Source organism: Sycon ciliatum, chromosome 10 (assembly GCF_964019385.1).
Source record: "Sycon ciliatum chromosome 10, ocSycCili1.1, whole genome shotgun sequence".
NCBI lineage: Eukaryota > Metazoa > Porifera > Calcarea > Leucosolenida > Sycettidae > Sycon > Sycon ciliatum.
This window is the reverse complement of record NC_088652.1, coordinates 23,386,663-23,449,430: the sequence shown is the minus strand read 5'-3', so window position 1 is coordinate 23,449,430 and position 62,768 is coordinate 23,386,663. Positions and strand designations below refer to the sequence as shown.

General features: G+C 46.4%; 2 protein-coding genes across 6 annotated transcripts; both read left to right on the top strand.

The window, feature by feature from the left end:
- Positions 1-17,740: 17,740 nt before the first annotated feature.
- On the top strand, positions 17,741-18,646 carry LOC135826858 (integumentary mucin C.1-like; the record flags this gene model as incomplete). Its single annotated transcript, XM_065339465.1, has 1 exon — positions 17,741-18,646. A coding segment is annotated over one exon (906 nt), but the record flags the coding sequence as incomplete, so codon positions are not given.
- A 7,151-nt stretch (positions 18,647-25,797) lies between these two features.
- LOC135825549 (uncharacterized) lies at positions 25,798-49,120 on the top strand. Of its 5 annotated transcripts, XM_065338163.1 has the most exons (7): positions 25,798-25,901; positions 29,530-29,625; positions 42,746-43,003; positions 44,395-44,696; positions 45,225-45,915; positions 47,182-47,307; positions 48,324-49,108. In XM_065338163.1, the coding sequence occupies exons 2-7, from the start codon at positions 29,544-29,546 to the stop codon at positions 48,638-48,640; spliced, it is 1,776 nt and encodes a 591-aa protein (XP_065194235.1). In that variant the 5' UTR covers positions 25,798-25,901; positions 29,530-29,543; the 3' UTR covers positions 48,641-49,108. The 5 variants fall into 5 exon arrangements, with proteins under 5 accessions (XP_065194235.1, XP_065194232.1, XP_065194231.1 ...); XM_065338160.1 differs by lacking the exons at positions 25,798-25,901; positions 29,530-29,625 and adding an exon at positions 37,344-37,974 and having other exon boundaries at positions 45,228-45,915; positions 48,324-49,120; XM_065338159.1 differs by lacking the exons at positions 25,798-25,901; positions 29,530-29,625 and adding an exon at positions 37,349-37,974 and having other exon boundaries at positions 48,324-49,112.
- Positions 49,121-62,768: the final 13,648 nt, after the last annotated feature.

Sequence of the window (62,768 nt, the reverse complement as noted above, 5' to 3'; positions counted from 1 at the left end):
TTGGAAGCGGTGGCCTTATTAAAAAAAGAAAAAAGGAAAAGCTGCTTGTGACCTCAGGAGAGTAGTCCGCTTAAAACGTTCGAAGATCGGATACACATAATGCTGCAGAGAGCATCTCCACCACGGCTGGTCAACTCATTTAAGAAAGTAGCCGCTAGAATTTTAAATCGCTTCCTGACCCGACTTCGCTGACGTAGCCTTTGAATACGAAAAAGCCAGTGTTGTTGCATATCCAAAACCACAGATGTAGCGACCCTCGAACCTAAATCTTCCAGAGTGTCGACGCATGTATAATCGATGTCCCACCTTCCACGCGTGCATATGGTATGGCTTTCTTCTCTCAACTCCTGCTCCCAATATCGCCAGAGTCGTTCTGCACTCGTTGCGTCCAGTGGATACGCTTTGAAGGGGTAGCGATCAGTGCCGTCAGCAGATGGCGGATGCGCAAGTAGAAAAAGGACCACTTTTAGTTCAAGATGGTGACGACACTTCACATTCCGATTCCGTGAAATAGCGCAACCAGCTCCATTTGTGCAGTAGAGATGGGACACTTCAACGAGCACAGCGAAATGAGACGTTCTGCGTGATAGCTTACACGCTCACGACAAGTTGCGAAGGTAAAATATGGTTGCCCGTAATAGGGCCCCCTATTCCTGTCCAAATTCCACGCAAACATCCCCACAGCAGTGCAGTTAAATTTCAAAAGCGTTGGGCTGTCCGCCCAGACTGATTTGCAGGCATGTATTTCTGACAGTATAGATTCTATTGTAAGGAAGAAAATGCTCTGCCGGATATCTTTCCAGTTGCAGATCTTTCTCATCGTACCCGCTTGCAGATTATTCCGTATCGCCCAGCACACCGATCCGTCCCACTCAACAGCAGGCATAACTCCAGAATCAGCAGTCTCGACATTCACACTAAGCATCGCCAACATCAGCGGTAGCATGATGGTGACAACTGGTGGAGGAACAAAGTTCGACTCAATTCGCTTCGACCTATTCTTTTTCTGTTTTTTTTGGAATTCGTTAGGACAGCATGTTTCTTTCCTCTCTTCGTAGAAAACAGAAAACAAAGTTGAATGCATTCTTAATGGGAGCGGAAAGGAATAATCCTCCCCTCAGAGGATGGATGATCGTCCTTTATACCAATATATTTTGCTCAGTTGACTCAGCCTATGAGAAACGGTCGATGGTCCTATGTTTGGGCCAATACGTCTTCCACGTTCGCTAAGCGTGGTGTAGGTGCACTCTGTGCAGCTATGCGTTACCATCTTATCTCGTAGATGATCACGTTTGCGGTGCGTATTGTCTATATATTTGTTGAGTTCGAAACAGGACGACTGACAACGGGAACAAGTTAGTGGGAACGACATTTATTATAGACGACGAGACAAGAGACCAAGACGAACGAAACGACAACATGGTGATTATTGACGAGTGAGAAAAGAGAGAGAGAGATCAAGTCTGAACGGCAAGATAAAGGGCCTGGGTAGCTATGGCAAATATGGGCGCGCAAGTAGCTACCCAGGCCAACGGAACAAAAGGAGACAAAAGGTGAGTACGTAAGTGCATGCAGGCCAGCTAGAAAAGGTAAGGGAGGAGGTACCTAACATACCACCCCTCCATGAAAAAAAATCCCGCGTCCTCGCGGAGAGAAAAAAAAAGAGAGGAAAGGATTTTAAAAAAATGAACTGGAGGAGAAAACACACACACACACACACATACTGCACGCGCGCATGGATCTCACGAAAGTGTGTACTAAAAATGCACTCGTACACATCATTCCTGTACTACTTGTGTGTAATAACTATTGGAGTTTGACGAGGAACGTGAATTACTAGTATTTTGCACGGCTAATACAGCCTAGTTACACTTTTGCTAAACATCCAAAAATTAGAGCGTGGCTCACCATGATCAGACCCCTAACTTGGTTATGTTTTACGAACACACGCGCGCGCACACACTACAAAAAAATTCACGAAAATAAATTTGACGAAGAAGCATACAAAAAAAAAGAAAGAGAGAAAGGTAGCTGACCTGCATGGCTTGAACGAGAATAGACGAGGTAAGGTTGGCGTAGGAGAGACGAGGTTGATAGAGACGAGACGAGGTTGGCGTAAGAGAGACGAGACTGACATGGACGAGACGAGGTTGACATAGACGAGACGAATGGTGGTTGAGGACGGCTGGGCATGGGATAATCTCAGGGTCGTGGGTCGATCAATAATCGGGCGCCAATGTTGAGTTCGAAACAGGACGACTGACAACGGGAACAAGTTAGTGGGAAAGACATTTATTATAGACGACGAGACAAGAGACCCAGACGAACGAAACGACTACATGGTGATTATTGACGAGTGAGAAAAGAGAGAGAGAGATCAAGTCTGAACGGCAAGATAAAGGGCCTGGGTAGCTATGGCAAATATGGGCGCGCAAGTAGCTACCCAGGCCAACGGAACAAAAGGAGACAAAAGGTGAGTACGTAAGTGCATGCAGGCCAGCTAGAAAAGGTAAGGGAGGAGGTACCTAACATATTGTCCATGACTGTGCCAGTCAGCATCAGCGTAGCTGTGAAATCAGCATACTGATACACTTCAACGCAGAAATACCTTTATTGTTATAATAATAAGCAACGAACTCATTAGTATATACCGGTAGTCAGTGCAACTGGGGTTGAGAGAGAGCACATGGAAACAAAACAGACAGTGAAACGTCCGCTAACATCAGTTGAATCATTTCAGTAAGCGCCAGTAACTTGAACAAGTATAAAACGGTATACAATCATCTAGATGTAGGTGGTCAGTACCAGAACATCCCTGCACTACTCTCTATACATTTCGCTCTTGTCTCGGTCTTATGTCAGTTCCGTTGTCTTTCCCCCTGGCTAGTTGAGAGTGCTGTTCATAATTATAATTATTTTAAAAGAACACGTTCCAGTTCAATACAGCTCGTGGTCCTAGGCATGGCATGTTTTCATGCGTTGAACAGTTTAATAGTCGTCAGAAAAAAAGCGAAATGAGTACAATCTAGAAACCTGAGGACTTTGAATTTTTATTCATAAGTATGAGGGACTTGAATACAGGGAAAGTCTGAAGTGAAAATTGATTGTGACAGGCAATTTTCTCTTCAGATCTTACTGGGGTGACATTGTCATCAACTCCATGTCCAGTCATATAACTGGGGACTATCCCTCATTTGGTGCTTCTGATTATGAACATTTCGATCAATTCTAGACTTTCTTATAGTCGATGCATCGTTCGCGTAAAGAAAATCCGTTCTCAATTCAAATTCCGTCAATTCTGATGAGGGTGGAATTGATAATTCCATGAATTGACGCTCTCGACGTAAATGCCACGCTACGTCCACGTGCCCAGCGATGGTTCACAGGATCCCACGGGATACCCTTATATGAATTTTACACGTATTCTTTCGTTTACATGACCTTATTCCTTTCATTATCATCATTCGGGAATTATACAACCTAGGCCCAAATGTGTAATCGGAAGCGCCCATTCTCAGCGATGCCCTATCGTGAAATCATGTAGACAGCTCGGCGGGTAGAGTGCGAAACAAGAAAATATTTATTTTGCATTCGAAACCAAAGCGAATTGTCAGCAAAGTGTAAACTTCATTTCTAGCATGTAGCTGATTAGCTACAAATCAAATTAGAATGACTACATTGTGCCAATTCAATCCAGTGCACCCGCTTCTTGGGATAGGAAAACTAGCACGTCTGGCAGGAAGGAGGTTGTGTGCATGCTCACTTGTCAGTTAGCCATCCAAGCGCAGACATGTGGTCACTATAGCGGAACAGTGCGACGCCTGTTGATGCACTGTCGTACGCATACAAACTTCTACTCAGCAGGTCAACTAAATTTGCAGCGCATGTGAGCGACGTTATTTTTGCATTTCGTTTCTGCGAATAGGTATTCCAGATAGAAGTTTTACCAACTCCTGATTCAGAACAAAACGAATGACAGCCATTCGTGTCGCGGGGGCGTAGTGAACAATTGCGCTTCAGTTTTAGCAACTAGTTCACACCTAGTAAACGAAAGAATTAAATGCACGTCAATAGTGTCCATAGTTCATGTTTGCTAGCACTTTCCTAAAGGCAACAAAAGTAAGAACATTTCCTCTTTACCCTTGAGCTAGTCCCCGTATGCAATAAGATGGACATGAGCCTAGGACATACTCCAACAAAAGATGACCACAGAAGTACTTTGGACTTCATTCCTCTTCTCAAATCAAACCCTTTTTGAATAAATCTAGACAACTTTCGTCAAATAAAGCGATTTGAAATCAAAAGATAGGATGGGTATGCCCACATCCAATCAACTGCTCCTGACTCGTTCAGAGTGAGCTGCTATCGCGGCTCAATTTCCGGCAGAGGAGCCCGCCGCGTACTCGTTTACGGGGTGCTAAAACTCTGTAGTAATTTTGCTGAGTATCGCATTTACGCTTCTGTTCTTTGGTAGCGTACACAGGTCGGTCCCTAAAGCGTTTGCGATGTGGCGTCATAGGTGGATGTGCGTGCTTGAGCGTTCTTGGACAAGAGTCTGTATTCAACATTAAATTTTTAACTAGTTCCAAGTCTACATGACCCTATTTTAATCTACTTTAGAACGTGATCTGCAGTTGGTGTATGTATATTATTTCACTCTGGGTTTCCGGAACATGTTCAAACAGCTAAACACAGACAAACATGCACGGCAACGTAAGACGCAGCAATTCAACAAATTAACAAATAAGTCGCCTAGTATAAATTAAAAGACAGCTGTTCATAGTGAGGCCCTCATTTTAATCACGTCCGAAAATTATCAATCCTAATTTCCATTGCAAGTGATCAAGTTGAGATACGTGCAATATCGAAATGACAAACATGCACGGCAACGTAAGACGCAGCAAATCAACAAATTAACAAATAAGTCGCCTAGTATAAATTAAAAGACAGCTGTTCATAGTGAGGCCCTCATTTTAATCACGTCCGAAAATTATCAATCCTAATTTCCATTGCTAGCGATCAAGTTGAGATACGTGCAATATCGAAATGAATTGCGACAGTTACGTGCTTAAGTTGAATCAAGTCTTGTAGTAGTTCGTGTATGCCAACATGGTCCAACGATTTGGAATTTCAGAGGCCTGTCTTCTAGCGAGCTTAGCCAATTTGCTCCGATGAGTGGAAGCGAATATGCAGCCACTGAGTTCCAGATATATAGTCCGAGCGCTGTGCTTATGAAGTCAGTTCGACACCATCAACGAATTGTCGTCTTTCACAATGGGCAAGACATTGATTATGCTGGGCACTGTTTATTCTTTACTGCTCGTATCGAGTATAGCTGGACGTGTATGGTCCGGTAGCGTAAGCAGCAGTGGAACCATAATAGATTACCCAGCACTTCAACAATCGAATGAGTGGATCAAGCGCCTGTGTAGCGTTCCCAAGAGATCCCCGGCCTGCGCTCTGCCAAACAAACCTTGCTCGTTCAAGGACGTAGGAGAAGACATTCTAATTCTCCTGGTCATAGTAATGCGCAGGGAGCTGGCCGACTGTCCGAAAATATATGATCCGAGGAGGACCTGGAAGGAGAATCTCTGGTGTGCTATCCTTGTTATGAGCATCTTCCAATTTAAAAATTTGGAACATAAATACCTAAGCCAAGCTTCGCGCGACAACGTTCATCGTCTGGTGAAATCAAGTCAAAGTCTAAATGCCACCGTTCACCGTTCGCGCAACATTATTGAAAAGTGTAACCTGAAAGAAGTGTCCTCTAATCTTTACTGCGGAAACTCCAGTGGCCCATCAGACTGCAAGTTATTTTTTATGTGTAAAATGCTCTTGTTCTTCCTCACCCATCCGCCGACCCAAAGTCAAACATCTATTCAAGTTAGTCATACTAGCTTGGGATGCTGGGAACCAGAGCTGGAAGGAGCACGTCAACTCCTAGCAAAGCCGGGTAAATGGAATATGGACGACAAGTGCGTTGATACGCTGAAGGACATCGCGTTAAAGCTGTTTACAGTAATCAGTCGACAAATTATCAAAGAGACAAGCAGGTTCATGTTCGGCAGCGTGAGTAGAGTCATCGTGTCACATGGTAATTTAATTTCCTTTCTACAGTCAAAGATCGCGTCCCTGATGTCCCAGCCAGTTGTTCTTCAATGTTACGTCTACTCAACGTTTGAAGTCTTCAAGGCATTCGTTCGTCATAGAAACCAGCTGACGATTTCAAACAAAGTTTTAGTTTCTTGCCGTGGGTTTCATGGAGCGAAGTCGATGATACGCGAGACAGTTCTGAGACTGCTGGTATTGCCCTTAATGTTGCATATCACCACACGCAACGCCACCTTTCCCCGTTTTCCCTTCGCCTTTTTGTCCCTAGTTACCTCACTATCACCCTCTATCATCGAGCGGCTGCTTTGAGACTTGACAACCAGTCATTAGCCCGTTTCATGACACTATCAGAGCTCATTGCCCTATTTCTAGTCTAATATGCAACTAAACCTCCGTATTTTACGTTCAGAAAATGGAATCACTGCTCAAGTTTGGCGCGCATGAGCAGTGCTGAGGCCGAGACCCCTGGTCGGTTTAGTTGCTCTTGCCCCGCCTCCACTGCTTCGGTTGCCATCGCTATTTGCATCTCTGTGCGTTTTGCCCGCGTTTGCACCATGATGGTTTGTGGTTATCTTGTAAAAAAAAGTCGTTGTATATCACCAGGCGCGACACGACCTTTCCTCGTTTCCCGTCTCCCTTTTGACCACATCAATATTACCCTATATGATCTAGCAGGTAGTGTAAAACGTGTCAATTTGTCTTTATTGCCTTTCATCAGCTAAACTATAGCCACTTTATTCATTCGCATCGTAATAACATATGCGCCGAGACATCCCCTCCCCCCCCCGTCCATGTAAGTGTACTTCAAGTTCATGGGATCACAGCCTATGTTGTTGTATATCACCACACGCAACGCGATCTCGCCTCGTTTTTCCATCCCAATGTTGTCCTTAATCATCTCACCATTTCCCTCTTTGGTTCGAGCGGGTTTGGTGAGATTGGTCAATCTGTCTCTACGGCGTGTCATCACCGTGTAATTACTCATTCGTAGTGTAATGGCATATACCTTGAGATATTCATGTGCTTTCAATTCATATTATTATTCGAATTCGAGATTGAAAATCTCCATCTCTGTCTCTGTCTCTCTGTCGGTCTGTTTTTCAGCCTGTGGTTCTGACTGTTTCCCTACACGTCTATTTGTTTTTCTCTCTTTCTCGGAGTCCAAAGGTCCATGTCTCTCCGAGTAACTGTACCCCCTTTGCCAGGGAATTCTGCAGTACTTATTGTCGATTTATTGTCCATGACTGTGCCAGTCAGCATCGGCGAAGCTGTGAAATCAGCATACAGGTAAACTTCCACGCAGAAATACCTATATTATTATAATAAGCAGCGAACTGATTTGTATATTCCCGTCGTCAGTGCAAAATGGGTTGAGAGCACAATCATGGAAACATAAAAGACAGTGAAACACCTGGTAGCATCAGTTGTGTGAATCCGTTCAGTAGGCGCCAGTATTTACAGGTAACTTGAACAAGTACACAACGGTATACAATCATCCAGATGTAGGTGGTCAGCGCCAGAAAATTCCTGCACTACTCTCTATGCAATTCGGTCTTGTCTCGGTGTTATGTCAGTTCCGTTGTCTTTCCCCCTGGCTAGTTGGTAGTGCAGTTCATATAATTATATTAAAAGAAATACGTTCAGCATCAATACAGCTTGTGATCCTCATCAAGTCAGTTCGTCAAAATCAACAAAGAACCATTTGCATCTGCGATTGTCAGATGCACTGCAATACGTACTCTGGTGGACTTTGCGATGATGCCAGTTTCACATCACTTAACATAATGCCATATGTGATCGATTATGATATTTTCCGCTAGTCAGTAATCAATTCCCTACTTTTTGCATCATAATTGGATTCGTACACATGTACATGTATATGGAAGAAGGCATAACGTGTGCTGCATGTTTCCTAATGCAACTATAACCTAAAGTGCAATGCCCATGTAAAACCCTTTGCTGTAATGGTCTGTTGACTGACTCGCGTGGTTTTTATGTATCGCTCGTGCTTAATGGCTAAAATATGACGAAGCAATCCTTTTGAAAATAACGTTGAAATACAGATAGCATGTGATATGGGACTGGGACTATATCACGTATTCAAGATAGCCTATTTGCAAACTATAATAGCACAAAAAGAAAAACCGATGAAAATTGCAATTGCATTATTTAATTTTAAAGGATTTCCCAAAGGCATAGCCTATCGGGGGATCTCCTAAAAGTGAAAATGATCATTGATTTATATACTAGTGAAGCGACTTGCGCACGCAAATGTATACTGTTTATAAGGAGCGAACAGTAGCCAGGAAAAGAAACGGTACAAAACAGATACCCATACACGTAAATTAAACTGCACAAACTATCAAAAACAACACTAAACGTATTATAGTACGAACAAAAAAGCGTACAACATAACAACGACGTCCTAAAACAGTGTCAGTGGTTATTACAAATCCTTCTCTTTCAGATGCACGGTGTATAAAGAGGACAGCTTGACGCGCTGTTACACTAGGTCCCAAAATCCAATTCACAGCGATCATTTCCGTTCGCTAACATTGAGAACAGGAATCATCTTGATCCGGAGCTTCTCGCAACACAAACCGGCTCTTCCTCGCCTCCAGCTGTCTTTATAGTTCACAAGTATCTGGGGTCTGCTGACTGGTATTAGACCTATACACACCTGTAAAATCGCACAGCAGTACAGTTGATTTCACATGGCGACTTGCCCACCTTTGAAGTATCCTTTCAAAATTACAGCTGATTTCATATGGACGACTTTTCTGTCTTGCCTGGGTTACTTTTCAGAATGTAGGATACAGCTGAGTCTCCGCAGCATAGATTCTCTTACAGGTATTTATCGCGGATCTCCCGTTGTGTCGGAATAATTCCCAGACGTACGTCCGATACTGTACTTACAAAGGAAGAAGCGGAGATCACTAAAATCTAGTCAATACCTTTTTTCTGCTTTCAAATTTCCGAAAAAAGACTAGACACTGTACTGCCATTTAACAACAAAGCTAATCTGCATGTGTGTTCCGAATGTAGTCGAAAAACACTAACAGCAATCCACACATTCACACACAGGCATAGAACACGATAGCAACATGGACAACACACAAAACACACACTTTCACACACACAAACACACACACATACACAAACATACCGTACAAGTCGCAATTAACGATAGTGTGGTGCAATGCCGTCGTTGGCAGCTTCCGTGTGAAGGCGACGTGCTCTAAGTAATTAGTGAAACCTGCAGTCGTTGAAGAAACCGGAGTAACGTGCTCGATAGTTACAAAATACGGGTACAAAGAGAAAAGTGTTGCAAGCGAAGGCATCATGCTACTGTATCGCAGGAACATGGGCAAGGAACAAAAGCATTGGACTGTCGGATTCCGCACAGGTGGTTTTCAATCGTGTTACCTACAGCGATGAGTTTCAGTTATTGTACAGCCACTGTGTTCCAAGTGAAGCCAAATGCTTCGTTGTTTAAATCATTTCCGCAACCGAAACGAGATGTAATCATCTCCGCAAGTAACTGACGGGACAATGCTCAGACTGATCATCGTATTTGCGCTGGATGTGTCAAATATGTGTGGACCTGTGCAATCCAGCAACAACATTCAGTAAAATTGGCTAACTCACGGCAACAGCAGTCGGGTAATCTCGGATGTTGAGCCATAAATAAATGGAGAAAAGAATAGGACATATGGATACGAGTTAAGAGAAACTCCCCATCACTGTAACTGGATACTATACACAGTCAGAAAGTTGCCTTCCCCTCTTTGGTCTTTTCATAACCTTGAACCTACCAAGTTGGAAGGCTGTCGGTTAGCGCTACGGAGATGTGTGGAAGTTAGGTGCCAGGACGTCGAACGTCTCCGTGCCCTGTCAGTTTTGTGCCTAGTTGTTGCACTTTCTGACTGTATATATGTTGGACTCTGTAGAGCGTCCAGCCCCTATATGATGGTCAACCCCTATATAGAGTCCAAACTTGGAATCAACTGTGAGCTCAAAGTTTAGATGGACATCACTCCTTGTATAGAGTCCAGCCAATTGGCTTCACCCCTATATAGAGTCCATTGGTCCAAAATCAACTGTATGGAGTCCAACCTTTGAAATCAACTATAAAGAGTCTTTATGTGGACAACATTCATTGTATAAAGTCCAGCTGATTAGGCATCCCCTATCCAGGGTTCGAAATTAGACATAGGATCTGCTGTAAGCACTGAATATTGACCAGAAAACGGCCTCTCCCTTTAATCCTTTACATCGTTCACTCCTCAAGATAAAAAATAAGTATTGAGGCACCACTGCAGCCACTTCATAACATGAAAAACCCTACGAACACCATCCCCAAATCAAGTGGTCTCTTCGCAGACGCTGCAAATTACAATATCTCAATCATATAGTGTTGCCAAATTATTGTGCACGCACACAGACACATGCACACACCCACACAACGCCAAGAAAATACCTAGAAAAAACCAAGAATCAAAAGAGACTAATGGAGAGCCAAGGATCAATTATTTGTATTCAAATTATTGTGAGCGCGCTCACACACACACACACACACACACACACACACACACACATACACACACACACACACACACACACACACAAACTTATACAACGCCAAGAAAACACCAAGAAAAGCGTAGAGACACAATACACACGCAACTCCAACAGCCATGCAAACGTCCACCCATTTACACGTAAAGTCAAGAGGGATAACAAATAATTATACGAAACGAATGCATACTTGGGCGGATGCACGGACGTTTACATACTTGGTCCGGCTCATCGCAATTGTCGCTTATCCCCCAAGCACTTTTTGACAGGTAAAACCCATTCCAATCACGATATCTAACTTACTTTTGCGTGGGAGATCGTGATGGCAAGATTAAAGGAAGCACCAAAGAAAAAATGATCGAGACTAGCGCTTTGAATCGCGATGTAATCGACTTTTTTGGGAAGTGGGAATCTGGCCATTCACTGTCTGTGTTGCCAAAACTATACTTGCAAAAGCCAAGCGCAGCGACCCGAAGACCGGAACTGTAGCAGGGGCAACTGATATCCTGGCCTGGAGAGCGTGACAGGCACGCGTGCACGGAAGAGGAGTATGAGCGTCATGCTGAAAAAGAAAGGTGTTTTTGATGCGATGCGCCCGGCTGACGTGTTGGTTGTTCCTTCTCTTGGTGGACATAGCAGCCGCATTACAAGAGTCGTGGCCAGCGTATCCAAGCGGAGCGTATGACAGCTGTCTGGAGAGGCCTGCACGCCTCATTCGAAAGCTTTGTTGAAACACAATGTGGTGACACACAGGTCACACTGCCCACGGTTCCTTCAAGCACCGAAGTGACAGCCACAACTGTTTCTTTCCCATTGCTGCCATACGATAGGCTGAGAACGCAAGAGATACTCTACCAGTCTACGCCAGCTAGCAGCTAGACACCAGCAAATGCCAGCTCATGTAACGGCGCGGCCCGAGAGATGCAGAGTTGAGTGAACTCTGGACCTGTACTAGTGTGAGTGCAAGAAAGCGCTTATTCGCTGATTTATTTCGTGCATTTTGCTTAACTTGCTTCCTTTCTTCGACTCGCTTCACCTGATTCCATTGCTGAAAATTTTTTCTTGTGGCGGAGAGTATTCATGTATCATGCTTCCTCACTATGCCTGTTGGAAATTTCACAGAGCGGTAAAACAAACTCCTGTTCTTAGTGGCGATAGATAAGCGACAATTGCGATGAGCCGGACCAAGTACATGCACATGTAGTAGTGTAAGAGAGTAACATAGTGCAGTAGTCAGCATAATACTAGCACATGGTGAGAGTGCAATAGCAAGCTTCACCATTGCTCATGGCCATGCAAATGTTCAGCAGCACTCAGTTCCGCAAGCTTCTGAATATCAGCACACCTGCAACAAATAGATAGCACAAGTATACGCTTATTACCGTAATGATGCATGGGAGCACACAACTACCAAGTTCTCAAGAAATGTGATGCTCAATGAAAATCCATCCACACAAAGACCTGTGAACAGGTGACGGTGGGGACAATAATCCGTTAATAATACGAGGAATAAGATCGTTTGTGCACACTCAAGACGCACAGACACACCACCATACATGTAGTGTACACAGTGTTTCACTTCACTGCAACTAAATTGAAATGAGATGATTTATACAATCTGTACAGCGTTGCAGTCAGTCAGTCTTCCCCAAGATGGAAATGCAATGATTTGTTGTCACGAGGCAGTTTCACTGACACAATGTCATGTTTGTGGCATCAAAACGGTTACTTCATGGAATACGAGTGCATGTATTAGCTTGAGAAGCTTTTTCTTGTCGTCGGCATACAAGAAATCCTCCTCCTCCTCCTCCTCCTACTACTACTACTACTACTACTACTACTACTACTACTACTACTACTACTACTACTACTACTACTACTACTACTACTACTACTACTACTACTACTACTACTACTACTACTACTACTACTACTACTACTACTACTACTACTACTACTACTACTACTACTACTACTACTACTACTACTACTACTACTACTACTACTACTACTACTACTACTACTACTACTACTACTACTACTACTACTACTACTACTACTACTACTACTACTACTACTACTACTACTACTACTACTACTACTACTACTACTACTACTACTACTACTACTACTACTACTACTACTACTACTACTACTACTACTACTACTACTACTACTACTACTACTACTACTACTACTACTACTACTACTACTACTACTACTACTACTACTACTACTACTACTACTACTACTACTACTACTACTACTACTACTACTACTACTACTACTACTACTACTACTACTACTACTACTACTACTACTACTACTACTACTACTACTACTACTACTACTACTACTACTACTACTACTACTACTACTACTACTACTACTACTACTACTACTACTACTACTACTACTACTACTACTACTACTACTACTACTACTACTACTACTACTACTACTACTACTACTACTACTACTACTACTACTACTACTACTACTACTACTACTACTACTACTACTACTACTACTACTACTACTACTACTACTACTACTACTACTACTACTACTACTACTACTACTACTACTACTACTACTACTACTACTACTACTACTACTACTACTACTACTACTACTACTACTACTACTACTACTACTACTACTACTACTACTACTACTACTACTACTACTACTACTACTACTACTACTACTACTACTACTACTACTACTACTACTACTACTACTACTACTACTACTACTACTACTACTACTACTACTACTACTACTACTACTACTACTACTACTACTACTACTACTACTACTACTACTACTACTACTACTACTACTACTACTACTACTACTACTACTACTACTACTACTACTACTACTACTACTACTACTACTACTACTACTACTACTACTACTACTACTACTACTACTACTACTACTACTACTACTACTACTACTACTACTACTACTACTACTACTACTACTACTACTACTACTACTACTACTACTACTACTACTACTACTACTACTACTACTACTACTACTACTACTACTACTACTACTACTACTACTACTACTACTACTACTACTACTACTACTACTACTACTACTACTACTACTACTACTACTACTACTACTACTACTACTACTACTACTACTACTACTACTACTACTACTACTACTACTACTACTACTACTACTACTACTACTACTACTACTACTACTACTACTACTACTACTACTACTACTACTACTACTACTACTACTACTACTACTACTACTACTACTACTACTACTACTACTACTACTACTACTACTACTACTACTACTACTACTACTACTACTACTACTACTACTACTACTACTACTACTACTACTACTACTACTACTACTACTACTACTACTACTACTACTACTACTACTACTACTACTACTACTACTACTACTACTACTACTACTACTACTACTACTACTACTACTACTACTACTACTACTACTACTACTACTACTACTACTACTACTACTACTACTACTACTACTACTACTACTACTACTACTACTACTACTACTACTACTACTACTACTACTACTACTACTACTACTACTACTACTACTACTACTACTACTACTACTACTACTACTACTACTACTACTACTACTACTACTACTACTACTACTACTACTACTACTACTACTACTACTACTACTACTACTACTACTACTACTACTACTACTACTACTACTACTACTACTACTACTACTACTACTACTACTACTACTACTACTACTACTACTACTACTACTACTACTACTACTACTACTACTACTACTACTACTACTACTACTACTACTACTACTACTACTACTACTACTACTACTACTACTACTACTACTACTACTACTACTACTACTACTACTACTACTACTACTACTACTACTACTACTACTACTACTACTACTACTACTACTACTACTACTACTACTACTACTACTACTACTACTACTACTACTACTACTACTACTACTACTACTACTACTACTACTACTACTACTACTACTACTACTACTACTACTACTACTACTACTACTACTACTACTACTACTACTACTACTACTACTACTACTACTACTACTACTACTACTACTACTACTACTACTACTACTACTACTACTACTACTACTACTACTACTACTACTACTACTACTACTACTACTACTACTACTACTACTACTACTACTACTACTACTACTACTACTACTACTACTACTACTACTACTACTACTACTACTACTACTACTACTACTACTACTACTACTACTACTACTACTACTACTACTACTACTACTACTACTACTACTACTACTACTACTACTACTACTACTACTACTACTACTACTACTACTACTACTACTACTACTACTACTACTACTACTACTACTACTACTACTACTACACTACTACTACTACACTACTACTACTACTACTACTACTACTACTACTACTACTACTACTACTACTACTACTACTACTACTACTACTACTACTACTACTACTACTACTACTACTACTACTACTACTACTACTACTACTACTACTACTACTACTACTACTACTACTACTACTACTACTACTACTACTACTACTACTACTACTACTACTACTACTACTACTACTACTACTACTACTACTACTACTACTACTACTACTACTACTACTACTACTACTACTACTACTACTACTACTACTACTACTACTACTACTACTACTACTACTACTACTACTACTACTACTACTACTACTACTACTACTACTACTACTACTACTACTACTACTACTACTACTACTACTACTACTACTACTACTACTACTACTACTACTACTACTACTACTACTACTACTACTACTACTACTACTACTACTACTACTACTACTACTACTACTACTACTACTACTACTACTACTACTACTACTACTACTACTACTACTACTACTACTACTACTACTACTACTACTACTACTACTACTACTACTACTACTACTACTACTACTACTACTACTACTACTACTACTACTACTACTACTACTACTACTACTACTACTACTACTACTACTACTACTACTACTACTACTACTACTACTACTACTACTACTACTACTACTACTACTACTACTACTACTACTACTACTACTACTACTACTACTACTACTACTACTACTACTACTACTACTACTACTACTACTACTACTACTACTACTACTACTACTACTACTACTACTACTACTACTACTACTACTACTACTACTACTACTACTACTACTACTACTACTACTACTACTACTACTACTACTACTACTACTACTACTACTACTACTACTACTACTACTACTACTACTACTACTACTACTACTACTACTACTACTACTACTACTACTACTACTACTACTACTACTACTACTACTACTACTACTACTACTACTACTACTACTACTACTACTACTACTACTACTACTACTACTACTACTACTACTACTACTACTACTACTACTACTACTACTACTACTACTACTACTACTACTACTACTACTACTACTACTACTACTACTACTACTACTACTACTACTACTACTACTACTACTACTACTACTACTACTACTACTACTACTACTACTACTACTACTACTACTACTACTACTACTACTACTACTACTACTACTACTACTACTACTACTACTACTACTACTACTACTACTACTACTACTACTACTACTACTACTACTACTACTACTACTACTACTACTACTACTACTACTACTACTACTACTACTACTACTACTACTACTACTACTACTACTACTACTACTACTACTACTACTACTACTACTACTACTACTACTACTACTACTACTACTACTACTACTACTACTACTACTACTACTACTACTACTACTACTACTACTACTACTACTACTACTACTACTACTACTACTACTACTACTACTACTACTACTACTACTACTACTACTACTACTACTACTACTACTACTACTACTACTACTACTACTACTACTACTACTACTACTACTACTACTACTACTACTACTACTACTACTACTACTACTACTACTACTACTACTACTACTACTACTACTACTACTACTACTACTACTACTACTACTACTACTACTACTACTACTACTACTACTACTACTACTACTACTACTACTACTACTACTACTACTACTACTACTACTACTACTACTACTACTACTACTACTACTACTACTACTACTACTACTACTACTACTACTACTACTACTACTACTACTACTACTACTACTACTACTACTACTACTACTACTACTACTACTACTACTACTACTACTACTACTACTACTACTACTACTACTACTACTACTACTACTACTACTACTACTACTACTACTACTACTACTACTACTACTACTACTACTACTACTACTACTACTACTACTACTACTACTACTACTACTACTACTACTACTACTACTACTACTACTACTACTACTACTACTACTACTACTACTACTACTACTACTACTACTACTACTACTACTACTACTACTACTACTACTACTACTACTACTACTACTACTACTACTACTACTACTACTACTACTACTACTACTACTACTACTACTACTACTACTACTACTACTACTACTACTACTACTACTACTACTACTACTACTACTACTACTACTACTACTACTACTACTACTACTACTACTACTACTACTACTACTACTACTACTACTACTACTACTACTACTACTACTACTACTACTACTACTACTACTACTACTACTACTACTACTACTACTACTACTACTACTACTACTACTACTACTACTACTACTACTACTACTACTACTACTACTACTACTACTACTACTACTACTACTACTACTACTACTACTACTACTACTACTACTACTACTACTACTACTACTACTACTACTACTACTACTACTACTACTACTACTACTACTACTACTACTACTACTACTACTACTACTACTACTACTACTACTACTACTACTACTACTACTACTACTACTACTACTACTACTACTACTACTACTACTACTACTACTACTACTACTACTACTACTACTACTACTACTACTACTACTACTACTACTACTACTACTACTACTACTACTACTACTACTACTACTACTACTACTACTACTACTACTACTACTACTACTACTACTACTACTACTACTACTACTACTACTACTACTACTACTACTACTACTACTACTACTACTACTACTACTACTACTACTACTACTACTACTACTACTACTACTACTACTACTACTACTACTACTACTACTACTACTACTACTACTACTACTACTACTACTACTACTACTACTACTACTACTACTACTACTACTACTACTACTACTACTACTACTACTACTACTACTACTACTACTACTACTACTACTACTACTACTACTGCTACTGCTACTGCTACTGCTACTGCTACTGCTACTGCTACTGCTACTGCTACTGCTACTACTACTACTACTACTACTACTACTACTACTACTACTACTACTACTACTACTACTACTACTACTACTACTACTACTACTACTACTACTACTACTACTACTACTACTACTACTACTACTACTACTACTACTACTACTACTACTACTACTACTACTACTACTACTACTACTACTACTACTACTACTACTACTACTACTACTACTACTACTACTACTACTACTACTACTACTACTACTACTACTACTACTACTACTACTACTACTACTACTACTACTACTACTACTACTACTACTACTACTACTACTACTACTACTACTACTACTACTACTACTACTACTACTACTACTACTACTACTACTACTACTACTACTACTACTACTACTACTACTACTACTACTACTACTACTACTACTACTACTACTACTACTACTACTACTACTACTACTACTACTACTACTACTACTACTACTACTACTACTACTACTACTACTACTACTACTACTACTACTACTACTACTACTACTACTACTACTACTACTACTACTACTACTACTACTACTACTACTACTACTACTACTACTACTACTACTACTACTACTACTACTACTACTACTACTACTACTACTACTACTACTACTACTACTACTACTACTACTACTACTACTACTACTACTACTACTACTACTACTACTACTACTACTACTACTACTACTACTACTACTACTACTACTACTACTACTACTACTACTACTACTACTACTACTACTACTACTACTACTACTACTACTACTACTACTACTACTACTACTACTACTACTACTACTACTACTACTACTACTACTACTACTACTACTACTACTACTACTACTACTACTACTACTACTACTACTACTACTACTACTACTACTACTACTACTACTACTACTACTACTACTACTACTACTACTACTACTACTACTACTACTACTACTACTACTACTACTACTACTACTACTACTACTACTACTACTACTACTACTACTACTACTACTACTACTACTACTACTACTACTACTACTACTACTACTACTACTACTACTACTACTACTACTACTACTACTACTACTACTACTACTACTACTACTACTACTACTACTACTACTACTACTACTACTACTACTACTACTACTACTACTACTACTACTACTACTACTACTACTACTACTGTACATGTACATGTACATGGGAAAATACATGACATGTACAAGGACCCTCCCCGGGGTACCTCCATGCCGGTTGGCACTGACAGGCTCATACGCATAGTAAGGGCGCGTTCAGACTGGCGTGAATAGCCGCTGGAAAGCTGCAGCGTAAGGGATATGGAGGAGTTCACCAGCAGCAGTGAAGGAGATCACTGTGACCTTGAGGCTTGACACTCCAGATCACACCGACATCAGGCATGTTGTTCAACTAACTTGTTACTTGGCGGTCCCAAGAATTCTCGGAATTCTCTCGAATTGTGTATCTTGGTTAATAACCCTTTGGGGCCCACAATTATTTCAAGAAATACACTGCATACGCGAGCCCAGTTACTTATCTGGTCGTAACTTTGGTGTCCTTTGGCCGATTTTGGTGATCCGGGCTTTCTGGAAAGCTCTTGGCCAGAGGAACACAGCGATAGCCAGCAATCCATCACTCGATCCACAGAACCAGCGCCGCAGCGCGATACGGCGCTCCAAAGCCAGCATTGCGAGCACCCAACTCAAAATCACCTCCACAATACGACCACGAAAGGATGAGATGGTGGGGCGCTCTGGCGGTACTTTACGGTACATGTACAAGGACCCTCCCCGGGGTACGCCTCCATGCCGGTTGGCACTGATAGGCTCATACATGTACGCATACTCGCATAGTAACGGATATCAAGGAGTTCACCAGCAGCAGTGAAGGAGATCACTGTGACCTTGACACTCCAGATCACATCGCCATCGGGAATGTTGTTCAACTAACTTGTTACTTGGCGGTCCCAAGAATTCTCGGGTTCGGACGGGTACAGCACTGCACTGTCGTCCAGAAAATCAGCGGAAAATACTTCATTGCACAATTTACTTGGAGACAAGAATGTACATGTACATGTAATTACTGTATACATGTACCTGTACATGTACATGTACCTGGAAGTAGGACAAACTTCAGGTTTTTTAATGTATACATGTACAGTCTAGCTATGAATAGGATGAAGGCCGCAGACATCACGCAACTACGTTACTTGTTTGACATGTATTTACTGTGTATTTTATAACAAAAATATTATTGAAAACCCATAATCGATTTTCTTGTTCCTATCATCAGTGGGAAAAAATACGGAACTAAGGATACAACCAAAGAAACTGAAGTTTTTTTCCCACTGATGATAGGAACAAGAAAATCGATTATGGGTTTTCAATAATATTTTTTGTTATAAAATACACAGTAAATACTTGTCAAACAAGTAACGTAATTGCGTGATGTCTGCGGCCTTCATCCTATTCATAGCTATATTAAAATTATTACATGTATCTCCACGTAGATTATTTTTGTATATTTCAGGTTTTTTCTTTTTTCTCTCGTTTTTTTGCGCTTTTTTCACATATACAAATGTTTTCATTTTTTGGTGTTGTGTTCTAATCATTCGCCATGCCACTGTCAATTGTATTCTGTTTGCCCGTAAAAGAGGCCTTATGATTTAGCCACACAAACGTCAGGCTCAACGTTTTGAAAGTTTTCATTAGTAGACTTTCACACTTGCACCTTTTCCCCACGACTTTCTATGTGCATGGGTTACGCATTTGTAGGGACCGGCGGATTCTGCTCGAAAAGGTGGCAGATTCTGCTCGAAAAGCAGAAAAATTGGCAGAACCATACAAACCTTATGGCGGGAAATTCCTCGAATTCTGCTCCATTTCTTTATCCACAAACATGTACCTTTCCCAATTCACCCACAGAAATTCAGACGGTAAAGGAGCACAAACACCTAGGGGTAATGTTCGATTCATCCATGTCCTGGTCGGCTCATGTAGATTACATTTGTAATAAAGTCAGCCGTGCTCTTGGCTATATTAAAAGTCATTGTAAACATCTCTCTATTCCGTGCCGTTCCGCTATATATAAAATTTATCTCCTTCCATTGTTTGAATATGCTGCCACAGCCTGGTGTGGCCTAGCTAAGGTCTTATCCGATTCCATTGAAGTTCATCATAAGAAAGTTCTAAAAATTTTGTTCTCGAAGAAACCTTCCTTTCCCTCCAATGAGGTGTACTTATTAGCTCAGACTACTCCGTTAGAGCAACGCCGACTAACTTGCCTCTGTATATTGGTTCATCGAATGCTCTTGGGTTGTGTTCCTGAACATATAAAGCCTTATAACTGGTTTGTTTCGGGCCGCTCAACCAGAAACAAAGTTTCTCTTCCCAAGGCCAAGTCAACGCAATTCACAAGATCGCCATTCTTCCAGGGCTACTGTGCATGGCTACAACTTCCCGACTCAGTGAAGACTTCTGCATCATTGAAAGAATTTAAAGTGAATCTGAGGGCCTGCTGATGACTGAGTGCACCATAATAATAATACTTGCAAGTAAAAACTAATCAATATAGCTTTTCGGCTGTTTCCTTTTCATGTATATAATCTTCTCCTTCTTTTACCATGGTTGGCTATCACCCACATCTTCCCGTTTTGGCTGCCATCGGAAGCCATAAGATGTTGAATAAATAAATAAATAAATGTACCAAACATGCATGAAACTTACCAGAAAAAGAACCGAATTCTGCCAATTTTTCTGCCGGCAGAATCCGCTGGACCCTACGCATTTGACACTGTTGTTTTGGCTCTTCTTCCTTGCGCTGCTTCTGTCACCTCTCTGCAGTATTTAATCCATTGTCCATGTTCATTTTGATTTGCCTGCGATTTACCTGATGATAAGGCATGAATGAATGCTAGTGAAAACGTTCAAAATTTTGAGCCTGAAGTGTATCCTACTTCTAAAGTAAAATTATTTACTTTATTGCACATGTACATAATGGTACACATTATGTACATGTACATGTACGTGTACACAAAGGCAGAAGAGAACAGAGACAGCCGGCTGTCTCTGCTCTTTTCTGCTTTTGTGGTAAGGCCACCCTTTCTTTTTTCGTTGTTTAACGTCCGCGCCCGCGTACCTTTTTGCCTCCGACCGGAAAAAAAACAAGAAAGTAGTAGTACCAATAATATGCGATTTGAAACTCGGGTATTGAGCCAATAATAAATGTAGAAAGGTAAAGGACATATGGAAACGAGTTAAGAGTAACTCTCCACCACTGTAACTAGATACTGAGTAACTCTCCACCACTGTAACTAGATACTATACAGTCAGAAAGTGCAACAACTGGGCACAAAACTGACAGAGTACTGAGACATTCGACGTCCTGACACCTAGGTTCAACACATCTCCGTAGCGCTAACCGACAGCCTTCCAACTTGGAAGGTTCAAGGTTATGGAAAGACCAAAGAGGGGAAGGCAAGCGCAACGAAAACGAGCACAAGCTACAGTCCCAACGGAACAAAGAATGTCGATTGTCACTGGACGATGACGAGACCAGTAGGCGATTTTACAAAGCGGTCACTTTTTACGTGTTTGGCATGCACTGCATTTGACTGCGTGAATGCACAGGCGTTGCAAGTGGCTTGTACGGTCATGTAAACGCGAATTTTTGTATCGTGTGTGAATGCAGCCTTAACGATGAATTAAGGTGGCTCCTACCCCTCGCGTCTAATTTTGTTTTTGTTGGAAACGTGGCTACAAACGATTGTACTTTGTTTCGTTGGATATCTAGTGTACGGAGACAAATTTTTATCAAGTTCTACCGGCCGGTTTCACTCGGGGGAGGGGCCAAACATAGCATACTCACAATTGCCAATTTAGGCCAAAAAATACCGGAAAACCACTTTTTTGGCCGTAGCACTGGTAGTTACCCCCTTTCTCTTGATGTCCAACATCAGGACAGTAGTATACTTGCTAAATATCAGCATAAGCTGTAGATGTGGGTAGAAATCTGCTAGAAGGTGACCTTTTTTTTCTTTTCGGAATCATCCCATTTCAGCGCACACGTCCCACATATTAGCCCCGCCCACAAGTATTTGACACTGGACTTGCCCTGTATTCGATGGTTATGCTATCATAACCTAATAATGGTACTGTGTAGCAAGTTTGAGAAGGTTCTACCGAAGGTAACTCTTGACATAAAACTTTGAAGTTTCAAGTGATGCCATATTTCAAGAATCAGCACATTGCACTGGGACATAGTCCAACGCCTTATAACCCCTGACTCCACCATATGACAGATACGTGTCTTACAATAATTGATTGCAACATCTTCCGAACATAGTAGTGGGAGCGGTTTTTCCAGCCGTGCTGCTACCCACAGTCAACTGGGAACTTGTGGCCAGGCACAAGGGGTACATGGATGCAGCTAATGGGGTCGCTTTCCGCACTTGTGCCAGTGGTTGTGAGACTTACCCACTCACCCCCACCGTTAGGCGCTGCATCTGCCGCTAGGGTTTGTCGGGTGTTAGCGGCCGTCGTGAGTTCCCTTCGGGAACGGATACGATAATTTACTTTTTTTTTCTTTCTTTTTTTTAAGTAGAGCTTTGGATCAAGTTTTAGCAGTTTCCACTGAAGCTAACTACCAAAATAGAACTTTGAAGTCGCCCACATACTAAATGCCATAGCTGAGCATGTGCATTGAGTGTACGGTCTAAAGGTTTTCACAACTACATGTAGCTCCAATGCTGCGGGTACGTGTCTTACATTACTTGATTGCAACATCTTCAGAACATAGTAGTAGAGCTTTGGATCAAGTTTAGACAGTTTCTACCGAAGCTATCTACCAAAATAGAACTTTGAAGTCGCCCACATACTAAATGCCATAGCTGAGCATGTGCATTGAGTGTATGGTCTAAAGGTTTTCACAACTAGCTCCAATGCTGCGGGTACGTGTCTTACATTACTTGATTGCAACATCTTCAGAACATAGTACCGTACTGGCAATATATGTTGCCGCAGTGAGGCCATGAAGCGTTACATTGGCACATGTTTGCCGCACGCAGGGCGTTACATGCAAAGTCGCACAGGAGCCGTTACACAGGTTTCTATATTGCCGTAGTCCTTTTTTTTGCCACGCGGTACACGTGCTTTCACAGTTTTCAGCCTTTGCAGTGCAAACTGCAATGAAAAGATCGCCGCACCCCGCCTGACGCGCGTTACGAACGCAACGAAAATTTGTCGCACTAGCCTGGTCGCGCGTTACGCCGCACCCTCCTGCGTTACGCGTTACGCGGCAACATATATTGCCAGTACGGTAGTAGAGCTTTGGATCAGGTTTAGACAGTTTCTACCGAAGCTAACTACCAAAATAGAACTTTGAAGTCGCCCACATACCGGTACTAAATGCCACACATGTAGCTGAGCATGTGTATTGAGTGTACATGTATGCTCTAGTGTTTTTCACAACTTTCTCCAACATGAAGCCAATAGTGATGTGGAATTTGTTGACTGCTTTGTACAAAACATAGTGCTGAAGCAATGCACATTGGGCACTTTTTACTGGTAATGTAATTATTATTATGCAGTGTTTGCAGCCAACATAGCAAGCAATACTTCTATACTAAATGCGTATTCCACTGGGTATGGTCCAATGGCTTTTCACTTCACATCTAGCCACTGTTCTTCGTGCATTGCTTGAATGCTTAGTCTCCGTGGTAATGAAGCTAAGAGCCACACTGGAGAAGTTTCTACTGAAGCTAACTATCAAAAATATAAAATTTCCAAGATGCTCCTAGTAGTACTACACTGTATTACATCAAGTAGCTGTGTGCAATGCCACTCTGTTGAACACAGTAAGCAAAATCGAGTCACTAAAACCCTATTTGCCAGATATAAGCTGCTGAGACTGATAGCAGCTGTATGATCTGATATGGATGGCGGTTCCACACTGACCAGCACATGTACACGCGCACAGGCAGAAGAACACACAAGTAATACACCTAACGTTACTTCGAAGTACATCATGTAAATACAAGCGTATATACAAGCATCACTCCTGTTCTCCACAACTGGCAGTCCTGGGCCACTCAAGCTGGTCAGAGTGCAATAATTTCTGCAGCAGGCTTAAGGAGGCGAAATCGCCTGTTTGTGGTGCGACGTTAAATAAACTTCTACAACAACAACAACAGGCTTGACTTGGAAAGCTAATCACAACTGACATGGCTGCAACATGAGTGTTACCAGCGCTTTTACAGTGCTACTTGTATTATATTCTTGTCAATCCGGGCCATTGTGGTGCATTGCACTCGTTTTCAACAACCGAGTTTATGTCATTAGTTGCATATCCAACGCCAGCAGAAAAAGAGGGGGTGGAGGCAGATTCCTGCGCTGAACTTTTTTTGGCCGTGGACGCCGCACCCCGTCGGGATCTGCAATTATTATTTCGCATATCATAGTGCTATAGTAACCGTTGTGTTGGCTTCGTCCATTGCTGTTGCCGTCCTGGAACCTTGCCTAGCTGTCGTACTGTCCCTGGTCGCATTGGCTTCTGTTTGACGACGGTTGAACTTTGAATCGAGAGGCTATTCTCAAGGTAAGAATGCTACGTTTCCCGAAACTGAATTGCGCGTCGAGTCTCTGCTCTTTGCGACTGATGTCTTCTTGCGCTGTGAAATTTTGTCATCGCAATCATGTAGTACAAATCCTGTAGACCGCGTAAGTTAGTTAGTTAGTTCATGAGTTATGAGAGCAGTATGTTTCTGTGTACACTCGCATGGTCTGTCCAAAGCTCGTTGAATGAATGACCGAGGTCGGAGAGGCGGAGGAGCGCAGATTTTGATTTTTTCCACGGGGCCGGCCTGGGTGGATCGGCGGCTCTCGGCGCATTGTCTTTTTTGGACACGTGTACATTGAGACTGATGACGTCATCACTCCAGATGCTGTACATAATAATTATATACAGTAAGTTGCTTGTGGTCGCTCGACGTCATTAGAAGCGATTGTACCCTATTGTAGACGTGGCTAGAAGTTGTACAGAATTGTCTGGTCGGGCGAAACATGCAGCATTGGCGATATGCCACGATAACCGCCGAATCCGGGCCCCAGATACACTTAAAACTACATCGTCTTGAGTCGTTGAGAGTTGTATGTGCGCCATCTTGACGAACTCTCCACGATGGTCCAGGATTGAGCAGCTTGGAGAGGCTGTATTCACGCAGCATAGCACGTGTGCGGGCGATCTCTAGCGCTAGCGGAGGAACAGCAGCCGAACATGTCGGTTGCAAAATAATATCATACATACTGTGGAGATTGGATATAACGAATCAAATCGAGTTTAGCGACACAATTCTGTTGCCCAAGTCGTTTAGCAAGTCCTTTCTGTACATTATGGATCGGGTATAACGACCTCGAAAATAACGACAGATCGAATTTACTGAGACTTTTTTGGTGCCCGAAGACCTGAAAAACAGTGAATAGGTATGAGGTCGAGAGGCCAGGTTAGGTGAACAGAAAATTTAGGTACAAAGAAGCAGTGCCCTTTTGGATTATGTGTGTTAGTGTTTATTTGCATGGTTATTGACATTTTAGGTATGAAACAGATGAACTGAAAGTACCCGAAAATAAAAATAAATACACCGAAAATGTGTAAAACTACAGTACTTTTAAAAAGACTTTGTCGGGCACTACTCTGTTGTCCCGTGACACACTCGCGCATTAGTGGTAGATGCACGTCTGCTGGGACCTTCACTGGCGCTCGTTCTCGGATCCCAGAAATGGCAGTGGAGTTTTGTCACAGTGCCCTGATGCACTGGAGTGTCACTGAAGCTGAGACCTTAGGGGTCGTCGCAAAAGTTTTCTGTCGTCCCTGAAACGAACATCGTTCATTTCGTACTCGGACCCCCTCCCCTCCCTCTGAAACGAACACAGCTTGCTATGCTGGACGACGAAAATCGCATGCATGTACTTGTCATATGTACAGTGTCGGTCGACTTGCGATTTTGGCTCGCACCCCTCCCCCCCCCCCCCCCCCAAATGACTCATGTTCGTTTCAGGGACGACAAAAAAACTTTTGCGACGACCCCATAGGTCAGCTGAGATACTCCAGTTTCACCAGCACCGCTGCAGCCACCTCTTCTTTTCAGAAAGGGTATCAGGAGTTGCGCACTCTTTAGTAGGGGGGGGGGGGGGTTGGGTGTTATACTCTTGACATGTTACCGGTACAGTGTACAGTACTACACATTTTAGTCTGGGTTCAGGAAATGAGGAAATGAAAATGTACTCCACTTTTCGATGTGTACAGATCTACCCAGGTAGCCGGCATGGCATTACTGAAACATCTTGGTACAGGATATGTGTACATCTGGTACACACTCGCCGTTTAGATGTTTGTTGTATGATGTGTACACGGTACTACACTTTCAGGGCACGTACATTGGCACCACGCCGGTCGTTCCCTGGATTTCAATGGCCACGTGATAAGTTTAAACTCGGTCTAGTTGTATTTATTTTTATTTTGCCCAAACAAGTACGAGTGACTTTGGAGGAGGATGTCAAGAGTAAAACAATATAATTATAAAAAATTAGAAAGGAAAAGGACATATTGAAACGAGAACTAGATACTATATACAGTCAGAAAGTGCAACAACTTGTATTATTGGCCCAATACCCGAGTTTCAAAGTATTAAAAAATTGAAGAAAAAGCTGTACCCATGTACCCATGTTGTGTATAACAGTAGTAGTAGTACGCAATAGTAGACAGCCAGACACTGAATGGCCGAAGCGGACGTAAAAAATGTAAAAAAACACTTTAACATTGCCATATGCTGTGATCGTGCATTCATATATACACCCCGCAATGGATGTATTCGTGAAAAGCCTTGGCAACGTCGTTACATACACACATTGCCCGTAAAACTACTTATAAGGAAGACGCAACGAACTACTTTCGTTGTCACTTTAATTTCGTTAAATTTGTAAGGCTCCAGCCCTTTATGAAAATATGAACGTTGTTTCAAGCGTTGTGACATTTAAAGTACCGTGAGAGCGCTCCACTTTGATTTCACAGCCAGGGAAAGGAAAGTGGCATGGCAAAGTGCAACTAAGGTTGTACGATGTGAGAACCTTAATGTACGAAGGTCGCACTTACCGTGTTCGTGGGAGGAGCTCGCACCCACCTGGCACCTGGCGCCGGCCTGAAGGTAGACTGAGTACTGATTGACTGCCAAAGAGCAAAGTGTGTACAAAGTGTGTACAAAGTGTGTACAAAGTGTGTACAAAGTGTGTACAAAGTGTGTACAAAGTGAGTACAAAGTGTGTACAAAGTGTGTACAAAGTGTGTACAAAGTGTGTACAGACATGCTGTACAATCTACTGTAAGTCTACACATGTTCGTCCCGTTCAAATTTCGGCCTCCCAGGGCTAAAACCCATTTCGGCCGCATCGAATTTTCGGCCTGTACTGCTGCCGCCTGTGTACACTGTCACACAGAACCTTGCGAAACTAAATTTCAGCCGCAACAAATTTTCGGCCAAACATGGCTAAGCCGGAAATAGCCGAAAATAAACAAGCGCCGAATATTTGTTGACTCACAGTACGCACAGGACATCACCTCCACAACCAACCCCGAAAGGGTTGTGGTGGTGGGGCACTCTCGCTGTACTGTACCCTACAAATATTTGATAGACCCAGGGGCGCTTCCACGACTTCTTGGCCACGTCGACATGCTAGTACACTGCATAGCAGTGCATACCGTTTTAATCAGGGAGTAGTACTCGTATTTTACTGCTCCCTGATTTCAACTTCCAAATGGTCAGTCCGGAGCCTCATAATACAACACGTATGTGTAGGGCTTCTATATCGAACTCTCTGTACTGTGCTGTGTGCACATATGTAGCAGCCTACGATCGACGGCACTAACGAAAGTCAAAATTTAGCTTTCACATTGCTTCACGCGATGATGCTGCGGTTGAAGGCCCTATTTGAATATGGTAGCCAGCTGTCTTTGATGGTACGGTACGGGACATGTACGGGATAGCACTAGGCATGCCCTACGCCAGAAACAAACACGCGCACACACACACACACACACACACACACACAGATACGAAATGCAGCGGTGTGGACCCTGGCTATTGCTGGACACTACTAAAGTAACGTCTTTTGTATAGTTTCGGGGATTTAAAAGTTTGTGCTTTCCCTCATTCTTGTGTTTCTATGCGCAGTGTTGTAACTCGGCATGGCAGGTGAACGGGATTTGAGACCAAAAGAGCCAGTTGCGTACTATCCTGATCCTGTTCTGTCAAGTTTGATCAACGAAGGTTAGCTACTGCGCGCGCGCGTGTGTGTGTGTGTGTGTGTGTGTGTGTGTGTGTGTGTGCACCCACGTTCACAGCACTGGCACTGTATTGACTATGTGATCACCCGGCAGCGGGATTTTCAGCGCTGTACAGATTGTCGTGTGTACCGGTCTGCTGAGTGTGGGACCGATCACAAACTTGTCGGGCTAACGTTGTCACTTGGTTGCCGCCGGCGTTTCTACCCGCCAAAGAGCAAGGCCCCTGATCGCCGTCGCTTTGATGTATCCCAGCTCGGACCTGCTGACCCAACTGCATCAGAGGATGATGATTTAGTAAGGCAAGCAACTGTGGCGGAGTGGTACCATACCTCATCCGACTGTCTGCAAGACGCTGCACCAGGGACCTCAGTTCAGGATCAATGGAGTTCACTACGGGACGCCACAGTTAAAGCAGCTACCTCTGTCCTAGGCAAGAGTCGCCGTCGTCAGCCAGATTGGTTCTCAACCAGTTCTGCCACTCTCGAGCCTCTCCTTGCACATCGTAACACTCTATTCCAGAAATCTTTAGCAGATCCATCACCTCTGGTCCGGCGAGAGTTTGTCCGCGCGCGCTCAGCTGCAAGGGATGCTGTTCGCAGTGCTAAGGAGGACTGGTTCCGTAAGACTGCGTCTGATGCCGAATCTAGGAAGTTTGGGTGTAAGGCTGTGTGGAACAGCATCCGGGATCTACAGACTGCCCGGCGCGGATTGATTCCCACTAAGTCGTGCCTGATCAAACAGACTGATGGCTCACCATGCTCGTCCGTTGAGGCACAGCAGCACCGCTGGTCTGAACATTTCGAAAAGCTGCTGAACCTTCCAAGCGGCTTTGTCCGATCTGAAATTGACTTGGTCCAGCAGCGCAACATCATGAAACACCTGGCCACCTCACCCATTGCTGAAGAGGCCCAGCGCTGCCTTCGCTATCTTACGAACGGGAAAGCTGCTGGAAGCTCCGGCATTCTACCGGAAATGGTCAAATACAACTGCGACCTATTCTATGCCAATCTGTTTAAGCTCATTACCGCGGTTTGGGAGGAGGGCGTAGTACCGCAAGATTGGGTGAATGCTGAGATAATACCGATACCCAAGAAGGGTGACCTCACTAGCTGCGACAACTGGCGTGGCATCGCACTCCTCGACGTCATTGGCAAGCTGTTCGGACGCCTGCTGCAAAACCGACTGCAGAAAGTCGCCGAAAGTGTGCTGCCTGAATCACAGTGTGGTTTCCGGAAAGGTCGCTCCTGCACGGACATGACGTTTGTTGTTCGCCAGGTTGTGGAGAAGTGTCACGAGCACCAATCCAAGGAATTCCTGGTGTTTGTCGATTTGAGGAAGGCATACGATTCTGTTCCGCGTGCTGCACTGTGGATTGTCCTGCTGAAGCTGGGAGTCCCGGAGCAACTGGTCAGCCTTCTGAAGTCTTTTCACGACAACATGACAGCCACGATCATCGTTAATGGTTCCCCCACTGAAGGCTTCCCAGTGTGCAACGGATTGCGCCAAGGGTGTACAATGGCACCAGTCCTTTTCAACTTGTTTGCTGGTGCAGTGATGGAACGTTGGTGCGCACGCGTCCAAGAGCGTGGAGTGTCTGGTTTTCCACTCCGTACCTGTGCCGATGGTCAGCTTTTCAAGAGATCTAAGCGTGGTAATGATATGGTCATCACAGATGGTGAGTTTGCTGATGATGCAGCCTTGTTTGCACCCAGCCACTCGGATGCTCAGCGTATGCTTGAGATATTTGCGGAGGTCAGTGGAGCATTCGGGCTGTCTCTCAACATGGCAAAGACAGTGTTCATGGCTGTTGGGCATCAGATCAACGACAGTGACCGTACCCCGCTAAGCGTACAAGGCAACGCCACCCAGCATGTCAGCCAGTTTACATATCTCGGCTCAGTGGTAACACCAGACGGACGATGCCACACCGATGTGTCCAACCGCATAGCTGCTGCATCTAAGGCCTTTGGCAGCCTCTACTCGTCAGTTTTTCGGAACACTTCACTAACATCCAAGACGAAACAACACACGTGCACATGCTGTGTGTTGTCGGTGCTGTTGTACGGGGCTGAGAACTGGACACTGTTGCGTGCCGACATACGTCGCCTTGAACAATTCCACAACCGCTGCGTTCGTGTCATTCTCGGCATCTCGCGTTCCAAACAGTGGGAGGACCACCTGTCATCTGCCTTGCTGCATAGAATGTGCGCTACAGAGCCAGTTGCTGACATGGTTGCCCGTTGACGGCTGCAGTGGCTTGGCCACATTGCCAGGATGGACGACCACAGGCTCCCAAAGGCAGTGTTGTTCTCGTGGCTCCATACTCCACGCCCTGCTCATGGCCCCAGGCGTCGATGGCGTGATGTGGTACGCGATGACCTCAAGGCGTTCGGTCTATACACCGGTTGGTACGACCTCGCAGCTGAACGTGGCGAGTGGATCCAGTCCATCTCGGATGCTATTGTTGCACGGCGTTAACGCCTTGAAACGACAGCCAAGTCAGTGTGTTGTGCGATCTGTGAGCGACTCTTCGCCAGTGAAAGCGGACTTCGGCGGCACAAATGCAGGGAAGAGCGACTGAAGCCGATCCATGAACAGGCCGGTGCTGTGTTGTGCGAAACGTGCCATCGTTGGTTTGCTGGCCGAGGTGGATTTGCTGTGCACAGCTGCTCTCCCAGTCTTGGTGACGCTCCAGTTCCAGAGATTGTTGCACCTCGCCCACCTGATTGCAGCCAATGTCATTACCACTGCCACACCTGTGACCGCTGTTTCCGGAGCAAAGCTGGGCACCGCCGGCACAACTGCAACCGCAGAACATGCAGCTCTGGCTCCGAGCGCCGCACCATCCCATGCCCGACCTGCTCTCGGAAGTTCACACGTCTCCAGTACCTGGCTCAACACAAATGCAAGAAGTAACTCTGCCCTCCTTGCCTCTTTGAGGCACTGCATCACCTTTAGGTGGCAGTTTCAAGGTTCAAGGTGTGTGTGTGTGTGTGTGGTGTGTGTGTGTGTGTGTGTGTGTGTGTGTGTGTGTGTGTGTGTGTGTGTGTGTGTGTGTGTGTGTGTGTGTCACCCATGAAGGTGCAATCCATCCAGGACACCGATGGCATTGTATGCACGTCGTTGGAGGCCATCTCGTCCAGGTGGTATGAACACTTTTCAAACGTCCTTAATATCAGGAGCCTCTATGACTTGGACGTTTTCGGTACGCTGGAGGTCAGGCCCATCGACGAGGAGCTCGCCATCCCTCCATCTCCTGAGGAAGTTGGTCGAGCTATACGTGCAATGGCTAATGGCAAGGCAGCTGGCGCATCGGGGATCCTGCCCGAACTTGTGAAGTATGGCTCCAGTGAGCTGCATGAATGTTTGCTGGCCTTGCTTTTGACTGTCTGGTCCACAGGTGGTGTTCCTCAGGAGTGGCGGAATGCCCAGCTGGTGCCAATCCCAAAGCGTGGAGATCTATCGCTCTGTGACAATTGGCGTGGGATCTCTCTTTTGGAGGTGGTGGGCAAGATGGCTGGTCGCTTGATACAGAACCGCCTTCAATCTAGGGCCGAGCATCTCCTCCCGGAGTCTCAGTGCGGATTTCGACCCAACCGTGGCTGTGCTGATGCTGTGTTTACTGTCCGGCAACTGGTGGAAAAGGCATACGAGCATCGTACAAAAATATTTTGTATCTTCGTGGACTTGAGAAAGGCATATGATTCTGTGCCTAGGGCTGCACTGTATCGTGCTCTTTCTGTCCTTGGTATTCCTCCGACTCTCCTCAAGGTCATTGAGTCATTTCATGATGGCATGGTGGCGGAGGTGCGTGTGCCTGGGGGTGTCACGGATGAAATTCGTGTGGAGAACGGCCTGAGGCAGGGGTGTGTAATGGCCCCAATCCTCTTTAACCTCTATCTGGCTCTGGTGGTTGAACGTTGGCGGTCTGTTCTCGCTGATCGTGACCCAGACATTGGCATCCAATTTCACTATCGCTTGGATGGCCAGTTATTCAACCCAGCACGACGAACCCGTACCTATCAGCAGACCGCTGTTGTTGATGTTGAGTATGCGGACGATGCAAACTTTGTAGTTGGTTCGCGGGAGCATGCTGTGTTGGCCTTGACGGCGTTCCAGGATGTTTCTGCTGAATTTGGCCTCACTGTGAGTATACCCAAGACCAAGTTTATGGTGGCTGGTGTTGGTGTTACTTCAGTTGACACTGCTGGCATTCCGCTTCATGGACAGGTGGTGGAAAATGTTTCCTCCTTCGTTTATCTGGGTTCTGTCATCACTCCGGATGCGCGTTCTGCAGGAGACGTTTCGAGGCGTTTGTCACTCGCCTCGCGTGCCTTTGGATCGCTCCAGGATGTGTTTGCTAATCGTGATCTTTCACTCCATGTGAAGCGCCGATTGTATAACGCCTGTGTGATGACAGTGCTACTGTATGCTTCGGAGTGCTGGTGCCCTTTGCAGGGTGACCTCCGGCGCCTCGATAGTTTCCACCGCCAATGCATCCGTGGCATCTTGTGTGTTTCGCGAACACAACAGTGGGAGGAACGCATCACCAATGAGCAGCTCCGAGAGATGTGGGGTGATCCATCGCTATTGTCCTCCCGGCTTCGGAAGCGGAGGCTTGAATGGCTTGGCCATGTGGCCCGCATGTCGGATGTTCGTGTGCCCAAGCAGCTGTTGTTTGGCTTCCTACCGTCGCCTCGGCCTGCGTGTGGTCCCCGTCGTCGCTGGAGGGATGTGATTTCGGCTGATCTTCGGCACATCGGCATTGAACATCTAGCTTGGTATGGGATTGCTCAGGATCGATCTGCCTGGCGGGTGTCTGCCGTTGGGCCGAGCCTCGGCGGTCCTTCCCATGACCAATCTCAACGGGTGGACTGTCTTATCTGCCACCGTTCGTTTCGTCGGCCAGGTGACAAAGCAAGACACAAGTGTACCGCAGAACGAAGTCTCCCCATCCAGGAACAGCGTGGTGCTGTGCAGTGTGGTACATGCAGGAGGTGGTTTCACTCTCGTGGTGGCTTGCGTGTACATCATTGTTTGCCCCTGGAACCATCGGAAGCGTCCGCGCCGGCATCACCTATTCCGCTCAACGTCCCAGCTTCTCTCTTGTGTGTGACATGCAATCGGCAGTTCAAGTCAGTGCCTGGTTTCAGACGTCACAAGTGCGACCGTGGCCATCGAGCAACCAAGTCTGATAGAGCGTCGTATGGTGTTCGCTGTTCTCGCTGCAGCCGTCAGTTCCGTCGACAGAGTGACCTGAGTCGTCATCTCCGTTTCTGCTCCTGACAATGACTCTGGCTCCTTTCGGAGTGGTGTGGCCCTTGTGGCAACCAAGCTACAGTAGTAGTAGTAGTAGTAGTGTGTGTGTGTGTGTGTGTGTGTTGTTATCGAATTCCTTCACACTCAAGCACCCAAATACGGCTCCACACACTCAAGCACCCAAATACGGCTTGTTTACAGGAGTCTAAAAGGAGAGTAAAGAAGATCCACAACAGCCAGCATGATGCCGCGAGGTTCATGCCCTCACCGTGCATCAAAGAACCATAGCAAAAATGGCGCACAGCATGATCAGACCACATGATCATGATCTGATCAGCGATTCAAAGCGAGTGAACATCTTCTTCTTTACTTATAAAGAAGAGGCACCTGTGACGTGTGTTTGTGTGTGTGTCACGCAGAAGCGCTGCGGAGCAACGCTGCCCTGAGCACGCGAAGCGTGCGAACAGTGTAGCTAGCGGCCGCAGAAGCACTGAGCATGCGAAGCGTGCGAATCGTGTAGCTAGCGGAAGCAGCCACGTGCCACAGAAGCACTGAGCACGCGAAGCGTGCGAATCGTGTAGCCACCACCACGTGCTGAGCACGCGAAGCGTGCGAACAGTGTAGGTAGCAGACACGATCAGTACGAGTAGCAGTAGCAGCCGCGCGCAGAAGCACTGAGCACGCGAAGCGTGCGAATCGTGTAGCCACCTAGCCACAAGATTAATTGTGAAGCGCATCCAGCGACATGTAATTGAAGCTGAGATTTTGACTGGGTCGGGTGCAGGAGAACCGGTGTACATACCGAAAATACCCACGACATCCACCAATTATTTGCCATTCCAACTTCGACGTGTCCAGTTCCCACTCCGTGTCTGCTTTTGCATGACCATAAACAAGTCCCAAGGGCAGTCCCTGAAGGTTGTTGGTTTGGACCTAACAACACCATGCTTTGCTCATGGCCAGTTTTATGTGGGTTGCTCCCGGGTAGGTAATCCAGACAACATTCACATTTTGTGCAATGACGGCAAAACGAGAAAATTTAGTCTGTCCCCGGGGAAAATTGCGATTCCGCGGCCGCGTTTTTTTCCGCGTTTTGTGCGATTTTGTAAAAGACCGCGTTTTCCGCGATTTTCCCGCGTTTTTTGAACTTTTTGTTGCATTACACGTACACACAGTGCACTGTTCGATCAGCAACGTCTCACGGTGCCGGCCTTTTACTCAAATATGACGAGTGATTACACCAGAGACTTCTAACTGATTGATTTCACTACATACTCACTGAAAATTGCCGCATTCACCGCATATTTACCGCAAATTCACCGCAAATTATGCCATATTATGCCGCGTTTTTCCCCGCGTTTTTTGCGATTTTTTCCGCAATTTTCCCCGGGGACAGTTTAGTTTACCCGGCTGCACTACAGTGACTGCACGTCTGCGGGTGTGCCGCAGTACTTTGCCGACGATTTGTTGTCATGGCTGACTAATCCCAATAACTGAGAACTCTATACGTGATTCCATTCACTCACCATGCTGCGCATTACTGTTCGCATTATTGTTCGAGGATGAAGCATCCCATCATCCCATATCATGGCATATGCTGAACACAAGTGCACTCTCTAATAACTGAGAACTCTACACGTGATTCCATTCACTCACCATGCTGCGCATTACTGTTCGCATTATTGTTCGAGGATGAAGCATCCCATCATCCCATATGCTGAACACAAGTACACTCTCTATGTCCAAGCTGCCACATGTACATGTACGTACATGTCTCAACATGCCTAAGGCACAATTTCCCAATAATTGGATAAGCCTTCACTATTGTAAATCTCAGTTCTATAAGTATCTGATAAACAACTACCCGGTCATGCGGTGTTACACAGCAATGTGCTGTTCATGTACTTGCTTCACCCGCATGCCACGTTCGGCCAGGCAACGCTGGCCGGGTGCTGCTAGTTACTTATAGAAGAGGCACCTGTGAGGTGTGTTTGTGTGTGTGTCACGCAGAGGCGCTGCGGAGCAGCGCTGCCCTAGGCCCTGAGCACGCGAAGCGTGCGAACAGTGTAGCTAGCGGCCGCAGAAGCACTGAGCATGCGAAGCGTGCGAATCGTGTAGCTAGCGGAAGCAGCCACAGCTAGCTGAAGCACTGAGCACGCGAAGTAAAGCGTGCGAATCGTGTAGCCACCACCACGTGCTGAGCACGCGAAGCGTGCGAACAGTGTAGGTAGCAGACACGATCAGTACGAGTAGCATGCTACTGCTATAGCAGTACTACCAGTAGCATGCAGCCGGCCGCGCGCAGAAGCACTGAGCACGCGAAGCGTGCGAAGCGTGTAGCCACCTATAGCCTAGGCCATAGGTAGCACTAGCAGCCGCACAAGCGCTGCGGACCACGTGAACCGTTCTCTGCAGCAAAAGGATACAAAAGATCTGCACTGACTGCACTCTGCATCTGATCTGCAGTGAAGAGCGCATCGCACTTTTGTTCGTAAGTTTATGAATGTTTTGAGCCGCTTCATCCGCCACCAGGTGATGGACAACCCTGACCAGCCACCCGAAGGCGTAACAGACGTCCCTCCTTCTCCTTCCAACGATGAAGAACCTCCCTCACCAGGACTTCAGCGGTCTGGGAAAAGACGCCGCCGGTCCTCATCAATAACGTCGTCCGACGATCAAGAGGCCATTGCCCGCAGACGCGAACAAGCCAGGGTTCGAAAGCAGAGGGAAAGGTCAAAGGAAACTGAAGAACAGGCTGATCGCCGCAGACTTCTAAATCGTCGACAAACTGCTGCGACACGCTCTCAGGAGACGCATGAACAAACTCAAGAACGTAGAGACCGTAACTGCCGCCGAGCTGCTGAGGCACGTTCGCATGAGACACCTGAGCAGGCAGACCATCGCCGAAGTCAAAGCCGTATGCAAGTTGCCAGAGCGAGGTCACTCGAGACGCAAGGGGACACGGAGGTACGAAGAAGCCAAAATGCGCAGCGGGTGGGAGCACCCCCGGATGAAAATGCATCCGCCACAGGGCCAGATCCCCACGAACAGCCTATGGCCACTACGAGAGCAGGTGAGGGTACTGGTAATTTCACCCGTAACAATTACATACAGACCATTAAACCAGATATCTGGGGTAAACTGGGCTTCCATTACGACAACATTTGGACTATCCCACTCACAGGTCCATCACATAGTCATTAGGTGGCATGAACGTCCTGTGTAAGCAGCGTGCGAATCGTGTAGCTAGCGGAAGCAGCCACAGAAGCACTGAGCACGCGAAGTCACGGCTGTTACGTAGATCACAAAATCGGACATTCAAAATGGCGTCATTTTTTTGAAACTTTTTGAATTTTTGAACGCGACGGCCCCCAGAGAATAGCTGAGAATTGCATTTTTCACGTTGGTATCCAGGCCATTTTGGCTCCCATCGTCTCCCATCGACACGGTTTACCATACAACCACGATTTTCGTCCAGGGGAAGCTTCAAGGAACGCATTGATGCCTTTTGGATCGTCTTTCCCAAGAGGCGACAGGTTTCTGTCGCCATGTCGCCTCCACGTCCTTTGTTCTTTCGATTCCCAAAACTGCTCTACTTTCATTGCTGCCTACATCCCGGCTCCGAGTTTTCGCAGCTGCTTGCTGTGTTTTTGGTGGCCCTAGAGACCTTCTATAGCTCGAAAATCGCGCTCTTGTCCCAGATCGTGCAAAGGAAGTCTCGATCGCGCATCGACATTTTAGCCTTGTTTGTTGCTTTCTGCTCTGCGATGGAGCACCACTCGAGTATTCTTGAATCCGTGTGTCGCATTGGTGGGCAAAAACTTGCCAGTGCTAGTCACAAAACTCCATATCCGGTGAAGAATTATGTTGAAGAGATCGCCAAAGTTTTTAAAATTGATGTTTCCAAAGATTCCCCTGACGTGCATCCCCAGTACATGTGCTCACTTTGTCAATTTGCTATTGCACGTTCAATGAGAGATGACACATATAAGTATTGTAGTGGGGGCTGCAATGGCCCAGTTACATGGCAACCACATACGAGATCTAACTGTGCCGTATGTAAGAGTGATGCTGTACGAGCCAAGGGCGGCCGTCCACCGAAACGGAAAGCCGTCAGTGAACTGCGTGGCCAAGCGGCAAAACGACAGACATCAACGGCATCAACATCAGCAGAACTGCCAGAAGGCAGTCCTAGCTCTCAGCAAAGACGCACCAGCAGCAGTAGCAGCGGTGACACCAACACAGTAGCACACACCACTGATAGTCAAACATCCGCAGTTACTTTGGACGAGATTTCGGCGCACGCAGCGCCTATGTATCGGGCTGAAGCAGCATTAGAGAAAGAGCGGTTTATTGACAGTGGAGCTGTGCAGGAATGCATGATATGTTTGCAAGTGGTAAATGGAGCAGTTCAAGCCAAATGCTGTGAAAATATATTCTGCTCAACATGCGTGCACACGTGGATGAAGAGTCACAATACATGTCCAGTATGCAGACAGCCAATGGCACTGGCGACACTGCAGAAGCCATGCAAGCTAGTGTGCAATATGGTTAGCAAGTGGGGTGTACATTGTGACTTCCATGAACCAGCATTGTCAGGTTGCCCCGCAACCGTTCGAAGCATGAATTACGAGGTCATGTCACATCATGTCCGTTCAATCCATCCACATCCTCAGGAACGCCCATTCGTACTGCAACCAAAGCTGCAACAGTGGAGGAGATCTTAGCAGCGTCACCATCAAAGCTACGGGGCGATGTGAGTGACAGACTGACCTGTCACCTTGTGTCCGCCAAAGCAGAAGATGGGAGGCTGGAAGTGAAAACCAGCAGCCAAGGAAGACCGCAAGTTTTCATGCGAACAACAGTTGGCAGCAAGCAGCCGGAGGAGGCATCAGCCAGGACGCTGAAACGACGGTCACTGGAAATGGAGCGCATCACAGAGACAGTTTGCACCACAGCAGATGCAACACGGCATGGCGTTGCTGGACTTGGCGCTACCAGCATCAAACCACCTTCAGGCACTGCCCTTGCCATGAAGGCCGATCTAAGCCTTCCTTGGGCGCAACTCCGGAAGCTGCGCAGATGGCTCCGCTCCTTCGGAGTTCAGCTTGAATCGGAGAGAAGCATTCGCTCATTCATCGCCACCACCTTGCCGAAATACACAGTGAAGCAGCTCCCCTTTGTCAAGCGGACTGGCGAGTTGTCACTTGCTGCAGCTGTCTACTTTCCAAACCTAACCGACATCATTATCCACTACCTCGACATACTTGACAGCGGCAGTAAGCTGACATGGCATGATGGCGCCATCCCAGAAACGGAGATATGGGTCAAGCTGGGCGGTGACCATGGTAAGACAACATTTAAATTCGTGATGCAAATCGCCAACACCATGCATCCAAACTCACTCGCCAACACTGTGCCAATCTGCGTGTTTGCAGAGAAGGACTTGCCGGCAAACCTGGAAACTGCACTCTCAATGTATCGGAACCAAATTGCAGAGCTACAGGGCCAGAAATGGAAAGGCAAGACCATTGTGCCTTATCTGTTTGGTGATTACGAGTACCAAACCATGAACTACGGCTTGTCGGGTTCCAGTGGCGTAAGGCCTTGCCTCCATTGCTTGTGCACGAAGAAAGACATGCAGGTCCCACCAGCGAACCGCGACGTACAGTATGGAGCACGGTCCTTAGAGAAGATGGCGGAGGACTATGCACAGTTTACTAGCGCAGGTGCTCTGCTGTCAAAGGCAAAGCTGTATAACAACACCATCCGACCAGTCCTATTGCCAGTGCCCGTTGCGCGCGCCATCATTCCAGTGCTGCACCTGGACCTCGGTGTATTCCCGTGGATCTTTGATGTATTCACACGCGAGGTCCGTCTTCTGGACATGCAGCTTGCAGAACAATGCGACGCTGAAGAGCAAGACAGTGGACGGTTTAGAGCCTTGTCAACTGCAAATCACAAGTTGTCTGGCTGCAAAACAGCGTTCTCGGAAGCAACAGCGAAAGCCACCGCTCTGGAGAATCATCTGCACTTCATCGTCTTGTTTGGCCAGCAACAGGGCATGGCGATAGAAGCACTCGCAGGCGTGCTACAACGGGAGGTTGAGCAAGCACAGGCCGACACAGAGCAGTGTAGCTCGCAGCTGAAGATTGCTGAAGCCGAACTGGCCAAGTTGCGCCGCAGCAAGGATGTTCTCGGCCCGTGCGAAGCGTCCATAGAGCCAGTACTGCAGAAGAACATTATCCATCGGCAGGCCTATCACGGCGGTGCTTTTGTAGGGAACCATATCCACCGTGCCCTCAAGCCCGCCGTGATCACAGCTATCACTGAGGCCCCAGCAATTGTCATTGGAGATCGGTGCCCAGCTCTGCAGAATGACGCTCAAGTAGTCAGTGAGCGGTACAAGTCCCTGTTCAGCCAGTACGCAGCGTGCAGATCTTCCTTCAGCCATTGCAACAAATGTGGAGAGGAGGAACTGCAGCAATTGGAGCTCTCCATTGCCTCGTTCTTACAGAAATGTCGGAGCGAGGTGGTGGAGATTGGCTTAGGTCACATCACTCCAAAGCTGCACCTCCTTGAGGAACACACTGTGCCGCTGATGCGGAGAGTGCACGTCGGGCTTGGTCTACTGTCGGAGCAGGGCGCGGAAGGAATTCACGCCGAGTTCAACCTGCTCGAGAAGAGATACGGTTCCATTCCCGGCGAGCTTGAGCGCCTGCATGCTGTTGCAGAACAACACCTCGTATGCACCCTGCCAGACGTTGCAGATCAACGGCCCAAAGTTCGATCGAGGCAGCGGACTGCTCCATCGCAGGCAGATCAACCAGCCAGTCCGCCATAACACTGACTACACGCAAAGCCAGAGAGGTAAGGTCTAACTCTAACTGTTCACTTCTACTTCCTCCAATAATAATTCTTCTTGATGTTTTCGACAGCAAGACTTCTGTTCTTACTTCCTTGTCGTTTCAAAAAATATTTGGGTTTAGACCGACTTTACCGAAAGAAAGTACTAAATCCGGCGAAATTATATAATTCTATACATTTTGTACTAAGTCGAAAGGATTTCAGTAAATCCGCAGCGATTTCAAACTTTTCGCCGCCATCTTGTTAGATGTCCACTGCGTAACAGCCGTGAAGTGTGCGAATCGTGTAGCCACCACCACGTGCTGAGCACGTGTGCTGTTCATGTACTTGCTTCACCCGCATGCCACGTTCGGCCAGGCAAAGCTGGCCAGGTGCTGCTAGTATGATACTAAATTATGTGAATCTTTCGAAAATCTACGATGTGAAAACATCGTACGTTTAGAGAATTTGAACAAGATCGAAGGGGAAGAGTGATTCCTTTGTAATGAACTGCGAATCATGCAATTCCATTACCATGTGTGTGCGTTTGTGTGCATGTGTGTGCGTTTGGGTTTGGGTTTGTGTGTGTTGTGTGTGTGTGTGTGTGTGTGTGTGTGTGTGTGTGTGTGTGTGTGCGTGCGTGCGTGCGTGTGTGTAGGTGTGTATAGGTGTGTGTAGGTGTGTGTGTGTGTGTGGGGGGGGGGGGGTGTTTACGTGTCTGTGGGTGCGTGTGTTGCCGCTGCAACACAACGTTAGCAAGGATAAGGTAGACTAGTCTCTTACGGACAGAAACCTCGCCAGCTGTTCTAGCCCATTGCGCATAGCCAAAATAATATGGAAGGTACGAGTAATGCATGTGAGTACACTGGCATCAGCAATGCACTGTTCGCTGTTCAACACCCCAGGCGACCATGCCCAGGTGGCTGCGTGGGGTGTTCATGGTACAAATTACGTCATTAATGGGTATATTGTTTGTTTCGCTGTGTCTGTGTTTGCAGCTAAGCACGTGTCGACGATGACTGCCCCTGAGCTGCACCACGGCAAGCGTAGTCACCACCAGCAGCAGCAACAGCAGAGTAGTAGTAATGGCACGTGGACAGGGCCCACTGAGCACACGTCCGAGCGACGCAACAGCGGCAGCAGCAGCAGCGGCAGTGGCGGCGGTGCCTCGACTGCCGCCAACGGCCGTGGTGTGCGCGCGACGGACAAGCAGAGCAGCGGCGGTGGCCTGCTGTCGCCCGATGGACAGCGACGCAGTACGTAAACACAACCCTTGTACATGTACAGTGCGTATCGCCTATAGGGTTGGCAGCTACTGTATATTAGTGAACGGGCTAGGTAAAAATGGTGACTTAGGACCCGACCCGTTCACTATATTATTATTTTATTAAGCAGAAATATTCGTCTGAATTTAATTTCGCCTTTTCGTCCAAGGAGCTTTTGGACTAAATTAAATGCCGGACTAATGTCGATTTGCCCAGCTTTTCAATACACTCTTGTGATCCGTGGACGAAATTTCCACCCGGACCAACTCCATTTCTTTGGAGTTGGACGAAATTATTGACCGACGAAATGTTCTGGCTGTACAGAATCAAGAGTACATAACCCCCCAGAGTGTGCAACGCCTGATCCAGCTCTGCATAGGGTCTTAGTCGAGCGTAATCGGATCTTTGCGTCATAATACCGTACACATCTGAGGGGAACCCGGGGAGTCGCGGGTACTCTCGGATCAAAAACAATGGTGCCCTGCCTCGAGACCGGCCTTGCGCTGGTGTGGAGTGTACACATGACATCAGAAGATCCGATTCCGCTCGACCAAGACCCTATGCAGAGCTGGGTCGGCGTTGCACACTCTGGGGGGTTATGTACTCTTGACAGAATGTAGTAAAATACCGGCCTTTAAGTGATCATTCATTTCCATTTTATACCATGACTATGATCAAGAGTACATAACCAAGAGTGTGCAAATCGACGATCCCCCAGCCCATTGCGGAAATTTTTTATGACATCAGTCTTTGGCGGCTGTTTGGCTCGCTGATGCCATCATGCGTAGCGAGAGATCAAAGTACAAAGAATTTGTACATCACAGCTACGGTAGTCGAAGCAGAACAACGGACGATAGATCGATGTGTCCTGAACCTGGTGAACTCTCACCGTATTTACAAAAAATGTGCGGGAAAGCATACGCATTTGATCATACTTCTGCCAAAGAACGATGCAATACAAAAATTCCGCCGTGGGTGAACCCATCGCAGCTCGGGATAGGAGTTGCACACTCTTGGTTATGTACTCTTGTTATGATTGAAAGCAGGATCGTGGTTTGCCGTGAGTGCCCAGGGCTGGATAGAGAAATGTACTTGTGCATATGGAAGAGAAAGGATCCAAGTCTCTGTGCCCATGCGTATCAAGCACTCTTCAGCCTCGGGCAGTTTGCCAGTTTGCCAAACCTTTTCTCTATAAACTAGAGAAATGCATGTGTATGTGTGTTCATGTGTGTTTGACTGTTCGCACTTATGTGTATGTGTGTGCATGTGTATGCATATGTGTGTGTTTGTGTGTGTGTTTGTGTCTGCGTGTGCATGTGTATGCGTGTGTGTTTGCACGCGTGTGTGTTTGCACGCATGCGTGTTCGTCTGCACGTGAACAGACGAGCCGGTCGTGCGCTTCAAGCGCAAGTACGCCGGCCAGCAGCTGGAGGTGACGTGCAACGGGCAGCGCGCCATTCTGGACGTGGACAACCTGCCCGATGCCGTGGGTTCCATGATGCACGCCAAGCGCCAGTGCGTCGAGTACAACGGGCGCATGATGACGCCCACCGAGTTCGAGACGGCCACGGGCTACGGCTCGCGCAAGAACTGGCGCAGCAGCGTGCGCATGGGCAACCAGTCCATGAAACAGATACTGGACTCGCTGTGCAACGAAGAGTTCTCCTTCAATGTAGACTCCGAGGTAAGCTTCCACAGTCACTGGTTTTAAGGACTGCAGTTGCCATGCATACTGATTCAACACTGCAGTTTATTTTTGTTTATTTTTTTCACCTTCCCATGGGCAGGGAATAGAGGCCAATATGGAGGGAGGGGGTAAGTGCGATGGATATTGGTTAAAGACTGCAGTTGTCATGGATACTGGTTAAAGACTGCAGTAGAATGGTTTCTGGTTGCCGTACTAGCTTTGTTGTAGGACAGGTATTGTAGTGAAATGCTACCCAATGGCCAATGGAGCTTTACACTTGGTTCAAAATCTGGTAACGTATTAAAAAGAATGAAGTTTGCACATGCGCATCACCACCGATGAATTTGTTTCTTCTGCCTTGCCGTGTGTGTGTGTGTGTGTGTTTGTGTGTGTGTGTGTGTGTGTGTGTGTGTGTATATGTGTGTGTGCGTATGTATGTGTGTGTGTGTGTGTGTGTGTATGTGTGTGTGTGTGTGTGTGTGTGTGTGTGTGTGTGTGCATGGATGTGTGAACATGCGTGTGCAGCAGCGGAAATCGGCGTTCAGCCCGGCGTCCACCTCCACTCAGAGCCAGAAGCACCAGCGCTCCTCCTCGGTCAGCACGGCTAGCAGCGTCAAGTCCCCCGTCGCTCATAGCAACGGTGTAACTCAGTCGTCGGCACCGTGCACCCCCGCCCAATCAACGCTGGCCACCGTGCTCACCTCGTTCTCCAACGATCACCTGCAGAGACGAGTTCAGACCATAGCCGTGCCCAGCAACGAGAACCCCAGCGCCAGCATGTCCGTTTCACCGACGGTGGCGGCGATACGAGGTGGTTCGCCGCACGCCTACGCCCCGTTGCCAAGCTCCTCGGCCCTGCCGTCATCACGACAATCGTCCCCGCCCTCATCCCGCGCTCCGCAGCAGCAGCAGCGATCGCGCGAGGGGAGCAACGGGACGGCGCCGGGCAAGCCGGCCGGCCGCGCCAACGGCTCTCTATCGCCAGGGCAACGCGACCGGCATCACGGTCACAATAGCAAACGCTCTCGCTTCTCGAAGACGGGCGCGGCCGAGAACGGCCTTCCGGACCTGATTCCGGCTCGTTCGGCTCAGCGCACGCCGTCTAATGATTACTTCTCTCCCCAGGAGTCTTCTGCTGCTAGTTCGGACAAGTCGTCGCGATGGCCAGGTGTTGACCTGAAGAGGTCCCCGCCGATCAGACTCGAGTACAGCACAGGTAGGTGCGGAGGCTCTGTTACCATGGGAACAACTAGCTACAAACAAAATTAATTGTCTTGTATGACTTTACAATAGGGTTTGGACTTTGAAAGTGCTATATGGGTCAGCCAGCCCAGAGTCATGGCAGCGCTGACTTTTCGATCCACTTGGATCCATGTGTTTATATGGATGATGCAGGTTTGGGTGGTTTCCGTCGACAGTAGGGTGACACATCCACCGGTAGTAACTTGCCTGGGCGCTCCCACTCATGGTACAGACAAATTCACACCAACATGCGGCACGAGGGGCCAACCCACCCGTATACGGTCAGACCTCGCTTATCCTTTCCTCGTTTATCTGGATCCCTCGCCGTCGGGAAGAAAATCGCTGGTTACAGATGTACAGCATATTCAACATAACCGGTGTTCGGTTATCCGGTTCCCTCCCCCTATCCGGATACAGTAGGTATCGGTTATAGCGTGGGTGTTTGAAAAACGACATTTGATTCTTATTCCCGATATTTCTTACACACGATAAATCACGTGTGACATATCATAATGCACGTGTGACATATATCATATGCACGTGTGACATAATCATATGCGCATGCGCGCACGTTGGCATGTGGACACGTACACATGATACACACGGATCATACTCGCGCGGTCGACCGGTCGTGCTAGGCGACTACAAATATAGACTGCGGAGCAGCAGATACGAGAGAAGTCGGAAGAAAGAGTCCGACTGGACAGAAAAAGTGATTCTCCAATGCGATAATTCTGCTTGTAAGAATAAATATACACATAAAATAGGTGTTATGATTATGAAAAAAATGAGTGTTCATTCCTGTAGGCAGTATATTCTTGTATACGACCAAACTATAACCGATACGCACTGTATTTTAGTGGAAAGCGGATGTGTGCGGTTAACCGAGGTCTGACTGTACTGTATTTTACTACAGGCAGAGCGGATCCAGTGTGACCCCGAAGTCGTTATTTGTTGACTTCTGACATCATCGCGTCCAAGCCCATATGATGCTTCATTTTGTGCACAAAACTCTGAGTGTGTTGCAGCTGTGCCCTGGTCCTTGAGGGGGATGATGTTCCTTTCGATGCGGAAAATTCAGTCTGATGAACTCTTGCGCGAGTCGTAGTTTGGCTTCTCTGAAATGTTGTTATCTCTGTACGTGTGTGTGTGTATGTATGTGCATGTGTGTGTGTGTGTGTGTGCGCACGCTCGTGTGTGCACGCATACATGCGTGTCAATATGCTGTACGTGTGTCTAGATGCGCGTGAGGACGGCATGTCCATCACAGTGTCTGCAGAGCCGGAGGACACGGATAGCAATGCACAGCTCTACATCATGGAGCCCGGTCCAAGCCACCAGATCGTCACGCCAGTTCATATGCACTGTAAGTTTGTCAGGGGCGTCGCACACGGTGCCGTCAATTGACCGTACCATTATTCGCCCCAGGTACCCCGTGAATCAATAGAATGTACTGATTTGGGCTCTAAATTTCCAAAACATTTGGCTCAGCCACCCCTCCCCCACGAGTAAATTGTACTTCCGATGGCTGACCGTACCACACTAAAATACCTCCCGACGCCCCTGTTGGTTATGCCGTGGTGCACAGCAATCAACGGGAGGATGTGGCTGTGGATGTGGCTGCGGATGTGGCCTGCACCTGACAAGCCTCACCAGCACTGTTGCAAAGCCGTTGACTATTTCTATGGTTCATCAGTGTGCTCTTTAGTGCTGCGCAACAGTTTCGTACCAGTTACGCAACTCTTTCATTCTCAGTCAGGAGCTTACAGTCCATTTCAAAAATATAGGCGCATGGCATTTTTGAAATATTTCAAATTTGGCTGGAGCCTTTCGAGTTCTTTTTTTCGGAATATTGCTCAGGCCCTTCCTGCAATTAATCCCATATAGATTTCCAAGCGATCGGATAGCAAACACCCAATTTCCAATTTTTTTATGCACAAAGTGATCACAGATTGTATGTGGTATAGATGCTGGCCTAACGGTTTTTTTGAAATCACACGTCTATATTGTAGGAGAACACAATCAGTCATGATAAGTTACACAACACCCGAAGTGTATGCAGATGCACAGGCTTGTACGAATTGTCATTGCTGGAGTGCTGATCCAATGCCTCGTCAATTAACACACTACATAATTATTGCAGCAGACGGGCCATGAAGGCCCGTGATACCGAAGTGTGGTGTTGTACGCTCCTTGTGTACTGCACTCAGTGCACATCCTGTCTGTGTAATCATTTCCTGAATGTTGCAGTCACTGGCTGACCAGTTTTTTTGCATATTTTTGGACAGCAAATTGTCTCAAATAGTGACTGTGCTCTTACTGGTGCACGTGTGTGTGTGTGTGTGTCTGTGCATGTGTGTGTCTGTGCATGTGTTTTTATAGCTCCCCCGGAAGCGTTGTCGTCGTCATCGTCGCCATCACTACACGAAGACATGATCGTCGGCCGTAAGTTCCCCGCTGGCCACCCGCACACGTGGACCTGTAACCAGGTGGCTCTCTACCTGCGCTCCTGCAACATGGCCGCCGCAGCACGAGCCTGCGAAGCCGATGAAATCAACGGGCGTGCTCTCCTCCACCTGCGTGAGGAGCACATGCTAAACCGCTTCCGCATAAAACTGGGAACGGCGCTGAATCTCGTCGAGCTGATCAAGCAGATCAATCTCCATTTCTTTCCGGCAGCGAGCAAGAACGGCTGCTAATGATAGCTGTCCTTTGTTTAAATGTCTAGCTAGCTAGTCTGGTCAATAGCAAGACCGGTGTGTGTGTGTGTGTGTGTGTGTGTGTGTGTAGGCGTTATTTGTAGCCGTTGTATTCCGCAGTATTCTATCATCGTGTCGTCTCTGTCCGTCTTGCTAACGTAATGTGATAAAAGAGCTGACGTTCCGCACAAGCAGACCACTGTGCTGTAGTATGGCAGTCATGTGTTGCTTGTCCAGCTCTGCATTAGTAGTGTCTGTCCGATCAAGTACATGTAGATGATGTTGTTCTAGCTCAACTATGTCGTAGGCCGTATGCTTGCCGCATGTCTAGTTCACCAGCTGAATTTCGCTCATCCATCAAATTATACCTAGGGTTCCCTGTAAAAAGGCGCTGACGCCTGTTGGGAATTCCCTAGTAAAAGAAGAATAACCGCAATCAGTAATACAAGCTGGATCGACATTTGTGTACACTGTATTCATGTATTGTAAAACTGTGGAGACAATGTGCAATAAAACGATGAAAAATGTGAAGAAATTGTGTAGAGAAAGAAAGGGATTCAAACACGTTTTCGTACAACACTCATCAGGAATCGTCGTTGTACTAAAGGACACTGAAACAAAAATTGAACTATTATAGAAAATCTAAGTTAGAGAAATAACACTAAGAGCAACAACAGTGAAATTTACAAGTGTGAATTTTAACAATCAAAGCGAGAAATGAACAAAGGAGAAAGGAAGGAAAGACAACGTGATAACACATAACAGCAGTACATTACACCTAGAACATTAAATTAGCGGCCAAGCTTGGCCGCACTAAACACGACACGTTACTTGAACAATTTCAACCCAATTATACTATCTTTCTGTACACACAAATTAGGCTTGTACAGACGCTGATAGATAGCTTCCAACACTTTTAACTGTAGACCATAACCATGACGACCACGGCACAATACAGTGAACGAAGAGTCGGAATACGCACCGCAACAATCAGGACTAGCCAGCAGATGATTGTACACTGAAGACTTGCTACCACGAAACCTACGCACAACACTAACACTCTCACCGGCACTCTCACCATCACTTCCATCACTGCTCTCCGACTCACTGCTCCCTCCGCCGTCCGTTCCATCCTCCGCTTCCTCTGTACTCTCTCTGTCTCGTCCATCCCGCCTGACCGGGTCCATTGAACTCAACTCGGCCGTCCCCCTGTTATCACGTCCCTCCTTTCGCCCTCGTCCGCTGAGTGCGTAGCTTCTGTTGTAGTTGGCTGTTGATCGTCTTGGTCTTTCAATTATGGGCTTGGATGGTGGATTAGTTGTGGTTGCTGTAGATTGCGTTGTTGGTGTTGGTGTGGGAGTTACTGATATGCAAGGTGGGTCTCTTTGAGTCGGCATTTGTAGTGTTAATGCAGCTGTCAGTGTTGCTCGCGGTCTGCCACTGGCAAGCTCCACCGCCGCAAGAACCGATGGCGGAGGATCAGGAGGAGGCAGTGGGACCGGGACCGCAAGCGGCACCGCCTCAGCCAAAGCCGCCGGGGGCACTGACGATTGATGATTCATTGTGGCCTGACCTTTATGTACGTTTCGTGGACGACTCATTCACATATTTTAATAATGAGGAGCGTAGTAACGAGTTTCTGGACGTGTTAAATGGTATTCACCCTGCCCTTCGTTTCACATGTGAGCATGAACAGTCCAACAAGTTGTCATTTCTGGATGTGCTGGTGGAAAAAACGAGTAGTGACGTTCTGACAACCGTTTATCGTAAGCCGACGTTTACTGGTCAGTACATTGTACATGACTCTTATTGTCCGTCTCAATATAAAGTAAACTTAGTGCGTAACCTTGTAGACCGTGCGAAGCGTATTTGTTCGTCCTGTAAGCTGCAGGAAGAGCTTGACTTTCTCCGGTCAGTTTTCGTTAAGAACGGGTACCCTGAGTTTTTGTTGCAGAAGTTGTTGAAAGTCGAACAAACTACTAAGGCTCCTTTGTTTGGTCCTGCTCGTTGTCCCGTCTATGTTTGCCTTGGAAAGGACAGGAGTCGACTAAAGTTTGTAGTGCAGTCAAGTCCGTTGTTCGTCGAACATACTATGCAGTACACTTTGTGCCAGTTTTTACGACGATGCGTGCGTCAAAGGTCGAAAATTTATTCTCGAAATGACGTCAAACGGTCCTGAAACTCCCGAAATGACGTCAAACGGTCCCAGGCTGATGGCCTAATTATGCCCGCGGCGGGAAGATCGCCTATTGGCCATGGCCCCGGCAACGACCACGTGTCATGTAAGAAATGGAAATCCGGCCGCACGTCTAGCGGCCCCACGGCGCTGGCCATGTAGCCGTGGGTAAGCAGTACACACATGCATGGCTGTATTATTATGCGCTGCTGGTCGCATCGGATCAACATGTGCACTGCATGCAACGTTCTGTATGCGCTGAGGACGCCGGTCTCGGTCAATCGATTGGATGTCCATGTCCACGACAGTAGTTCATGCAGGGATGGGGCATGGCTGTCATGCGAAGCCGTTTGTCATTATTAACATGTACACCTTTCTGACTGTTATGACTGCTTCGAAGTACACTGTCTTGTATACCTCTCTTATCCGGACCTCAACGTTTTAAGGGCATCTCGATATACTGGGTACCCTGCATGCGGGTGAGGTTCAGTGTAGATAATACTGCTCTTTTGCCACTTTTTGTGGAAATAGTAACGTCATGGCCGATCTCTGGCCCGGCCCCATCACAGTTACGAACCTTTTCAAAGTGATGGGCAGTGCCGGGATACGAGAGGCACGCGTGTATACACTCATTGCCGAAGATGCGTTGCCATGGTGCAAAAATGGCGTTGGATGGCTACGCCTGAGCGCTCGCGCTGTCATCGCAGCCCACGAGACGTCTTCCTGCTGTGCTTTCTTGACAAATTATTTTGTTTCGCTTTGTCCTTGTTGCTGGAGGGTTTGATTCTTTGAGATACTGTAGAGCGATTTGGAGTTGGTCAGCCGAGAGTAGTCGTGAGAAATGGAGAAAGAACGTGAGAGAACCTGAACTGCGGATAAAGTCGCTCTGTTCCAGCGGAGGCGAGCAGAGAGTTACGATCTCAGTGCCCAGGCACGTCGCTCCTGATTATTTCGAGTGGCTCGATGTGCAAGTGGCACTCGAAACCAGCGCTGTGCAGAGTACCGATGTTCCTGCCAGTGTCGCTGCTTTAGCCGGGCTGGCGCTGGCGTCTCCAGTGCAAGCAGTAGCTAAAACCATTCCTGAACCGGTTCCAGTCAAACAAACTGTCGCTGCAGCTAGTGTTGGTGTTGTTTCTTCGCCTTCAGTGTCCGTGGGGTCAGCCGCAGTGGAATCTGGCACTGACAGCCAACCTGCCAAGAAGCGGAAAAGAACTTCAGGCAAGGGCTACTACTGTGCTGTTCCGCTCTGCAGTAATCGGTCTTTAGATATGTCACTTGCAATTCATCGTTTTCCCAGTGATGCAGAAAGGTGCAAGTTATGGCAATTTGAAATTAGGAGGGATGTGGGATCAAATTTCAAGATCACATCAAACACCAGAGTATGCAGCTCTCATTTCAAACAAGATGATTACGTCGGCAAGCTCCTGTCTGGTGAGGAGCCAGAAAGAAAATGGCTCAACCCCACCGCTGTGCCAACCCAGTTCCAGTGGACGGCAAGTCCTAAACCAGCGAGACGAGTTCTGAAGAGAAAACGTCAAGAGTCTGAGGAGCCACAAGATATTGATGATTCCGGGGTCGTTTCTGTGGTGTCTGATGTCTGTTCGGCTATTGACCCAGCACCGACCCCTGGTCCTGTGCAGGGTTTGCCATGTGATCACAGATATATCAGTGTAAGTGACCCGAGTGAAGTTGATGATCACATGGCTGGCCTAGAAAAAAGACTTCAGTGAAATTAAAAAAGAGTACGAGAGCCTGAAGTGTCGTTCGATCGATTTAGCCAGCATCAGAAACAATCCTGACAAGTTCAGGCACTTCACCGGGCTGCCTAACTGCGCAGTGTTCTCTGCCCTGTTCAAATACCTCGAACCCAAAGCCAAGAGGATGCAAACTTGGCGCGGCCTATCTACCCTTAGACATTTGTATGCCACTGGTCCTCAGCGATGGCCATTAGACGTTTCACCGACACTGGCTGACCATCATCATCACAGAATATGAATTTGTTCCAATAAATACTGCGTGAATGTGAAAAAGATTGTTACATATATTCCACCGGAAATACAAGTTCTATCAACCAACCAAGTATTCCACTTAGCTCAATCTGTGCATTCAGAAATGATTTGTTCCAGTAATAATCTAACATCAGTCCGAAGTTATTATTCAGAAATGTCCAGTGTCTGCTCTAGGACAGCCGGGTACACGTGTACCTGGCGCAACCATTTCAACCGGGTCGGAGCCGGGTACACATGTACCTGGCGCTGTCTCACCAGCCGAGTCACGTGCTTTAACTGGTTGGTTGGTTTATTTTAATTCGGACAATAAACGGGAACTAGGCCCAATGATATAAAGGCGAATGGATAAGCCGCATTTAGAAAAGAGAGGACAGGAATTAGAAAATTACGAAGGAAGAAGAAGTATCTGACACATACAAGCAAGAGTACATGAAAACCGTTTTCATGTACTCTTGATACAAGCCGTGTAGTCAGTCCTTTCAAAGTTCGAAAGTGTAAAGTAGTAACCGGGTCACAGGTGACCCAGTACTATATTTTCAACTGGGTCCAAGCGCCGCCCAACCGGGTGGATTACCCGGCTCACCCGGCGCTGGAGCAGACACTGATGTCTTGTAAGTCAATGTTTTACTATGATGACAGACCATTTTGATCTCTGCCAATTTCTGGTTTGAAGACATAAAAATGATGATTATTGATCCAGAAAGTCGTTAAAAAATCAGTGCAATCGATGACGAGTTTTCGGTTGTTTGTGAGGGGTTGAGAGGTGAGGTGCAATGAAATGTTGCTTTCGTTCACAGTGTAATGTTATTATGTTTGACAAGATGATATAATTCACAAAAGTGAACAGACTTGACGAGGAAAGATCAGAAGAGAAGCCATGATCTAGAAAAACAGTCAGAAGCACGAGCGTGCATGCATACAACATGTCTGTTACGGAAGGTCCAGACAAACTCTGCATGCCATGACTGCAAAAATCATCCAGCTCAAACAGCAAAGCCGCGACATGTGAACAGCACTCTCATTATCCGGAAATGCACTGGCAGTATCCACCGTAGCACACTGGATCGTCCCTGCTGATGCAGACGATACACGTGTAGGCTTGCTTTGATGTATCTTGTGATGGCCAGCATATCGCACGGACGAAACAAAAGTTTGTTCTACCTGCAAACAGGTTTCCCTCCAAATGGTGAAGGTGGTGCTCATCATATAATTGGTACGCACGAAGTTGCTTGTAGCACTGCAAGCTCTCCTTGTCATAATCTTTGTCCGGGGAATTTAACATATAGTGCTTATATTGGCTACAGTGGAGTCTCCAAACCTTGAGAAAAGTGCTTGACAGCCTCAGTAATGAAGAAAGGGATTTTAGTTAGGCGAGATAGAGACCAGCCAGATGTTATGTGTGAAAAGCTTGGTAGCTTCTTGTACGCTGCCATTCCTGGCTTTGGTAATGCAGGCTTGTCCGCCTCCTCGTCTGGAACCCCTTCGCCAGCAGTACTCAAGTGGAAATGTTCAGAGATGAGAAGGTAAAGATCACATCTGGATACACGCCCTTGGTAGGGAATACTGTCTTTGCAAAGTTGGCGCAGCCCTTGCATGCGTAAGCGCATGATATCCCCACAAGAGGTGGGAGCGCGCAGGACAGAGCTGGACAGAAGTGAATGTGTGGCCCCTTCAGTAGCAGCATCAGCTGCTGTTTGCACTGGCCCTGAGCGGCGGGTTTTACAGCAGGTCCAGGAGTGGTTTCAGCTACTAGGTATACTGCTTGCATTGGAGACGCCAGCGCCAGCCCGGCTGAAGCAGCGACACTGGCAGGAACATGGGCACTCTGCGCAGCACTGGTTTCGAGTGCCACTTGCACATCGAGCCCCTTGAAATAATCAGGAGCGACGTGCCTGGGCACTGAGATCGTAACCCTCTGCTCGCCTCCGCTGGAACAGAGCGACTTGATCCGCAGTCCAGGTTCTCTCACATTCTTTCTCCATTTCTCACGACTACTCTCGGCTGACCAACTCCAAATCGCTCTACAGTATCTCAAAGAATCAAACCCTCCAGCAACAAGGACAAAGCGAAACAAATGTCAGGAAAGCACAGCAGGAAGACGTGTCGTGGGCTGCGATGACAGCGCGAGCGCTCAGGCGTAGCCATCCAACGCCATTTTTGCACCATGGCAACACAACTTCGGCAATGAGTGTATAAGCTAACGTTAGCTTATACATGCTTCGCTGTGTGTCGCAATGTGAGCTTACGCCAACGAACAAAAAAACTGAGGAGCTGCACCAAGCCAAAAGAACACCAACTTGTATACATGTAATGTGCTCTTGATAAAACCACACACATGTACGGTAAGGCCACTCTAATAATATCCTGGGCCGGCACCCTGATCTGTCACCTGGGCAACCCACAGACACGGTGAGCCACATCCCAAATGATAAATCAATCTTGAAACTGTCTTCCTATCCCGTGGCAGTCAGCTGAACAAATTCACCACATAAGAACTGCTTAGTCCTCAGGTCCTCTATACATATTTTAACCACGGTTCAACACTAGTCATATTGAACAGCGTTATGCCATGCCAGGCGCAGACAAAACGCCCGCACGAGCGCGCATGCATGTACACATCCGGGTGACACACATTCGTGCGACTTTACATAGCCTGCACTGTCGTTCTATGTCATGGGAGTGAGTGCACACACATTATGTACATGTAGATTGCCTAATTTTGCATACGTAATAAAATCGTATATGTATACACACATGTGCGTGCACATGATACGCATGAGCGTGTGCCAATAGGGCCACATGCCAATTATCGGATTAGTCCGTGAAAGTTGCACGGCACGACAAACTTTCGGACAGTCTAAAGATATGACACGATGAATGTGGAATACCCACCAGTGTGTAAGACCATTTTCATATCTATTTCGCAGCGTCCCTGTTGATATTTGATGTTCTCACTCACAAATTATCAAATTCACCTCCAATGCCATCCAATCTGCGTTCCGCGATACATGTACAGTGAACGTTGTTGAGGAAAGCCATGCAGCAATAAAACAGTCGAGACTCCCAAGCAGAGGATACAATTCAACAGCGTATTGAAGTACGAATTGTTCTAAACAATTTTCAAGACACAATTACAAAATTTGAAGTGCGTCTTGAAACGTGTCTGAAGTGCTTCGATGTATTTACAATGTACCTTCGATCTCCCTGAATCGATCCATCCACAGCTACCTGACGAATTTGCCAGTCAGTGCGGGAGATGATCGAGCAAGTAATAGTTACATGTACATGTATATTTGAAGGTCGCGAGATGTCAGCCTAGTGGCTTTAGGGTAGAAATGCATACATTATAAATGACATGTACATGACTTGATTGCGACTACTAGTACTGTAGTACATGCATGTAAATCATGTAAGCCTCGTCATAAGCTATAATAATTATTAGATTTCCCATGCTTGTAACCTTGTTGTCAGCACTTCTAGAACTAGTACTTCTACCACTTCCTTTTAGTTATTCAATCACGTCGTTGATTCCGGACTATTCCAGACCTTCCACGTCATATGCTTGATGAGTAATGTTGCATAATAATAGATATCTCACCTTCTAGAATACCTCGCTTAGTCATTATGTTTATGTTACGCAATGCTCACTTCATCTACGTGTATAGCAATGATGATCTAGGTTTACCTTCTCCACTACTCTAGAACTTGTAGAAGGATGATTTCGTAATCCTTATCTTACCAACCTTAGTTCTCTACCTTCGCTATAAAAGCTGCTGCCTTTCTAGTTTCTTGCCGATTAAGACCAGCTCTCCGCAGATCAGTTCCCTGTGGATTAGTTTCAGGCTAGATTACAGTGTATTACCTGAGAACTCTTTCTCTCTCTCTCTGAATAAGTGTGCAATTCTGTATGATAACCATTATCCATTACTGCCACCGCTTGCTCTACCGACTGAGTGAAACCGGGACTTAACAGTGGCACTGGCAGGAAATCTACACAAGCGTATTCTGAAATAATTTTCTAAGACTCGGGCATGATTCAAGAGCGGACTTTGATTTCTCCCTTCTTATAGTACGGCCGCTAGGGTTTATCGGGTGTTAGCGGCCGTCGTGAGTTCCCTTCGGGAACGGATACGATAATTTACTTTTTTTTTTTTTTTTTTTTAATAGTACGAGCACCAGTCGACATTGCATTCTTGGAAAATCTTCTGCGAGTGCTGCCTTCCCTTTCATAGAAAGAACGAGTGAAGAGGGACACTAGCAGCAGGTTCTAGCTAGGTCGCCAGAATTGCAGAAAAGCGAGAAGACGTTTCCTACAACTGTGATAACTCGCTCGGACAGCGTTCCGGTTAGTCTCGCCCATGGCTGTGTCGTCTCTAACCCTCGGAACGTTTTGTGACAAGTATAGTCACGGCTGGCATAACGCAACTTCACCCAGTCCTAACCCAACACACACATAACCAACTGATCTCGTCAGAGCAGAGAATATGTTCCTGTTTGGAAGAAGAGCACCGAAAGAACCTCTCGCTAAAAGCAGCAGCATGCCATGATATAACACATCGTAGAAAACAGCAAGCAGCGGCAGTAGCGATAGTACTTGCTAAACATGCAGCTGAACTGCAACTTTGTCCGCTGCGCGGAACGGCGATCGGACACGCACACGCACACACGCACACGCACAGGTCTGCGTGATCTAGAAGCGGCTGTCATCATAAGATACGCAAAGTGTGAAAGGGTATTAGAACGGGGCAAGCCTAGACCCGGCGTCTGGACCGCAACATGTACTTGATTAAAAGCATAGCCAGTCAATGGTCAAGCAGGTGCAATCACGCACATCCACACCTAGCTTACTACTACTATAAAGCGAATTCATAACTACAGGTATTGCACTTTCTACTGCAAATGCACAGTCGTGCGCTTCATCTATTGACAGCAGCCAAACCTATCATTTTACAGTCTCACTGGGTAGGTGACCTCGCCGGCACACACCGTATATTATATTGTATAATAACTGTTCCAACTACGGTCCGGAAGACACAGTGTGTCCACGTTCTACGCACAGTAGCTATCAGCAGTAGTTAAAAGTTACAAGCCCTCACTCTCGGGCTATGACATCTCCCCGCGCCTTCGAAAAGACTGCCACGTCCTCGTGGCGACAACATTCGGCTTACCGTCGTCTTCTCAACTGGGTTTGCATTCCAAAGTACTGCGGTGGCCGGACGGTCCTCCCAGCTCGAGTCTGAACCGCAATCTGGGCTGGTTGTGGCGGTGGCTGGTTGACTGGTAGCGGGATCTGCACAACTGGTTGGCCGCCAACACCGTCCACGCCGCCATACGTCTCATGCTGGGCATCCTCATCAGAATCCCAATACAACAAGTCTGTAGGGTCCGGCACATACACATCAGCCGGGGGCGTTTCGACAGACTCAGCATCTTCAGGTTCCTCCACCTCACTCACAGCGTGAAGATGGTTAGGCCTTACTCTACATCGTTTTAGCCTGTTCACGTGCACAATCTGCACCTTGACATTGGCCGCTCGTGTATCTCTCACCCGATACACTACGTCTGACAGCTTCGTTACTATTTCAAACGGCCCTTGCCAGAGCTTGGAGAACTTCGGAGTAGTCCCCACCGGAACTGCTGGTACCAACAACCATACCAGATCTCCTTCTGCGAATGAAGCGGGTACTGCTCCCGAATCATGCAAGTGAGCTTGATGCTTGTGCACGGTTTCCAACTTCTTCCGCACAACTGCATGCACATGCGCTAGCCTTTGTCTCAAATCTCTGACGTAGCTAGGCTCGCATAAGCTGACCATCTCATCAGGTGGTAAGCCATAAGCGACATCCTGTGGCAGACACATCTGTCTACCGAACAGTAGATACGCAGGCGTGTAACCCGTACTCGCCTGAGGCGTGGCTCTGTAAGCCATCAAAACCGCCGGCAAATGCACATCCCAATCTCGCTGATGCACATCGACATAGTGAGAAATCATCTTCTCCAATGTCTGATTAAAACGCTCTACCAACCCATTTCCAGCAGGGTGATAAGCCGTCGTCCTGGTCTTTTTAATACCAAGCATTGAACAGACATCTCTGAACAATCTGGAGTCAAAGTTTTTGCCCTGGTCAGTGTGTACACTCTCCGGTGCTCCAAACCTTGCAACAAACTCACTCACAAACTTTGAAGCTATCGTGGATGCATCCATCCTTTTCAGCGGATACGCTTCAACCCATTTGGTAAAATAGTCAACAATTACCAAAATGTGCTTGTTGCCAGCATCTGTCTCTGGCAATCCGGGAATCAAATCCATTCCAACTCTCTCGAACGGATAACCCGACCAGGTGACCTCTAGTGGTGCGCCACTTCCACGTCCCACAGGTCTCGATCGTCGACTGCACGACGCACAACTACCAATCCAGTCTTCCACATCTCTCTTCATGCCATACCAGAAGAGCTTGGACTGAATCTGGTGATACGTTCTAGTCACACCTAAGTGACCTAGATGATCATGGTACTCACTCAGCACCTGACCGCGCAACGCAACTGGCACCAAAATTTGAAACTTTGTGCCCTCTCCTGCGTTCTCACTGTGCAAAACGCGACATATCACGTCCTCTCGCACCACAAGACATTTTCGTCCTCGGAAATAATGCCTCAGAGCCGGACTCACACCAGTCAAGTCAGGCGAAGATGACCCGGAGCTGAGCCACTCACTCAGCCGTGTCAATTCATGATCACGTTGCTGAGCATCAGCCCAATCAGCTGATGTCCAGTTTCGTCGCCGCACAAAGGGCGTAGGAAGGTCACTCTGGACCGACTCAGCATTCGCCACTGAGCTCCTTTCGTCTGATACCACAGCGATCACCTCATCAGGGACTGTGGTGCCACACCTCTGATCCTGCACTTGTCGAGACAAGCCATCAGCATTGGCATGGACTTTACCTTTCCGATAACGCACCTCGTAATCGAAATCACTCAGAAACTCAAGCCACCGCGCCACGATCGCACTTGGTTCTTTGAAACGGTTCAGGTATTTTAGTGCTTGATGGTCTGTGCGCACGACAAACCTTCGACCCAGCAAATAGCATCTGAAATGCCTAAATGCCCACACTAGTCCGAGGAGTTCACTCTTCGTCGAGCCATAATTCCTCTCTGCAGAGTTCAACCCTCTGCTTGCATACGCAATAGGTCGCTCCCGACCATCTGCGTCGGTCTGGGACAACACAGCTCCCAAACCATGGCCACTTGCGTCCACATCGACTACAAATGGGGGCGCATCGGTCTCAAACCTCGGATACGCTAACGTGGGTGCTGAAGACATCTTCTGTTTCAGCAATTGGAATGCGATCTTACACTCGCCATCCCATGAAAACCTCTGGTTTTGCCTCGTCAGCTTCACCAGCGGCCGAGAAATGAATGCAAAATCCTTCACAAACCGTCGATAGTAGCCACAGAAACCCATAAAAGAACGCACCTCTGCTACGTTCTTTGGGCACCGCCACTCTGACACGGTCTCAATCTTGTCCGGATCGGTGCGCACACCATCCTTCGTGACAACATGACCCAAGAAATTGACTTCTGTCCTCAACAGATGACATTTCGAGGGTTTCAACCGAAGACCAGCCTCCAGTAGTCTTTGGAACACTGCTTCCAGTCGTTCCAAGTGTTCGTCAAACGTCTTTGAGAACACGATAATATCATCGAGGTATACCAGGCACATCTGCCACTGCAAACCTCGCAAAACGGCACTCATCAGCCGTTGAAATGAGCTCGGGCCATTGCACACACCAAATGGCATCACATTGAACTCATAGTGCCCATCAGGCGTGGAAAATGCCGTCTTGGCCTTGTCTGCCTCGTCCATTGGCATCTGATGATACCCAGAGCACAGATCAAGCGTCGAGAAGTACATCGCACCGCCCAACGCGTCCAACGTATCATCAATACGCGGGAGTGGGTATGGATCTTTCACGGTTATTGCATTGACTCTCCGATAATCAACACAGAACCTCGTCGATCCGTCCTTCTTCCGCACCAACACAACTGGTGAAGACCATGGACTGACCGATTCTTCGATCACACCCTGTTCAAGCATGTCGTCAACCAACTTCCGACATGTTTCTCGCGAGCTCCAAGGCAATCTCCTTGCGGGCTCATAAACTGGACCATCACAGCTAGTCCTAATCTCGTGTTTCAACACGTCTGTCCGACCCAGCTCGGACATGTTCATAGCGAATACACATCTGTACTGCTCGACCAAGGTTCTGAGCCTAGCCAACTGCTCAGCCTCAACCACAGGCTGCTCGCTGTTGCCTGTATCAGGTGGGGAGCATGCCTCCCGGTTACCCTCCTGAGAGCAACAGCCATCAGGCATCGTACCACGACCACGCTGGTCAACGTCGGCCTCGTGTACTGCCTCATCATCCCTCATCGCACAATGGTGTGACCGACCATCGTCATCACCACCACCGGTTTCAAGCAGCCTCTTCCCGCCTGGAGAGCGCTTCCCTGCGCCGGGACCACCATCGGGGTTCCCCACTCGCAGTACAGACCACAAATCCTGGTTAGCCCCGTAGCTACACCAGTCATTCGCCTCGTCCATCTCTTCACTACCGTCCACCACAGTTGCAACTGCACACAGCTTGCCAATCTGGGCTCTCTTGGGCAGAGTGATTTGTTCCGCCGTGCAATTCATCAATCGCACGGGAACACGATTCTCTTGTGGCCGCACAACACACTTTGCCACCAAGAGACCAGGGTCGCTCGCAGTCCCACAATCTGGTTCCGTGAGCCCCAACTCTGGCATCCCATCGAATGCAAGAGTGTCCACTACAGCCGCCACGGTCATCTCGTGGTGTGGTGGGAGAACAATCTTCTCCTGCAAGCGGAGTGGAGCCTCATCTGCACCACTCCCTCGCCTTTCTTCGACCTTGAAACATAGCTTGCCATTCGTAGAGGTTATGTTACAGGGAATGCTGGACAGCACATCACGTCCCAGCACACATGGAAATCGTAGCCCATCGACTACCCGCATTTCCGGCGAACAAACACATCCTTGAACGCCAAGGTGAACAACCACTTTTCCATTCACCACCAGAGGCTTACCATCTGCCCCACAAAACTTCAACCCAGGCGCATCCGCCGTGAGTCGATCCGGATCGTAGCCCAGCTTCCTGGCTAGATCCGCAGATACTAAGCTTACAGCCGCTCCAGTATCTACCAGCATCTCCACTGACAATCCATCGATTGTCCCCGTGGTCAACATCCCCGTTCCAGAGTCGCATCCGACAATAGGAATGGATTGTTCGACAGCACGCTCGTCAGGTGCTGCCGGATTACACTCTCGACCCAAAGAAATGGTCTGACCAGGCACGTGGGCCATCGCCCCAGTCACTGGCCGTTTCCCAAAGGCCCTCTCCTCGAGCCATCGTATCCTCCGCGCCCCGTCTGCGCTTCACGAGGACATTGGGCTGCCCTGTGGCCCGGTTCACCACAGTTCCAACAAGTGAACATCTTCACTCGTCGAGCGGGCTCCTGATCCCGAGTTCTTCCTCGGCCTCGCCCTCCTTGACCACTTGGAGCATCACGCCTCTCCAGTAGTTGGTCGAGCGTCCTCACCAGGCTGCTCAAGGTACGCTCGAGGACGTCCGTCTGTCCTCTCGCTGGAGCCTCAGCAACATCCACAGCGGCCGTCACCAACTGTGTTTGCTGGCTCTCTCCGTAGGGGCCCACCAGCCTCTGTGGAGCTTCGCTTGGCAAGTCAACACTTCGCCAAACCTTTTCCAGGTGCAGCGCCATCTCTAATGCCGCCTGCACCGTCGCCGGAGGATTCTCCTGCAGCCTCACTCTCAAAGCCACAGGAGATACCGCCTCGATGAACTGGTCCCTCACCAGCTCATCCTGTAACCCACCCGGCATGTTGGGGTACGCCCGCACCACCAGC

What these genes read in the sequence shown, in the direction of transcription:
- LOC135825549 (XM_065338159.1), top strand. Translation starts at nt 37,401, where the DNA reads ATGAATGTTTTGAGCCGCTTCATCCGCCACCAGGTGATGGACAACCCT. An exon ending in CCTTCAATGTAGACTCCGAG is followed by an intron (nt 44,697 to 45,224) that starts GTAAGCTTCCAC and finishes ATGCGTGTGCAG; the next exon opens with CAGCGGAAATCGGCGTTCAG. An exon ending in CACGCCAGTTCATATGCACT is followed by an intron (nt 47,308 to 48,323) that starts GTAAGTTTGTCA and finishes GTGTTTTTATAG; the next exon opens with CTCCCCCGGAAGCGTTGTCG.